Here is a 62040-nt window from a genome sequence, read left to right as displayed (position 1 = left end):
AGGGCGAGGATGTGGATAGGGGTCGGGGCAGTCAGGGTACAGGGAGCAAGGGGGTTGGATGGGGGTGGGGGCTGGGCTGGGTGGGAGTCGAGGCAGGAGCAGGTGGGGGCTGGGCTGGGCAGGAGTCGAGGCAGGAGCAGGTGGGGCCTGGGGGGGAGTCGAGGCAGGAGCAGGTAGAGGCAGGAATAGGTGGGGGCTGGGCTGGGGGAGAGGTGAGGGGGAGCAGGTGGGGGCTGGGCTGGGGGGAGTCGAGGCAGGAATAGGTGGGGGCTAGGGGGAAGTCGAGGAGGGAGCAGGTGGGGGCTGGGCTGGGGGGAGGTGAGGCAGGAATAGGTGTGGCAGTCTCTGTGTCAGAGCGACAGGAGCCCTCCTCCCAGACAGAGCTGCCAGCTGAGGGCTGGGCAGGACCTGGTCCGGTCACATTCCAGGCCCAAGGGACTTTTCTGGGGGAGCTAAAGTGAAAGTGAAGTGAGCCGTGGGGCACATGCTGCTCAGGCTGAGATGGGGCCAGCCGCCAGCTCCCCACAGCAGGGCTGGGTTGGCTGAGGGCAAAGGGCTCCCCATGGCTCTGGCTTGGGCAGGGACTGCAGCCCGAGGGGGGGGGCAGCCTGGGGGCGAGGAAGCAGGAGCTTCCCTGGAAGACACCAGAGACCGTCCTGCAGAGCTCTTGATGGGGTGGGAGGGAGCCAGGGGGGTGTATCCCAGCAAAGCCCCTCGGTGCCAGAGGGGAGGGGGCAGTGGCTGGGCAACCGGAGAACTTCAATCCAGGGCAACAACTGCCACATCTCCTTGACAGTGACTAGAAAGAGCCGCTGGGCTCAGGCCCCCGACGACCCTCCAGCACACAGGCCTGGCCCTGTGGGAGGGGCTGTCACGGGAACCGGACGGGTGCCCTACAGCAGCACTAGGCAGCCCAGAGCTGTGGGATCAAGTCACCAGGGCAGCTGTCACTGCGCCTCTGGGAGAGCAGGAGGGGTTCACCCCTCACTGACCAGGGGCAGCACCCACAGGCAGTGCCAGCCCCAGCTCCACACCCCCCCACAGCGTGGGCCATTGCTTGAGTCGGGAGAGCCTGGTGGCTCTGCGCAGTCTGAAGTATCCAGCCATGTTTCTCCCCCTCCTGCACTGGTACGGGCTGAGTTTGGTTTAATCATTGCCAAGAAAGCTGGCAGGCAGAACTGTGCCCAGCACTTCCTGCTCCAAGGTGCAGCCTCCCAGGCAAAGTTTAAACAAACTGAGCGAAGGGCAGCGCGTGCGACGTCACAGTGCCGACTGGCCCTCACACAACAGCCGGGATAGGGCTAGCCAGCCAAACGCTGCGTCACCACCGCAGAGGGCAGAGTTGAGTCCGTGTGGCCCGTTCAGTTCTTGGCCTCTGCTGAGGATGCCAGTTCTGGGGCAATCAGTGTCACGTCTGCAAAGCTTTTTATGGTGTTGGCAGCAGCCCCTAGGCGCTGGACCAACCCCAGAGCAAATCCTTTCCCACAGGCCCGGAACAGCTGAGTGATGAGAACAGCTGGTAGTCACATGGCCAGGTTGGAACCGGTGCCCTAGAGGGGAAAGGCCCCATATCTCAATTCCTAACCCTCAGCAGCCAGCCAATGCCCCTGCCCCAGGGATGGAGCTCAGCCAGTGCCCTGGAAGGGGAAGGCCTCGCATCCCATTCTCTAGCCCAGTGGTCATCAGCCCATCAATCACCATCAACTGGTCGATCCTGGGGACTCTCCCAGTCGATCGCGATCTCTGGCCGCGGCAGCGCAGCGGGGCTCCCTGCCTGCTGTGGCCCCACGCCGCTCCCAGAAGTGGCCAGCGCAGCATGCCCCCATGGGAGCCGGGGGGGGGGGGGATTCTCCTGTGCTGCTCCTGCCTGCAAGCACCGCCCCCACAGCTCCCATTGGCTGGGAACAGGGAGCTGTGGTCAATGGGAGCTGCAGGGGCCATGCCTCCAGAGAGAGGCAGCACACGTTGGCCCCTTCTGGGAGCAGCGTGGTCACGTGGTGCACTACTGGCTGGCAGGATGGAGGGGTGGCCCACTTTGTGATGGTGAGGAGGTGCTGATGTGCCTGAATGGGGCCGGGGCAGGCAGGGAGCCTGCCTTAGTCCCGCTGCGCCGCCGACCGGGAGCCACTAGAGGTAAGTGCCTCCAGTGGGATCCCCCTCCCAGAGCCAGCACCCCATTCCCCCTCCTGCACCCCAACCCCCCTCCCAGAGCCAGCACCCCATACCCCCTCCTGCACCCCAAAATCCTTCCCAGAGCCAGCACCCCATGCCCCCTCCTGCACCCCAAACCCCCTCCCAGAGCCAGCACCCCATGCCCCCTCTTGTACCCCAGCCAGGAGCCCCCTCCTGCACCCATACTTCCTCCCAGAGCCCACATCCTACACCCCCTCCTGCACCCCAACACTCTGCCCCAGCCCGGAGCCCCCTCCTACACTCAAACTCCCTCCCAAAGCTTGCACCCCTCACCCCCTCCTGCACCCCAACTCCCTGCCCCAGGCTCAGCCTGGAGCCCCTCCCACACTGCAAACCCCTTGGCCCCAGCCCAGAGCCTGCACCTCCTCCTGCACCCCTACCCCAGCCTGGTGAAAGTGAATGAGGGTAGGGGAGACTGAGTGGTGGTGGGGGATGGAGTGAGTGGGGCAGGGCCTTGGGGAAGGGGCAGGGCAGGTCCTGGGTTGCCCTTAAATTCAAAAAGTGATCTTGGGTGTAAAAGGGCTGGAGACACTGCTCTAGCCTTAGGGTGACCAGACAGCAAGTGTGAAAAATCAGGACAGGGGGTGGGGGATAATAGGCACCTACATAAAACAAAGCTCCAAATATTGGGACTGTCCCTATAAAATCGGTACATCTGGTCACCCTCTCTAGCCCCTGGGAGCCAGCTAGTCCTCCCCATCCTGGGGCTAGATTGGAACCGGTAACCCCTACTCCATCCAGAGACACTGAGCTTCCCCTCCCCAGCTGAGCTCCACACAGACCTGTGGCCTATGTGACAAAGCTGGGGAGGGGATGGGGGCGCGGAGGAGCATCAGAGAAATAACAAGTGCTGGACACTGGTCAAATTACTTTATTCACAGCAACAGTGACAGGGGCACCAGGAAACGCCCGGGGGAGCCCTGCTGGGAACTGGGCCCTCCCACAGCCGTGTTATAGACAGGACCTCTGCCGCTGTCCCAGCCAGGGCAGTCCTGTAGCTATGTGCACACAATGCCCATTGAATCCATGCAGAGCTGGCAGCAGCAGCATCCAGTCCTGGCTACGCGGCTGCATGGCACCCCGGCAGGCAAGCCACAGGCCTCACCTGGGGGTCTATGGGAGGCACGCGCTGCAGCTTCCATCAGAGCTGGGGGCTGGACACCCCATGCAACGCTCTTTACACTGCAGCTTGTGATCCAGGGACCGGCGACGATGCACGGAGCGTTCACACTCGCCTGGCAAGGGACAAATTGGCCTTTGGAGGCACTAGTTGGAGTACAACTGGCCTATTGCTCTAGATCACCTGGAGGGGGGAGCAACGCAGCTGAGGGACAAGAGGCAGACGGGCTCCTGGGTCACTCCTTGCGGGCAATCATGGCTCAATGCACTTGGGTGAAGGCAACGAGCTGGAGCTCTGCAGCATGGCTCCTTGGTCCCACCCATGGAACCCCACCCCCTGGACTGTACGCCCAGCGTCCCAGTGACATTCCAGTCCATGGAGCTGACACTGTCCCCTGCTGCAGAGTTCTGGGCTGGATGTTGGCAGGGGGAAGTTCTGGCAGCTGGGCAGGAGACAGTGGGAGCTTTTGGTACCTGGGGATATCTGGGAGGCAGCTAGGGTTAGAGTGAGCAAAAATGAGCCGGGAGTTTCTGCTACAGTGATCAGCAGTGAAATAGTTCAAATGCTGACATCATTAGGTTTGAGTCAACACACATCAAGAGGGTGGGCCGGGCTGTTCACACCTCTCAGAACGATTGTTTCAGGCTGTCTTATAGCGAGCCCTCACGGGGAAGGTTTTCTTTATAATCATCAAGGTAGGGTTGGAAGGATTCGACTTTTATCGGTAAATATCCATGAACATCGATTTCACCATACACACCCAAATGACCAAAAACTGTTTCCATTGAGAATACCCCAAATTTACAGATCGCCTTATATCAAAGCAGCATTTTTCTTACATTGCCTACTTCCTTTGTATACTTCGAGAGTTTGTGTTTTAATGGTTTTAAATCTTTAACTTTTTGAATATCATCGTCTACGGTCATTAAATAATTGTCCGACCCTCCATTTTCTGACTCTCCAATAACTTCCCCTACTGTGAAAATTGAAATCAATAAAACTAAAAATATTCTTAAAAATAAACATTGATACTCTCCGTAGAGATCACAAACAAATAAAAGCTGAATTCTACCCAGCCTACACAACGGTTAGAATCTTCCTAGCCGGGCAAGCTGAGATTCTGCACACAGGACCCTGGGCATGGTCCCTGCCCCGTCCTGCTGCACTACTCAGTCAGGGCACCTGCCCCAGAGACAGTGGCCCGGCTGCTCTCGAGGAGTGATGCAGCAGGTCTAGCAATGGGGTAAGCGCTAGCACAGGGCTCAGGGAGTTTTACCACCGTGCCCCAAGCCCCCTGGGCCCCGGCTGTGCCAGCACTTACACAGTGCAGCTGCTGCAAGAGAAACACCCCTTGTCTAGGGCAGAAACTCACCTGTGAGGCAGGTCGGAGCCGGCACCAGCGCTGCATGGGGCTGTTTATGAAGGACAACAGTGGGTTTGGTTCAGGTTTCACATGCAAACCACTTGGCCTTGCACAGAGCACGCATGACACCTGGCAGGAAAGCCAAGTCTGGGGTGACACTGACAAGCTGCAGAGGGACTGAGCAGCAATCAGCCAGCTGCAGTGCATGGGAAGGGGCACCCGGCGTGAAGGGCAGAGAGGTGCTGCCTCATTCCCCTTGCTCATTACCCAACCAGCTGGCGCCCCTCTGCCCGTGCAGAGGACAGCACCGCTACTCCCCATGGCCCTGCCCCCCACATCAGGGCTGGGGCTTCTGCTTTAGAAACTCCCCCAAGGGAGCAGACCCAAAGACTTCATTACACCCTATTCCTGGCCATCTGATTAGAGGACTCCACACCCCTTGTCCCACTCCTTCCCTTCCCCTCCCCTCCCCATTTCATTCTGAACCCTCCTCGGCAGCCTGCACTAGTCCCACAGCAGCACTGGCACTAACACCAACAGCCGGGCACTGGCCAGTAGAGCAGGGCTGGCCTGCTGCCCCCTCTCCAGACCAAGCTGGGGGTACAAGGGCACAGCCCCTGCCTGCACTGCAGGGACAGCAGGCCACCCAAGCCCTGGAAAGCAGCTCCTGCCAGCACCGAGGGGGATGAGGTGCCAGAACAGTCTCCTCCCACTGGGAGTTCAGACCCAGAGGCCAGTGTGTCCAGCCATGGCACATCCCCAGAGCAGAGCCCAGCACATTCTCCAAGCTGCTTGGTTTGTTTGTTTGTCCTGGGTGTGTTTCCTTCTTTTGTCCAGAGGGCGAGCAGGCAAGGACTGGCAGGATCCTCATTCCAGCCTGCTTAGCAAACTGAGTTTGTACCTCTCAGCCGTGTGGGTCAGGGGTGAGCGTTCCCTACCCCGTTCTACCAGCCCAAGTCCTAGCGTGAGCAGGATCCAGGTGCTTCGTACCAGTAGAGCTCATTCCCTTCCCCTACCAGATGCTAGACCAGTCTGAGCACCTTTCCCTCGATCTAGCTGCAGCCACACTAGAGAATTGTACCACATGAACCATGACTGTTGTGTGTAGACAAGGCCTTGGTTTGCAAGGCCACTTCCCCGCACAATCAAGAGGCACGCAGCCTTTGCAGCTAGACGAGACTGTTCCCAGCATGCCTCAGCCACGGGGAGGGGCAGGGAGAATCCACAAGCACCATGAAACACTGCTCAGGCCCCCCCTTGCTTCTCCAATGGGTGAAACCGGGGCATGTCTTTGTCTGCGTGGGGGTCAGCACAGCTGCACGGCCTGTTGCATCAGGGCTGTTTCCCAGCCAGACAGTAAGTGGGAGCAAGCGGTCAGGTTTCCACCACAGGGCACTGCACGAGGCACTCCAGGCTTCATCAGCATGTCTTGAAACTCCCCCGAGGCCTGGTCACGATCCTGGCAGCACATCACTGCTACGTGCCCATCACCATGGCACCTGAGCTCACTTTCCGTAGGATAAACAAGGTCTAGAAAGCCGCCCTGCCACCAGGGCAAATATAGTCACACCCCCTCCCCACGCCCCGAGAGAGTCAAAGATCACTGAGAGTCTCAGGAGACTGCAAGGCTGCTGTTGGCTCCGCTCGCCCCCAGAGGCGCCCCACAGTTCCTGCTAGGATGGGCACCATAGCTCAGGGGCTGTCCATCCCAGCCCGCTGGCTGCAGTTCTACGGGCAGGATCCCAGCTCCTTAAGGAGGCTGGCTCAGGCCGACAGCCTGGGTGTGGCCAGGGGTCAGGGCTCGTGGGGTTAGGAGACGACACAGCAGCATTTCCGGCAGCAGGGGCAGTACTTACAGCAGCAGCAGCCACTGTCCTTGCCCACCTCAGGACTCTTCTGGTGCTTGTCTAGCTCGATGCTGTAGAGCGGGGTGGAGGAAGCGCCGTTCAGCAGCTTCAGGCTGGCATAAGGGTTATACGGCTGGGCCCAGGACTCCCGCGTCAGGACTTTTGAATCATCCCAACTATCCAGTGGCACCGATTTACTGGCCCCATTCAGCTGCTCTGGGGCTGGGTAGGTGGGCACGGCCCCAGGATTAACAATGACAGTGGGCGAGGGCTGCTCCTCCCCCAGGTAGCGCTTAATGAAGCTGTTCTCGAGCTGACCTCGCGGAATATTCACGCTGGCGTAGGGGTTCTCAACAGTGATGCCACCGCGCTGCATGTTCCCCCAAGGCAAGACGAGCTCTTACAGGTCCTCTCTTGCTGCGGTGCCTCCAGCCACCTGGCAAACTACGGCAGAGGGAGCTAAGTCTGTGCTAGCAGCAAATCTGTACCACGCCCATCCACAGGGCACGCCGACCCAGGCCAACGGGCTCGGCCCCAGCTCAGTTCTCTGGGCGGCTGCAGATCTTCCCAGCGCCTAGGGGAGAGAAACTCCATTAACCCAGGAAGAGGGTGGGCAGGTCACTGGACAGTCTGGGCAGCAGTGACGGAAGCTATTCGCAGTGGTGTCCAGCTCCTAGGGGCCAGGTGGCCAGGCCGCCCAGCTGAGCCCACAGGGCAGGCAAGAGACTGAGCCCTTCCCCCCCAAACTCCAGCTAAACCCAGCCTCAGTCCCAGAGGCAAACAGTGGGCATGGAGAACATGCCAGGAACTTTAAAATCATTGCCCTGGGCCCAGCCTGCGGGTGCTGGGGGGGGGGTCCCCAGGAACAGCCAAGGGCTCCACTGGCAGGTATCAGGTTCCGAGGGAGGGGAGGAGAGAAGGGGGCCAAGTGCCAGATGTGGGGGAGGGGGTGAGAGGTGGGGGGGAACTAGATATCAGGTGCAGAACGGGGGGAGAGGAAGGGAGCCAGTTGGGGGGAAGGGGAGAGAAGGGGGCCAGGTAAAGGGACATGCGGGGGGAAAAGAAGGAGGTTCGGGGGGAGAGTAGGGGGCCAAGAGCCAGGTTCCGGGGGAGGGGAGGAGAGAAGGGGGCCAAGTGCTGGATGTGGGGGAGGGGGGTGAGAGTAGGGGGCCAGGTGTCAGGGGGGGGGGGGGGGACGGGGGGGGGGCGGGGGGGGAGAAGGTGGCCAGGTGCGGCGGCGGGGGACCCAAGCAGGCCCGGGTGTGGGTTTCCTTCGGGGCCACTCACCGCCCCTCCGGTCCGGCCCCTCCGCCGGACGCTTCTGCCGGCGGCGGCTGCAGGCTCCGGGCAACGCGATCTGTGCCCGGAACCGCTGCGGCTTCCTCCTCCTGCCCGGCAGCCGCACCCCGGGCGGGGCAGGGCTCAGCCAAGGACCAGCCTCCCGACCCAGCCTCCCTTCCGACCCCCCGACCAGCCTCCCGGCCCCCCGACCCCGACAGCCCCTCAACCCTGCCTCCCCCACACCCCTCCCCCGGCCTCAATACTTTCCTGATACCCCCACCCCCCTGACACCCCTTCCCTTGGCCCTGCCCAGCCTCTAATCCTCTCACCCCATCAACCTCCCACCCCATAGCCCCTCAAGTGACACCCCAGCCTACACCCCAATACTCTCCTGACACCCCTCAGCCTAACCTCCCCTGAGCCAGCCTCTGACAGCCCCCCAACCACACTCCCTGCCCAGCCACCAACACCCACAAGCCAAACTTCTCCCCCCAGCCCAGCTTTGGACACCTCCTGGCCTCACTCCCAACCTCCCATCCCAGCAGCCTCCTCTCTCTCCCACCTCCTGACCCCATGCAGTCCCCAGGCCTGCCCCGAGACCCCCACCCCTCCAGCCCAGTCTATGGCACCCCGCTCTCCGTCTGCCCCTCCCCACTGAATGCACTTTCTGAGGAGGTACAAATAAATCCAGAGTCCATGGCTGTTAACATTAGTCAAGAAAGGGGTCCTTTAGGCTGTGCGTCAGCCCCTTGCTTGTCCCTATTGATCTCAGCCCAGGCATGGCCTGTTCACACCAAGCGTGGTGGAGAAGTGGCCAAGATCTGGTGCAATGGATAGTTGTTGAAGGGGTGTTTTTAGAAGTAATAGCCATTTTCCTGTTCTTCTCCAGAACCCACCGTTTCTCCTGCAACAGAGGATGAAGAATTCTCCTGTAGGGACACATGCCAAGAATTGCCCTCTTTCAACATGGCCACCATTGCCAATATTCTCAATGGAACTGATGCCACAGGTTGCCCTTACTAAAGATGGCTACTGCCAGCCTTCCCCTCCTCCTTTTGCTTCCTGAGGGAGCTGGTGGCCATTTTGAAGAAGGTAGTATTTCATGGCATTCTCTGCAGAAGAATATGCCTTCAGCCTTAGTCCTGTTTTCAGAATCTACCTGTTGCACCACATCTACTCTACAGGGACTGCAGGAGGGATGGGGACCTGGGGAGTAGGGAAGGGGGAAAGAGGTGGGTGGGTGCCCCTACAGGGACTGTGGAGATGGGGAAGGGGATCTGTGATGTGCACTCCTGCTGCTCTGGTGCAAAGCAGCTTTAAGCACTTCATAACTAGCCAGTGCTCTCTGTACTGCTCTACGGTGGAGTCTCCTGTCACAGATCGTGTCCTAGTTTCCTAGTTTGATTTAATTTAAATTGGTTTAGCCCTCGTATACAAACAAAAGTTGTAGCACTTTAACTCTACCCGCAGAGTTAAACTGTTACAACCACTGCAGTGTGGATGCAGTTATATTGGTATAGTGGTGTCTGGTTAGTCCTGTGCGGAAAGCGGAATAAGCTCTCTGCTATATGGCACCTTGATACCAATCTCACTGCATCCACAGTAGGGGACTGATTTAACTATTTGGGTAGAATAAACCCCCCTGACAGAAATAGTTCTCCCAGCACCAAGTCTGCGTGTAGAGCAAGCCTAAAGCTACATCCAAATAGGACACTTCGTCCGAAATAAGCGTCCATCCATAGACAGAATGACTAAGGGTGTGAATTAAAATCCATTTGGGGGAAGGCATTGGCTAGTGTGGTAACCAGCCCTTACCTAGGCTTGGTCTACATTAAAAGCTACAGGAGCTAAAGGTGTGACGTTCAATGATTTAACTGGATGTACATTTGTGCGAGGGCATTATGCTATCGACTAAACCCTGCTTTCTAGCGGTCTGGCTTGTGTCGATCGATATCGGGGGCCAAGTTAAGCCGCTATAATTGCTCTTACACTGATAGAAGGGTCTCCTCCCAGAGGTTTGCATCAGTGTAAATCAGATTTTAATTTGGTTTCAGTTACACTAGTGACTTAGTGAAGCCTCTGGGGCAGGGATCATCTTTATTGTGTATGGCTAGAGCCCAGTACACAGAGGCATTGATTCCTGACAGGGCCCCTGGAACTACTGCAGTAGAAATAATTCATGCTAATAATACTAGTTTCCCTGGTCTCTGGTCATAGAGTCACTTGGGCTGAACGGACCTTCCAGATGGTCACCTGGACCACGCACTGGTCTCCATTGAAGGCCTCTGGGCTGGTGACACTCACCTTTCTGTGCTCACAACCTGGGTTGGGAATGCACAGGAATCCTTTTCGAAGCTCTGGTCTCACTACTGCAGCCAGCCTCCAAAGTCCACTGCATCCCTTGCGTTAGAAGGGTTTGAAGCTGCTGGCTCCATCAGTGGGAAGCAGAAAGGGGGTAATGATGTCACTGGCTTTTTGTATCTACGCTGCTTTAGAACATAAGACCATAAGAACGGCCATACTGGGTGAGACCAAAGGTCCATCTAGCCCAGTATCCTGTCTTTCAACAGTGGTCAATGCCAGGTGCCCCAGAGGGAATGAACAGAACTGGTAATCATCAAGTGATCCATCCCCTGTCGCCCATTCCCAGCTTCTGGCAAACAGAGGCTAGGGACACCATCCCTACCCATCCTGGCTAATAGCCATTGATGGACCTATCCTCCATGAACTTATCTAGTTCTTTTTTGAACCCTATTACAGTCTTGGCCTTCACAACATCCTCTGGCAAGGAGTTGCACAGGTTGACTGTGTGTTGTGTGAAAAAATACTTCCTTTTGTTTATTTTAAATCTACTGCACATTAATTTCACCTGGTGACCCCTAGTTCTTGTGTTATAAATACGGCTGTGTCTGTCATGGAGGTCACGGATTCCGTGACTCCCCGTGACTTCTGCAGCACCTGGTGCTGGCTCAGGGGCTGCCTGAACTGGGCAGCAGCAGTTTGGGTGTGTGGGAGGGGGCTCAGGGCTAGGGCAGGGGGTTGGAGTGTGGGGCAGCGCTTACCTCAGGGGAGGAGTCCCCGGCTCCGACCGGCATGTCCCTGCAGCTCCTAGGTGGAGGGGCCAGGGGGCTCCGCACGCTGCCTGCACCTGCAGGTGCCATCCCCACAGCTCCCACTGGCTGTGGTTCCCAGTCAATGGGAGCTGCGGAGCTGGCACTGGTGGCAGGAGCAGCACACAGAGCACCCCTGGCCGCCCCTCCCCCTAGAAGCTGCAGGAACATGCCAGTCGGAACTGGGTAGGGAGCCTGCCAACCTTGCCAACCCTCCCCCCCAGCACCAGCAGGGGTCCCAGCTGCACGCTGCCCCCCACCAGTGCCAGGCGGAGGTCCTGGGCCACACACCACTACCTGCCCCCACTCAGCACCAGTGAGGGTCCCAGGCCACCACCCCCAGCACCCGTGGCGCCCTGGACCACCCCTGCAGAGCACTTGGGACCCCCGGCCCAACTTTTAGTTACGGGTATATTGTAAAAGTCATGGACAGGTCAAGGGCCGTGAATTTTTTTTACTGCCCAGTGATCTGTCCATGACTTTTACTAAAAATACCCAGGACTAAAATGTAGCCTTAGTTATGAGAAGGAGTAAATAACATTTCCTTATTTACTTTCTCCACACCAGTCATGATTTTATAGACCTCTATCATATCCCCCTTAGTCGTCTCTTTTCCACGATGAAAAATCCCAGTCTTATTAATCTCTCCTCATATGGCAGCTGTTCCATATCCCTAAACATTTTTGTTGCCTTTTTCTGAACCTTTTCCAATTCCAATATATCTTTTTTGAGATGGGGCGACCACATCTGCACGCAGTATTCAAGATGTGGGCATACCATGGATTTATATAGAGGCAATATGATATTTTCTGTCTTATTATCTATCCCTTTCTTAATGATTCCCAACATTCTGCCCACTTTTTTGACTGCCGCTGCACATTGAGTGGATGTTTTCAGAGAACTATCCACAATGACTTCACAATCTCTTTCTTGAATGGTAACAGATAATTTAGACCCCATCATTTTATATGAATAGTTGGGATTATGTTTTCCAATGTGCATTAATTTGCATTTATCAACATCAAATTTCATCTGGCATTTTGTTGCCCAGTCACCCGGCTTTGTGAGATCTTTTTGTAGCTCTTCACAGTCTGCCTGGGACTTAACTAACTTGAGTAGTTTTGTAACATCTACGAATTTTGCCACCTCACTGTTTACCCCTTTTTCCAGATCATTTATGAATATGTTGAATAGGACTGGGCCCAGTACAGACCCCTGGAGGACAGCATCATTTATCTCTCTCCGTTCTGAAGACTGACCATTTATTCCTACCTTTTGTTTCCTATCTTTTAACCAGTTACCAATCCATGAGAGAACCTTCCCTCTTATCCCATGACAGCTTACTTTGCTTAAGAGCCTTTGGTGAGGGACCTTGTCAAAGGCTTTATGAAAATCTAAGTACACTATATCCACTGGATCAACCTTGTCCACATGCTTGTTGACCCCTTCAAAGAATTCTAGTAGATTGGTGAGACATGATTTCCCTTTACAAAAACCATGTTGACTCTTCCCCAACAAATTATGTTCATCTATCTGTCTGACAATTTTATTCTTGTGTATAGTTTCAACCAGTTTGCCCAGTACTGAAGTCAGGCTTACCGGCCTGTAATTGCTGGGATCACCTCTGGAGCCCTTTTTAAAAATTGGCGTCATATAAGCTTCCTCCAGTCATTTGGTACAGAAGCTGATTTAAATACTAGGTTACAGACCGCAGTTAGTAGTTCTGCAATTTCACATTTGAGTTCCTTCAGAACTCTTGGGTGAATACCATCTGGGCCTGGTGACTTATTACTGTTTAGTTTATCAATTTGTTCCAAAACCTCCTCTAATGACACCTCAATCTGGAACAGTTCCTCAGATTGGTCACATAAAAAGAATGGCTCAGGTTTGGGAATCTCCCTCACATCCTCTGCAGTGAAGACTGATGCAAAGAATTCATTTAGTTTTCCCACAATAGCCTTATCTTCCTTGAGTGCTCCTTTAGCATCTCGATCATCCAGTGTCCCCACTGGATGCTTAGCACTTGTACTTTAAAAAAAAAATTGCTATTACTTTTTGAGTCTTTGGCTAGCTGTTCTTCAAATGCTTTTTTGGCCTTCCTAATTATATTTTTACACTTCATTTGCCAAAGGTTATGCTCCTTTCTATTTTCCTCGGTAGGATTTAACTTCCACTTTTTAAAAGATGCCTTTTTGCCTCTCACTGCTTCTTTTATTTTGTTGTTTAGCCACGTTTGCACTTTTTTGGTTCTCTTACTATGTTTTTTAATTTGGGGGATACATTTAAGTTGAGCCTCTGTTATGGTGTCTTTAAAAAGTTTCCATGCAGCCTGCAGGGATTTCATTTTTGGTGCTGTACCTTTTAATTTCTGTTTAATTAACTTCCTTATTTTTGTGTAGTTCCCCCTTCTGAAATTAAATGCTACAGTGTTGGGCTGCTGTGGTGTTTTCCCCGCCACAGGGATGTTACATTTAATTATATTATGGTCACTATACCAAGCAGGCCAGCTATAGTTACCTCTTTGACCAGATCCTCTGCTCCACTTTAGGACTATATCAAGAATTGCCTCTCCCCTTGTGGGTTCCAGGACTCGCTGCTCCAAGAAGCAGTCATTTAAGGTGTCAAGAAACTTTATCTCTGCATCCTGTCCTGAGGTGACATGTACACAGTCAATATGGGGATAGTTGAAATCCCCCATTAATATTGAGTTTTTTATTTTAATAGCCTCTCTAATCTCCCTGAGCATTTCACAGTCACTATCACTGTCCCAAGGCTTGGGCAGTGTCTACACCACAATTGAACAGCCCTGCAGAGAGGGAATCAGTGGGCATGGGCCAGCCGCAGGTGTCTGATTGCAGTGTAGACATACCCTCTGAGCCAAGTGCTCCCGGCTCCTTCCCTTCCTTACGTCACCTGCCAGCACTCATCACCAGTTTGTATTTAGCATGCCCCTTGCCCGCTGTGCCGCTCACCAAATCTACGGCACCTCTGCCCTAGGAACTTCAGATCATCATCTGCTGCTCTCCACTTCCCTGTGTGGGCCAAGCAGGGGAGGCACCCTCTGGGGTCCCAGACATGGGGAGGAAGCAGCACAAGCCACATGTCCTGAGGGGGTCAGAGGGCAACTCAGCACTTGTGTGTTTAAATACTTCACAGGAGCCAAGATGGCAGAGGTGCGAGCTTTGCCCACTGCTGCTCACACCTCTCCTGAGTGAGGGACGGTCTCAGTCCAGCTGGATGTTGGCACTGCATTGAGCCACTGGGCAGTGTACATGGCAAGCCACATGGATTCCCGCCTTGCCAGGGAGATAATGACAGAGCCGAATGCAGAGCTTAGCCAGAGACCAGAGAGCTTAGTGTGTACCGACCCTTCGTGGGCACTGCCACAGCCTGCATTGCACACAAGGCCATCCCCAAGACTTGTAGGCAGTGTGGTGCCAGGGGGCAGTGCGAAGGCCATGATGCCAGGAGGCAGTGCTGTCTCTGTGGTGCTGAGGGGCAGTGCTGTCTCTGTGATGCAAGGGGGCAGTGCAAAGGCTATGGCGCTGGGGGGCAGTGCTGTCTTTATGGTGCCAGGGGCAGTGCTGTCTCTATGGTGCTGGGGGGGAGGGGCAGTGTGGAGGCCATAGCGCCGGCGACAGTGCTGTCTCTATGGCACCCCAGGGCAGTGCTGTTTCTGACGTGCTTGGGTGCAGTGCAGAGATGGTGGTGCTGTGGGGCAGTGTGGAGGCCATGGTGCCAGGAGGCAGTGCTATCTCTGTGGTGCTGGGGGCAGTGCAGAGGCCATGGTGCTAGCAGGTGGGATTCACAGATTCCAAGGCCAGAAAGACCACTGTGATCATCTAGTTTGACCCCCTGTATAACGCAGGCCAGAGACCTGCCCCACAATCATCCCTAGGGCAGATCTGTTAGAGAAACAGCCAAGCTAGATCTTAAACTGGTCAGTGACAGAGAACCTAGGGATCCAGCACAGGCACCTTCCTGGTCCCTGCTACTCCTCTCCTCTGCCCTATGCTGCCAGGCTGAGCATACCGGAGACTCCAGGTCCCTCACCCTCCACACCCAGACAATTTTCTGGGTTGCAACAGGCCATAAACATTTTTAAATGGGCCCCGAGCTCAAACAGGTTGAGAACCACTGCTCCAGGCTATTTCAAACATGATGTATCAAGTAGAACAGGTTCCAATAGTGACATGCTGTATATTTTAGGGAATTAGAATACAGGAACTCTATTGACTATGTATTTCTCCAGGTGTGCCTCAGCACTGGCCTGGTGCACTGCCCCGTAGGGGCTGGCTTAGGAACTGACTGTATTACCTTGTCAGTAACCAAGACGTGGTACCAAGGGTATTTGCACCTGTCCTTTTCTGCCAGGTGAAGGCACCTGTAGGAGAGAGGGTCTGCTGGGGCCTCATGCGGTGCCAGAGCTTATAGGTGCCTATAGAAGTGCAGAGCACCTCCTGGACTTGCCTCTGAGCTTGCAGTACCCCACACACTCAGGGATCCACAGAGTTTGGGGGCCCAGAATCCTTGTCACATCCCGATGAGGTGGGAGGCAGCTCCAGACAAGCAGAATGACAGGAAATACTGAAAGGTGAAGCCCTCCAATGTGGCCATAGGGCCAAAGAGAGAGAGACAGCACAAGACAAGCCCTCCACCACTCCATTATTTCTATTTCAGTGCCTCCTTGAGACCCGGTATCTGCCCCCAAAGGGTTTGAACGCTAAGCACATGGTGAGACAGCAAGAGAGGGATACAACAGATAAATGGGGAGAAGACAAGCAAAGCCATCATAATAGTGCCAGAGCGCCAGGATGCCCAGCGCCCGCCATTGGGTGCCGTCCCAGCAGGGAGGAGTTGTAAGGAGGGATTTGAACAAGGGCATTGGTGGCTTTGTGGAGAGCACCTGCTATGCAAGGGATTCGGTCTGGTCCTGGCTGCTCTGGAGGGTTCATTACTGATCACTAGGCCCCCCCACTCTCCTGGTGTGCTGGGAGTCTCAGAGAAACCATCTCCTGGAGCAGCAGGGTTGCATTCAGGATGTGGTTCCTCATCTTTCTGCTGCTTGCTGCCTCCTTCCTTGGTGAGGAGGAGGAAAATCTCTCTCCCTTGGAATGGGCATCATGCTAAGCAGCTTTCCATCTGTCGCCGAATGATGAGGACCTAGTCTGGGAGGTCAGGTACCCGTTCCAGGTAACCTGAGAAGGCAAATGGAAGCCAAAGGAATAAGCATCCGATTTGGTGCTGGGTGTGAGGAAGATGGTCCAGGGATGAGTCTGGGCGGGAGAAGATGAAGGAAGGCCCAGGCTGTTCTTCTTGGAAGGGCCGGGACCTTGAGCCTTGCAGGGTGGGTAAGGCAAAGCTCTCCCTGCTGGCCCAGACAGATGTTTGGGGCAATTAGACCCTCCCGGGGAAGAGTCAAGGAGGCAATTAGACCCTCCCGGGAAGAGTCAAGGAGTGATCAGGTGACTGGAGGTAGGTGACAAAAACCAGGTTTAGTTAGAGACTGCTTAATGAAGAACTCTGCCAGGGCCCAGCCCCAACGAGGGGGGCTGTGAACCCCTGAACTTAAAGGGAGAGTTTGCAGGCCTTGCGTAGGGTGACCAGACAGCAAATGTGAAAAATCGGGACGGGGGTGAGGGGTAAGAGGATCCTGTATAAGAAAAAGGACCCCAAAATCGGGACTGTCCCTATAAAATTGGGACATCTGGTCACCCTAGCCTTGCTGCCCCAAACCTAAGGGGTGGGAGTATCATTTGGGTTCTTTGGGGATCTGGATGGTGTTTCATAGAGCAGACACCAGGAGCGGGGGGATACTGTTTAATGACTGGGGGTGGAAGTAGGTTACTCCTGATACTCGGAGGGAAACTGAGGCCAGGGCTGGCGGCGGTGAGCGCTGCCGCAGGCGGGCATGTCCGGAGACCGCCCCGCGCTCCTGCAGGGCGCAGCTCCCTTCCAGGCGCCGGTGGGGTGGGCAGCCAGCGCCCCAGGCCTGCCGCCTGCCCCCCGGGGACGTGGTCGGAGGCTGGCGGCCCGGGGGCAGGAGTCGCTGCGGCCGGGGAAGGGCCAGGCGGGCGCTCCGCAGCGGCGGGGCCGGGCTCGCGGCTCCCGGGCCGCCTGAACTACGTTTCCCACAGGCCCCTGCGCGGGAAAGCCGCTTCCCCGGTGCGTCCCCGGGCCCGGGCAGGGCCGGGCGGCGGGGCGGGGCGAGGCGGGCGCCCGGCCTGGCTGCGGAGCGGGCCCAGGTGAGTGCCGCGGCGGGGGCAGGGGGTGTGGAGCCGGGGCCCAGCGAGGGGCCCGCGATCCATCGCCGCGTGCCGGGGGCGGCCGGCACGACCCCCCCAGTGCCTGGGCTGGGCCGCGGGCTGGGCTCGGGTTCGGGTTCGGGGCTGGCCGGCGCGCTGCGGGCACATGCGGAGGGGCCAGCGGGGCCCAATGGATGGGGCCCGGCCCGGGGAGTCAGCAGAGCTGGGGAGCTCTGCCACTGACCTGCTGGGTGACATCAGGCCAGTCACGCTGCTGTTCTGTGCCTCAGTTTCCCCACCTGTCCCATGGCCCATCCTAAGGCTGCTGGTTAAAGTGCTCCAAGTGGACGGGTGGTCGGTACCGTCTGTCTAAGGCAACCCGCACCTCCCATTGAAGTCAAACGCCCACTGACTGGACAGACCTTGTGTCACTTCACAAGGGTAACGCTGATGGCCACTTTTTCCATATTCCTTCCAACTTGTTATATTTTGCCTCTCTAAATCAATCCTCCTCCTGCTGCCCACCCCCGCACTTTCCGTTGGATCTGAGAGTTTTGCCTTTCTGTCCCAATATTGCTGTGAACAGTCGTTGCTGTGTTTCACCCCAGAGGCAGCTACACTGCTGTATGATGTGGTCTCTAAATGTATGGACCAGATATATCTTAACAGCTCAGGGTGGTGGCCTTGCCTGCTCTAGGGAGAAAGTATCAGGGGGTAGCCGTGTTAGTCTGTATCTACAAAAGCAACAAGGAGTCTGGTGGCACCTTAAAGGCTAACAGATTTATTTGGGCATAAGCTTTCGTGGGTAAAAAACCTCACTTCTTCAGATGCATGAAGAAAGGAGAAAGGGAACCAGTCTGCCCTTCAGAGCTAGATTAGCAGGTTGCAAGAACTACACACACCAGTTACAAACCCCTGGGGCTTTCTCTCACAAGAAACATGCCCAAAGCCCTTTTCCCTGGATAGGCAAATAAACTGTAGGCATAAGAAGAGAGATTCATGGATTCTAAGGCCAACAGGATCCATTGTTACCCAGTCTAGGGGTATCAGCCAGACCATCTATTCTGTTAAAGTTGTGGGCCAGCAGTGAAAGTGTCACTTCAAAAGGTAAACTTCGCAGCTCCATCTGGTGCAGAACATTCCCTATTAAGTAGGGCAGTTACTATTGCCTTTACATGCAATATGTATGTTTTTAATGTAAATACCTCCTATGCAATCCCCTGTCCGCTGCTCAGTAATGTGCCTCGGCCCTCTCCAAGCCAGCCCAATGTGTCCAGCCACTCTCAGAACTACAACTTTCTAAGTAGAATTTCTTGAAAAACAATTCTCTTTAAAGCAATAGACAACCAGACTACTCGGGTCCAAAGCCCTGCACGCTTACTGCCTGAAGCTAAGAAGGGCATGCTGTACCCATTAGTAGCTGCTGTTTAAAATCCTCCTAAGATATTATTGGAGTAAAAAAAGTATCATCATCATCATCATGAGACGATATCATCTGTTTTTTTTCCCACAAATACAGAACTGAAATATTTATTAAACCCTTCTGACTTTTCTGCATTATTATTGCTACTTCTTCTATTTACATCTACTAATGGACCAATACCATTGTTAGGGTTCTTTTTGTTCCTAATATACTTAAAAATTTCCTTCTTATTGTCCTTAACTCTGTTGGCCGTAGATTTCTCCTTGTGCCCCTTTGCTTCCCTTAGCAGTTTCCTACAGTTCCTAGCTTCTGATTTATATTCAATACAGTACTATCCATTTCCCCCTTCTTCCATTTTTTGGCTTTTTGTGCATCCAGTAAAGTGTCTTAACCAATTCCCAGTTGTCATTCACATTTTTCTGATTAAATTCTTCCTCCCAGATGATTTGTCTCAATTGTTTTAAGGTTTGTGAAAATCGTCCCTTTAAAGCACTAAGTATATATATTGCTGTTTTGAACTTTTACACATTTAAAATATGCTCGGCTCATGATCACTTGCATCTAAGCTACCATTAACTTTTAGTTCCAAATGATAGGCTCTGAGTCATCTTGGGGAAAGTAAAGGCAGCCCAAGGCAGATGGCGTTGTTCTGAGACAGAGCTGGCTGGCTGCTGGAGCTATGTTTTTGGGGCAGGGTGTAGGCATTAATAATGGTGGGGATGTGACTGCCAACTCAAACTGCTGAGATCCTGAGCTGGCCTGCTTTTAAATCTGCCTTCCAGGAAACCTGCAGCTCATTCCTCTTGTCCTTTGAGCCTGGTCTCCCTTCCTCTCACCCGTAGTCCTGAGAATGGCTTCCCTTTTCTGAGGTTTTGCTTCACCAAGGGCAGGCCAGACTTTACAGGCTTCTGTCCCTGTAAGAGATGGGGCACTGTCTCCCCATGTCCTGCACCACACCTCTCCCACTGACAGCCCCCCCCAACTCCACACTCATTGGCAATAAAGGTGCTACTGTCCCTTCAGGGGGCTGCCCACTCCCCATAGCCTGCTGCAGCCAGGCCCCAGACCAGCAGGCCCTCTCCCAGGCAGCCTCTTCTCTGGGCCTTGGTCCCAGCAGCTGTTTCTGCCCCAGGTTCCTTACTGTCCTGGCCCTGGCCCTCCATCCCCCATACTGCTACGCTCGTGCTAGGATCTCTCACCACCAGTGCTTCCAACCTGAAGAGAGAAAACGTCCTGCGATGTTCTGGGTGACTGTGTTGTGTTGTAGGGTTGGACTGCCCTGCCCACCCCTGAGTGCTGCCACGCTCCCAGCTGGATTGGGTGAGGGGATTTTGGCTCCTGCTGCAGGAGCTCTCGCCCCACATCTGCCCATCCCTGCCCAGCAATTAATCCAGCCCCAATCTCTGCTCCCCTTGGGCTCTTCAACCCCTCTCCCAGGCCTGGGGGGGTGCAGAGGGGTCCCCTCTACCCCTTCCAGGCTGGGGAGTGGTTCCAGGGGTTCAGCCCCCCACTCACTCAGGCGGGGGAGGGGGGAGGACACCCCAGTGGCTTTGGTTTGCTGAGGGGGGGGAGGGAGAGAGAGAGGCTCCACCTGCAGCAGCTCTGATCAACTGCCCGCCCCTTTGGACAGAATAACCAATCAGAAGGCTCGAATTGACCTGAGAACGTGGCCCGAGCTGGCCCTGCTGCGCTAGGCCTCACCCAGCCAAGGCCGGGCAGCGATGCGTTCCCCAGTGCCTGCGGGGTCCTAGACACTGCTCCCTCCAAGAGCCTCCCGGTACTAGCCCCTAGGCCCCATGGCCGGGTGCCTGGCGTCCAGGCCATCTCTCCAGGGTCGCCCCAGGAGACGGCATCTGGGTAGCGTAGCAGTGAGTTTGTAGGTGTTAAATGCAGGGCTCAACTGCCTGCAGCAGGGGACGAAGCCGGCTGCAGTGAGCCTGGGCCCTGGAGGGCTCTGGCACTGTCTTCCTGGCCTTTTGGCTGCGTTTGTGGCCTGGCCTCAGCCCTCCAATTTCAAGTGTGTTTTCAAGCTGCTGGCTCTGCTCCTCCTTCCCCATCCCTGGCCTAGGCACCTGGGCAGGCTGGGCCCTGGGGCCAGGGGCAGCACTGGGGGAAGATATTGCATGGGGCTATCTGTTGTTTCAGGTGCTGCTGGTTTCGCCGAGATGCCTGTGACTCTTGGAGGCTGAGTGGGCTGTTTGGCCAAAGGGCAGAGGCCCTCTCCATCATGCAGGAGAATGACCAGCCTCTGCTCTCTCAGGGTAGGGGATTGATTTTACTCAGACCTGCTCTCAGTGACATGCATGGATCGATTCCAGCTCATACGTCTTCCCTGGCTCCTTACGCTTCGTGGCATTAAGCTTTGGGCTCGCGCAAGGATGGTAAAGCACCGGGAAAGGGTGTGGGGGCTGTAGATGTGACACCTGAACAGCAATCCCTGGTGCTCCCCTTAGAGCTTCCTGGGGCAAGGCCAGGTGTGTATGTGTATCGGTGTTCTCATGCTCCCCTTAATTCCTTTCTCCCTCCCCTGGGACTCCAGGTCCCCCGTCCTGGGGAGGGCCTGGGCTCTGTGCAGGTTAGAAATGGGAAACTGACTAATAGTGGTGGTGTGCTGCGTTCGGGGTCCCTGTGGGACACGGCACATCTCCCAACAGATGGCTGCTTTTCTCTGACGTCCCCCGGCGTTTCCCTTCCATTCAGGCTGCATGTCTCCTCCAGCCCAGCATTTGGAGTTTGTAACCTGCTGCCTGTTTCCTTTCCCCTGAGCAGGATTTGTGATCTCCTGGATGGAGCAAGAGGAAGAGTTGCAGGTCCTGGATCTCCAGGACTTGGAAGAAACCGAGCTCCCAAGGTTCACAGGTGAGGGCTACAAGCTAAACCAACTCAGGAACCATCGGTGCATGAACCCAAGAGCTGGAAAGCCAAGAAGAGCTGAGCTGTCACTTTCCTGCCCCATCTCACAGTCTCCTGTGCAAGGGCTGAAGCCCACTTAGCCACCTTCCTCCCATGGGGCTTTTCTGCTTCATTGTGATCAGCCTGAAATTAGAGCATCACAAATGAAAGCCCCATTTAGTGGCAGGTCTGGTTGCGGCAACCCAGTGCTCACGCATGCGAAACTTCAAAAGCGCAGAAACAAGAGGTCAAGAGCAGAATCTGCTGCATTCCTGGCCATCGTTCCGTCACATACGGTGCTCTCTGGACATCCCCTCCCAAACGCTAGACAAGGCTCTTCCCCTTCCACCTCCAGTAGATACCTCAGAGTAGCACTTCCCCCAGCTTCGTCCAACTCCTGCTTTACCACGCAGCTTTCACTCGACCCTGGTGCTGAGAAACCTTCACACCATCCTATGGGTAACGCTGTGGTGCCTGAACACTGCCCAGGTTGTATGAAAGCGCGAGTTGGATGGCGAAGGGGGACGTGCTACTTTGCAGTGTCTGGTAGAGGTGGATGGGAGCGCTGCACAGTGCTGCTGACAGTCCTGTAGTGAGCCTGAGTCAAAGACAGGGGGCGCTGTAGTTCATTAGCCCCTTAGTGCCGGGAACGGAAAGAGACGTCAGTCTTCCTGTTATTCCTATCAGAGATGTCATGATTTGGGTTGGAAGGCAGCTCTGCCCTCTGCAGGGTTGGGAGGACGGGTCCTCCGACAGCGCAGAAAACCAGGAGTGTGTTCTCCACCAAGTGAGCAGCACCATGTTGGAAGCAAAAGGCTGGACGGCTTCTGGCAGGAGTCAGTTTTGTGAAGAAAGTGGGGGGCGAGGAAGGGAACAGCCAGCTGGCCCCCTCCCCCTGAGCAGGATTTTCAGGGGAAGGGGTTTTCACGCTGCATCTCCTGGGTTGTCCATCTTCTGGCAAAAACCTCTATACTCTGCAGTGCTGCCATGAGGAGAGAAGGAGATTCTCCAATCCCCCATCTGGCCCTCAGCCTGATTCACTTTCCCTTGGCCTTCCCCTTGCATTCATTAATGATGGTCCCCCTGTTGCCCCCCACAGCCTCTTCCCCAGATGTTGGGGAAACCTCTGTGCTGCTTGCTGTCTGGGAAGGGAGGGGCTCTCCTTGGTCTTGGGCCCGCCCGCCCGCCGGGGCTGGGATCCAGCAGTGCTAGCTGACTGGCCTTGGCATTGCAGCTGAGTGTGAGCACTGCAGGTGTCTCACATTTAGCGAGTGTAGGCAGCGACCTATAGTTAAGGTTACCTGACACTTCCCATTATAAGACCCTGTTTTCAGTGGCTTCTGACTTTAAGTTTAGCAAACTGCTTGGGTTGAAATTTCCCATTCTGTGTGTCTGCCTCAGCCTGGTTTTTTTGTTTATTTGTTTTTAATTTTCAGCTAAAATGGTCTGCCATTTTCGAGAACGAGATTAGGGGAAAATAATGGTTTTGTCCATGTTAAAAAAACCCCAAAAACCTTACAAGCATTTCATGAGACACTGTAGCACCTTCTTGCTTTGCGGCAGGGACTTGAAATTTGGCAGGGGGTCACCCTGAGGTCGGGGTGTACCTTTTGCTCTTACCATGGAAAAATACCCACATTTGGCCAAGTTACAAAACTGAACAATTTCAGGTCACGCTCTCAGGAGAGACTTGTTAGTTGAACTTCTCCAAAGATTCCATTTGCGCTGACATGCTGCAGCCCCCACGGCGCCTGTGTGTGACCGGAGGGCGCATCCACCTCCCACAGAGCGCCTGAGCTTGCACAGGGCCTGCTCAGGATGGTCACTCATCGGGGCAGCCAGGGCTGAGAGCAGGGACCTGTCTCTCCTGTGCTCTCAATGCTCCCCCTGCTGGGCCCAGGCAGCGGGGAGGAAGGAGCAGCCTGGCTGGAATGTGGGGTCGGGGGAGATGAGGGGAGGGATGATGGGGGGGATGAAGGGAGGAAGAGAAGCTGGGAGTGGGGGGGACATTAAGGAGGGGTGAAGGGAGGAAGAAGGGGAGGTATGGAAGGGAGGAAGAGAAGCCGGGGAAATAGGGGAGTGGATAAGAACAAAGTGGTCGAAGGGTTGGGGGAGCGTAGCCAGGGGAAGGGCAGGAACCACAGAAGAAGGGGTGGGTATAGGAGCAGAGGCGGACAGGGCAGGAGCTGGGGAGGGACAGAGACCGTTTGAGGGGACTGAGGCAGCAGGACCTGTGAGCACTATAGCACCCCCAGGAGCCCTGAGTCTCGTCCCATTCTCGGTTTTCACAGGACCCCTGCCTGTCAGAGCACAGGATGGACAGTCCTGTCCCTGCCTCTCAGTTCCTGGGTGATGGGCAATCAGATAAACCAGCATTTTCATAGGTGGCTACTGTGTGTGCCTCATGTTCTGGGTGCCCAGTTGAGACACCTGGGGCTGGGCTGTGGAAGTGCTGCTGCTGCTGATGTGATGGGAGCTCTGCCATGAACACACAGTGCGGTAACTTGCCGAGTGCTCTGAAAAGTCAGGCCCTCGACATCCCAAATCGGGCAGGCACAGTGAGTTGACATTGACACCTTTGGTCTCCGTTCCCAGGTGTAAAATGGAGGTAATTCCTCCTCCCCTCAGAGCTAGTGCTGTGCCACCATTCATCAATTAAAGCAGCCCTTGAAATCAATGGACGGTTGGAGCCTAACTACCCTTGAGGATTGGGCCTAAGCTGCTGCCAGGAGACCGACCTAGAGAAGCCTGCGAAGAAATGAATAATCTGTATTCGGTCAGGGTTTGGACGGGGTCTAGTAGCACTGCATAGGGCCACACACTGAGTGGGGAGGGCGAGAAGAAATACGGAAGTACCTGTTCTCTGAGCACCTTCTGTCCCATACGCTGAATGAGGCAGGGTCCTGTGGAAAAAAATAGCATGTGGTCATGTAATGAAAGACTGTCTCCTAATTCATATGCCCCAGGGCGCAGGGTAAGGCTGCAGAGCAACCTTGATTCTGGCATTTCCTAACTTCTGCGGGTTTCACTCTGCAACCTTCATGTTTTGTTAATATCATTGAGACATTTATAAACCCTTTCCAGGTGCCCTGTCTCGTTCATTAGAACACACGCTGCACGATATTCCAGGGCTGACTGGGGACAATAAATAAACCTCTCTCTCTCCCCAAAAGCCTAGAATGTAAACGGGCATTGCAGGCTAACAAATCCAGGTTCTGGTGGGTCCCAGAGACAGCAAGGTCCAGCACTGCTGGAGGCCATCCCAGAGGTGCCGTCAGCCCTTCCTCCTCATCCATATTGAGGGGCTCCTCCTGCAGTGCCTGTGTGGCTCTCCTCAGTGGCACTCAGGCTGCTTAGGGCTTTATAGGGTAACACCATCACCTCAGATTCCAGCTGGAAGCCTGATGGAGCAGAACTCGAGAGACGGGCTAGTGCTCAGGGGCGGAAGCTGCCAGGAGAGGCAAGGGGAGGGCAAATAGAGAACATCCCTAGGCGTGCTGTAATATTTGGGGCATGTGTCTTGGCTGGATGGGAAGCGGGCGTGTAATTGGACACAAGAAGGCAGCTTGCCTTGTGTGGTGCGGGCACTTCATGGAGCAGAGGGTCATGCACAGGATGCAGGGATCTCAGGGACCGAGCAGATGTTGGAGCAGACGCTCTCAGCCTGGAATGAGCCTGTTCCAGAAGGAAGGTGAAAGGGGCTTGGTGTTGAATATCTTTTCAACCCAGAGCTAATCCGAGCTCTCCCCAAGTCCTGAGGGGGCTCTGGGAGAATTCTCATCCTTGCTCTGGGTGTTAAGACAGGATGTTGGCCTGTGCTCTGTCTTGGGAGGGTGTACAAATCACCTGCTGATTTTCAGTCTTCTACACTAGGAAGTTGCTGTGTTTTAACTTTAGGAGTGAAAACCCATTTAATGAAACTGGTTCAAACTCCTGTGTGTGGACGCTCTGATTTTGCTTTGAGTGGCTTAAAACTTATGCCCAATTAAATTAAGCTACGCTGAAATAAGCGCATTCACACAGCCTTTGGCACAGGCTTGACCAAATAGATTTTGGATCACATCTTAAGTTAAACAGGTGCCACTCTGTAGACAAGGCCTCAAATGGGCTGAACCCCCATGTCTGTGTCTGCAGCCCCCTCCCTCCCCCCGGTTGCCTTGGCACATGGGCTGAGTCATGGCCAGATTCTCTTTGTTCCAGCAGTAGATGGGGGTTTGGGTGACAATGTGGTGGAGATGCCTGATCCTGAGGAAACTGATCTGCATGGGACACTGCTAGGGGGATCCAGCGGGGCCCCTCTCCAGAGTCCCAAGAGTGACTGCAAGGCGGGCTGGGAATGGCAAGGCCCTGCAAGCCAACCCACCCCTGGTGAAGGAGCTACAGGGGATCACCACGATGCTGCTGCCCAGCCGAGAGCCTCCACAGGGGATAAGCCCTATAAATGTAGCGAATGTGGGAAGGGCTTCAGCCAGAGCTCTGACCTCATCCGGCACCTGCGCACCCACACCGGCGAGCGCCCCTACAAGTGCCCTGAGTGCGGCAGGGGCTTCAGTGACAGCTCCACCCTGCTCAAGCACCATCGCGTGCACACGGGCGAGCGCCCCTACAAGTGCACGGAGTGTGGCAAGGGCTTCATCCTCAGCTCCTACCTCATCCAGCACCAGCGGGTGCACAGCAGGGAGAAAGCCCACAAGTGTGCCAGCTGTGGGCACTGCTTCGGCCAGAGCTCGGAGCTGGCGCAGCACCAGTGCGCCCACCTGGGCGAGCGCCCCTACAAGTGCAGCGAGTGTGGGAAGGGCTTCAGCCAGAGCTCTGACCTCATCCGGCACCAGCGCACCCACACCGGCGAGCGCCCCTATAAGTGCCCGGACTGCGGCAAGGGTTTTAGCGACAGCTCCACCCTCATCAAGCACCAGCGCACCCACACCGGCGAGCGCCCCTACGTGTGCACAGCCTGCGGCCGGGGCTTCAGTGAAAGCTCCACGCTCATCAAGCACCAGCGCACGCACACCGGCGAGCGTCCCTACGTGTGCACCGAATGTGGCAAGAGCTTCAGCCTCAGCTCCACGCTCTTCAAGCACCAGCGCACGCACACGGGCGAGCGGCCCTACCTATGCACGGAGTGTGGCAAGGCCTTCAGCCTCAGCTCCAACCTCCTGCAGCACCAGCGCACGCATGCGGGCGAGCGCCCCTTTGCCTGCGCCCAGTGCGGCAAGCGCTTCACGCAGAGCTCCAACCTGCTGCAGCACCAGCGCACCCACACCGGGGAGCGCCCCTACCAGTGCACCCAGTGCGGCCGCCACTTCAGCCTCAGCTCCAACCTCATCCAGCACCAGCGCACCCACTTGGGCGAGCGCCCCTACGCCTGCGCCCAGTGCGGCAAGCGCTTCAGCCTCAGCTCCAACCTGCTGCAGCACCAGCGCACCCACACCGGGGAGCGCCCCTTTGCCTGCGCCCAGTGCGGCAAGCGCTTCGGTGACAGCTCCACCCTGAGCAAGCACCGCCGCACCCACGTGGGGCAGTGCCCCTATTCCAGTGCACGGTGCACTGAGGGTTTTGGGGACAGTGCCACGCTCCTGCAGCACCCGCACACCCACCGGCATGAGCAGCCCTACCAGTGCACCCAATGCAGCGAGGCCTTCAGCCAGAGCTCCGGCCTGGCCCAGCACCAGCACACCCACAAGGACTGGCCCCTCTGTGCCATTGCGCCCTGCCCCTAACCTCAACCGTCAGGTCCTGGGAAGTGCCAAGTGGCCCTGCCCCTAACCTTGGCACCAGGCTCCAGGGAGGGAAACATCCACCCAAGGCCCTGCAGTCCTCCGGCAGCGCCATAGCAGCATGGGACAAATGGAGAGCTCAAGCAGCCCGCCTTGGGCTCAGTGTCCCAGCGACTGTGCCCGTGGGCTGGCATGCACTGATTACCTGCAGGCTACCAGCGGTGCCCTCCCGGAAGCTGTGCAGTTCAGGCTTCCGCCGTGCAGTGCTGCTAACTCTTGTGGAGCTGGCTGTGAGAGAGGCCCGACATGCAGCAGCACCTCCTACTCCACATGTCAGTGCCCCAACCAGACACATCCCACGGGGAACTTGGGTAAGAACCTGTTTGAACGCTGTGGGGGTCAAAGTTCGACTCGTGCATGAACATTGGCATTGGCTTATCAGAGACTGGAAAGAGCTCATCTAGTGGAATGACGCAGGCAGGGTGAGACTAATTCCCACTCCCAGCAATAACAGGATAAAACTAAGAAAAAGAAAATCTCGGCCAAGTACTGAGGGAAAACTTCCACCAGTGAGATCCGTTAGGCTGTGGGGTCGTTTCCCCAGCGAGGGGGCTGGGGCCCCATCTCTTGAGTTATTTAAAACTGAACTGGATAAAAAGAGCTTTCCTTAAAAGTCACACACAAAATTGTCTCTAAATGCAGGGAAGGAATTGGGCCAATCCCACGCAGCTGCTGTCCAGCTCCAATGTGAGACCGTTGTAGGGTCAGCAGAGTCGGGAGCGACTGTCAGCCAGTGAGGCTTTGGTAAGAATTGGAAAGGACCTGCTCAGTGCATGTGCCGGCAGGGAGGTGACACATTGTGGGCTGGGGGTTTCTGACCTGGAAGTAAAATGTGTTCTCTTTATTCTCATTCTCTTTCTGTCTCCTTCCCAGACCGCGCGTGGTTCTGTGTGAGATGTTTCTGGGAGGTCTGAGGTAGAGCTGTTATCATGTGCATACAGTAAAGAGACTTGATACATTTTAAAGCACAGAGCTGATTTTAATTCTTCCCCCAGCACCTGGGAATCCTTTCTTTCTATCATCTCCATCATTTATATTCCCTGAGAGCCCCCAAGTATGCCAGGTATATATGTCAGGCCTAGAAGAAAACAGGCCCCTTCCCCAGCGAGTTCAGAAGACTCTCTTAATAGCTCTGTGCAGACACCCGGTCTTCGGCCCCTGCTAGGACATTGGCTCACCGGTATTTCTGGGAGTTGCTGGAGGAGGTGGTGGTGAGAGTCAGCTGGCCATTCGAAGGATCCCTGCTGCTCCAGCAGCATCTCTGTGATCAGCCAGTAGGAGTTAAACGCTCCCTGGGAGTGGCTGAGTAGCTGGATTAGGACAGGCAGTAGCAGCGGGGCGTGTGCACCAGTTGGGTGAAAGGTGCCTGTATGCAGTGCAGAGGCAGGGAGCCTCCCCAGAGGCCATGCACCAGGAGGGAGCTGTCAGTAGGACTGGCTTTGGGGAGTGGAAGCTGGTCGGTAAACCTACCCTTGGAACCCCCCAGATTCCTGGTCATTACTAGAACGTAATCATTTCACTTCTTATAGATGGTAAAAAAAAAAATTGGTCCATTCTGTAAGTAATGGGATGGGATATTTAATAGCGCCAAGTAATTCCATGTGATGAAATTGTATGATTTATTCTATGATAGAAATGTCTAAGTAAATCACTTAGATAGAAAACACAAACCTAATATAACTGACATGAATTACTGAATGGCCTTAAAATAGGGGGGAGGGATAGCTCAATGGTTTGAGTATTGGGCTGCTAAACCCAGGGTTGTGAGTTCAATCCTTGAAGGGGCCATTTGGGGCAAAAATCTGTCTGGGGACTGGTCCTGCTTTGAGCAGGGGGTTGGACTAGATGACCTCCTGAGGTCCCTTCCAACCCTGCTATTCTATGCTAAGTCACAAGTAATCTTAAATCATTTATTAAAGTGCAACCAATTAATAGTTCAGTTGACAAGATACTACCATCAAATGAACTCCCCGAGCCAATATACCTGCTGGAGGTCTCATGCAGCCAGTAGTAAAACAGCGCTAGAGTTTCTAAAAATTGTAGATGACTGTTCTCGAACACAAAAAGGGTTGGACCAACACATGGTAGGTCTATTTTGGATCTCATAACGACAGATAAAAATGAGTTGATCACTGGACTGGAAGTTGGTGGCTGTCTAGGAACCAGTGATCATGACCTGATTACATTCACTGTGGGAAAAGCTGAGAAAAATGATTAATGAATTTGATTGGGGGAAAAAATTAGACAGAAAAATGTGAATTAAAATCAGGAATTCTTTAAGAAGAATTTGTTGAATGGCCAGAAGCCCCTCAATTCCACAATCAATAGGGACAACTTGGGTAAAGTCAAGAAGAGACGTGAAGATCACAATTAAAAATTAATTTTTATTTTCATATGTGTATGTATGTATTACTCCTGGGGGCATTCTCTGCACAATATTTTAAAATTCTGCAAATTTTATTTGTCAAAATAACACTATATAATCAGGCCAGTTTCAATTATTTTGGTAATTTATTTGAAAATACTTGTCAATAGGGATCTGCAACAAAACAGACACTCACAAAAATTCCCCCATGAGTAGAGAGTTAAAGAAACCCCTACAACAACCCAGTTCCTCTTTCTCTGCCCCCTCCCCCCAGAGCCCAGCCATGACCACCCCCAGCCCAGACACTCGCACCCCCTTCCCCCCGAGCCCAGCCATGACCCCCCCCAGCCCAGACACTTGTATCCCTAACCCCTCAGAGGCCAGCTGTGGGGCTCCCCCCAGCTCATACACTCACACCCTCTACCCCCCAGAGCCCAGGGATCCAGAGGGAGAAACAGCCTGATGCTGGGTCCCAGGGTTGCATAGAGTTTCCTGCGCACCACCTCCTTTCTCCAGAGTGTGCTGGGCACTGCAGTTGCTGGGAACCCTCCAGTCCCTCCTCCCCCCCCCCTCCCGTCTTCTATTGCAGGGATCGGCAACTTTTGGCACCTGGCCCACTAGGGAAAGCCCCTGGCTGGCCAGGCCGGTTTGCTTACCTGCAGCATCTGCAGGTTCGGCCAATCACAGCTCCTACAGGCCGCAGTTCACCATCCCAGGCTAATGGGGGCTGCGGGAAGGGCGGACAGCACGTCCCTTGACCCACGCCACTTCCTGCAGCCCCCATTGGCTTGGAGCAGCAAACCGCAGCCAGTGGGAGCTGCGATCGGCCGAAACTGCAGACATGGCAGGTAAGCAAACCAGCCTGGCCTGCCAGGGGCCTTTCCCGGCGGGCCACATGCCAAAGGTTGCCGATCCCTGTTCTATTGCCAGCTGAGCTGTGCCAGGTCCAGCAGCCCCTAGTGTCAGCCAACATCTCTGCAGCCCATTTCAGTGGGGTGAAAAGGAAATTCTGCACGCACAACATGAATTTCTGGAAAATTCTGCATTGCGCAGTGGTGCAGAATTCCCCCAGGAGTAATGTATGTATAACTAATGGAAAAATGGGGAAGTAGATAGCAATCAGTATAAGTTAGAAGTAATGACGTGTAGAAAATTGATAAGGGAAACTAAAGACATCAAGGAATCTGTGGCTGTGAGGGCTAAGGACAATAAAGAGTTCTTTGGCTGAGTGAGGCAAAGCCCTGTACTCCCCCGAGAGCATTTGTCTCTAATACAGTAACTTCGGAACACCATCTCTGCTCAATTCCAAACATTCAGGGAACATTCTAGGCAGGGCAAGAACCCCGTTGATTTTGGGGAAGACCGGAAAACTGAAAGGAGGAAATAGAGAATGCACAGATCCCCTCACATCTGCTTAGCTCATCACATCTATAGATCAAAGAACTATTCATGTCAGCCATTAACATTTTCAGCCTAACAGCAGCTCCCAATCTCAGCTCTCCATGTGCCCCAGTAGAGTGTAAATGACTTGTCTCCTACAAAGAAAAGGGAGTGTGAAGGCGGCTTCTTTGCTTCCTTCCTCCTAGCACATTGCCTCCCCAAAGTCTGCTTCATGGTGGGGGAGAGCCAGATGCTACCACCCCTCTTGTCCCTTCCAGTCCAGGAGAAGAAAAGTATGTAGGAGCGGGGAGAAGAAGTAGTGATACACACAGCCCCTGGCATGGAGGGAAGAGGGAATTGGGGAGGCACAGAGCCCCTGGCATGGAGGGGAAAGGAGAATTGGGGGCACACAGAGAACCTGATATAAGGTAGGGGTTGTGTAACAAGCACAAAAAACACTCTAACCATTTGGGTGTTCGATATTCCTTCCCATGGGTGACAGGTGAGTTTAAAATAAGTACCTGTCTATATTGATGTTATACCACATTATGGTTTTGAATTTACAGTTCACTACTTGGATCATGCCAAAAACAAAAACCAGCAGGCATCTACAAAGGCTAAGCGACACATCCGGAGCACTTTCAAGGACCCAAACGTTTGAGGAGAGTAGGATTGACCCTGGGTTCAGTTACCAATGGATGCAATATACCAAAAAAGGTACTGATGAAACAACAAAGAGAAGAGCAGCTTAGACAATTTAATAATCCAATTCAGGTTTAGTGGCAGTACCCAGTAAAACTGCTACAGGTTAGAGTCTATCCACAGACTCTCACTTTGTATGTTGGTTTTGGGTTTAGACCTGAAAAGCCATCTGCACTTAACATCGGAGACCACACAGCGCTCAGCCTGTAGGAGCAACAAAGTGGAGATGGCTCATGGAGGGATGCAAGGAGCCCCTTGAGCGTGCAGTGAGCTCAGATACAGAAGCAACTAAACATGTAACCCACTGGTTAAATATAGTAGGAACAAATGAAATCCTAGCAATGGTATAGGCCCATTACTAGATGAAGATGGTAAAATTGTTAATAATGATACAGAAATATTTAGTAAAAATTCTGTTCTATATTGGCAAAGAAGCAGGATGGTGTATTCCAATCACTAGAGGATGATGAACTACTTTCCAGCCCATTAGTAACTAAGCAGAAGTTGTTTAACATCCTCCTACATGTAAACATTTCTAAATCAGCAAGCCTGGATAATTTTCATCCAAGAGTCCTCAGAGAGTTGGCCGAGGCGTTCTCTGGCTCACTGATGTTAATTTTTAATAAATCTTGTGAAAGCAGGGAAATTCCAGAAGACTGGAAGAGAACTAATGTTGTGCCAATATTCAAAAAGGGCAAGTGGGATGACCTGAGTAACTATAGGTCAGTTAGCCTGACTTCAAACCCGGATAACTAAGGAAAAAGCTGTTACTAGGATCAGTCAATAAAGAATTAAAAACTGGGAATATAATTAACACAAGTCATCATGGTTTTACCTAAAATTGGTCTTGTCAAACAAGCCTGATTCCATTTTTGATGAGACTACAAGTTGGTTGATAAAGATAACTGTAAACTTTTGTAAGTCATTTGACATAGTACTCGTGACAGTCTGATTAAAAAATGCCCACTGTCCAATGGAGCACGTGTTAAACGGGTGAGGAACAGGCTAACTGACTGATCTCAGAAAGTAGTTATCAGTGAGGAACCATTGGAGCCTCGTGTTTTTCACAAATATAAAATAACATGAAATAAAGCAAAAAACTCACTCAGCAGCAGCAGCTCCCGTGGTTCCTGTCCTGTAGGGCTGGGTCCAGCTCCCTGATCTGGGTGTTGCCACCTGGCGCACAGGGTTGCAGCATCATGCAGATTTGGTTCAGCCTTCCCGCCACCATAATGGGGAGAAGGCCAGGCCAAATTTCAGTGAGGGGCATTATGAGCTGGCACACGAGGTTGCAGCGCTGCTCTTGTTTGACCCGAATGCCCCTCTGTCATCATGAATACAACCCTGTAGGGCCTCCCGACCTCCAGGGCAGGACCTGACCAGCATACACCTGCATGGATAAAATAAAAGAATGAAACTCCTGAAAAAACTAAAAATGATAAAAACTAAAAATGTCCTGGGTTCTAGGCATCAACGTTGCATGGAGTGTTTCTAGTGGGGTTCTGCAGGGATTGGTTCTAGATCTGACACTAGTCAACATTTTCATTAGGGATCTGTAAGTAAATATAAAATCACTGCTCATAACAGAGCGCTTATTCAGAGCCATTTGGATCACTTGGGAAGCTCGGCCCGCTCACATAAAATGTGTTTTAACACTGCTAAATGCAAGACACCTACAGAATGGGGGGCTGTATTCTAGAAAGCAGTGACCCTCAAAAGGAATTAGGGGGCCCAGCGGTCAAGCAACTGAACATGAGCCCCCAGGTGATACTGTGGCAGAAAGGGCTAATGCGATCTTTGGAAGAGAAGAATGAGGGGGGATTTGATAGCTGCTTTCAACTACCTGAAAGGGGGTTCCAAAGAGATGGATCTAGACTGTTCTCAGTGGTGGCAGATGACAGAACAAGGAGTAATGGTCTCAAGTTGCAGTGGGGGAGGTCCAGGTTGGATATTAGGAAACACTTTTTTACTAGGAGGGTGGTGAAGCACTGGGATGGGTTACCTAGGGAGGTGGTGGAATCTCCTTCCTTAGAGGTTTTTAAGGTCAGGCTTGACAAAGCCCTGGCTGGGATGATTTAGTTGGGGATTGGTCCTGCTTTGAGCAGGAGGTTGGACTAGATGACCTCCTGAGGTCCCTTCCAACCCTGATATTCTATGATTCTTTGGAACCCCCTTTCAGGTAGTTGAAAGCAGCTATCAAATCACCCCTCATTCTTCTCTTCTGCAGACTAAATAATCCCAGTTCCCTCAGCCTCTCCTCATAAGTCATGTGCTCCAGCCCCCTAATCATTTTTGTTGCCCTCCGCTGGACTCTTTCCAATTTTTCCACATCCTTTTTGTAGTGCGGGTCCCAAAACTGGACACAGTACTCCAGATGAGGCCTTACCAATGCCGATTAGAGGGGAATGATCACGTCCCTCGATCTGCTGATAATGTTCCTACTTATACAGCCCAAAATGCCATTAGCCGTCTTGGCAACAAGGGCACACTGTTGACTCATATCCAGCTTCTTGTCCACTGTAACCCCTAGGTCCTTTTCTGCAGAACTGCTACCTAGCCACTCGGTCCCTAGTCTGTAGCAGTGCATGGGATTCTTCCGTCCTAAGTGCAGGACTCTGCCCTTGTCCTTGTTGAACCTCATCAGATTTCTTTTGACCTAATCCTCTAATTTGTCTAGGTCCCTCTGTATCCTATCCCTACCTTCCAGCGTATCTACCACTCCTCCCAGTTTAGTGTCATCTGCAAACTTGCCAAGGGTGCAGTCCACGCCATCCTCCAGATCATTAATGAAGATATTGAACAAAACCGGCCCCAGGACTGACCCTTGGGGCACTCCCCTTGATACTGGCTGCCAACTAGACATGGAGCCATTGATCACTACCCGTTGAGCCCAATGATCTAGCCAGCTTCCTATCCACCTTATAGTTCATTCATCCAACCCATACTTCTTTAACTTGCTGGCAAGAATACTGTAGGAGACCATATCAAAAGCTTTGCTAAAGTCAAGGAATAACACGTCCACTGCTTTCCCCTCATCCACAGAGCCAGTTATCTCCTCATAGAAGGCAATTAGGTTAGTCAGGCACGACTTCCCCTTGGTGAATCCATGCTGACTGTTCCTGATCACTTTCCTCTCCTCTGAGTGCTTCAAAATTGATTCCTTGAGGACCTGCTCCATGATTTTTCCAGGGACTGAGGTGAGGCTGACTGGCCTGTAGTTCCCCGGATCCTCCTCTTTCCCCTTTTTTAAAGATGGGCACTACATTAGCCTTTTTCCAGTCATCCGGGACCTCCCCCGATCGCCAGCAGTTTTCAAAGATAATGGCCAATGGCTCTGCAATCACATCTGCCAACTCCTTTAGCACCCTTGGATGCAGCGCATCTGGCCCCATGGACTTGTGCTCGTCCAGCTTTTCTAAATAGTCCCGAACCACTTCTTTCTCCACAGAGAGTTGGTCATCTCCTCCCCATGCTGTGCTGCCCAGTGCAGCAGTCTGGGAGCTGACCTTGTTCGTGAAGACAGAGGCAAAAAAAGCATTTAGTACATTAGCTTTTTCCACATCCTCTGTCACTAGGTTGCCTCCCCCGATTCAGTAAGGAGCCCACACTTCCCCTGACCTTCTTCTTGTTGCTAACATATCTGAAGAAACCCTTCTTGTTACTCTTAACATCTCTTGCTAGTTGCAACTCCAAGTGTGATTTGGCCTTTCTGATTTCACTCCTGCATGCCTGAGCAATATTTTTATACTCCTCCCTGGTCATTTTTTCCTGCAACCTCAATAAGGATTCTTTAAAATACAGCCAGCTCTCCTGGACTCCTTTCCCCCTCATGTTAGTCTCCCATTCCCTTCATTGCACCATCGCTTTGCTTTCTGCCATCATCTGTGACTATCTGATCTGACACATGTTCCAATACGCAGCATGGGGTAAGTGAATGAGACCTGAGACTGCCATGATCCTAGTTCCACCTCCTGCGCCCACCTGAATACTCGTCTTCTTCTAGGTGAGGGTTGTAAGGCCTTGGTCAAAACGCACAGGGAGCTTTACATAAATAGTAGCAGATGTCAACAATAGAGGATGCTTGATGCCTGTGTATGTGGGGAAAATCACCGGTATAAACGTACTGTTACAGTTATAGTCTATAGCTCTCCATGTAGACTCTCGTACTGGGAATAACAGTGTGTTTTCCTGTACAGCATATGTCGCCCTGTGCTGTTAGGGAGGGTGAAAGTCTCAGGGAAGGAGAGCATCAAACTGGATCCCATAGTTGGGATCCTCCTCCCAGGTAATGGCATGGTAACCTCTCACACCAAGGACCCCTCCAGGGAAAGGGACCCCATTATTAGGAAGAGCCAGGTAATAGTAATGGGGGATTCAATTATTAGAACTAGAGGTAGCTGAGTTTGTGAGAAGCAGCACCACATGGCAAATTGCCTGCTGGATGCAAAGACTGCAAACCTCTGGAGACATCTGGACAGACGTATGTGCAGTGCTGGGGAAGAGCTGGTGGTTTATTACATGTAGGTACCAATGACATAGAGAAAGGCAGGAGAGACGTCCTGGAGACCAAATTTAGGCTGCTAGGTAAGAGACTAAAGTCCAGGGCCTCAATGGTAGAATTCTCTGAACTGCTCCCAGTTCCACGTGCAGGGCCAGTTAGACAGACCGACCCGCAGGTCTCAGTGTGTGGAGGAGATGATGGCGTTGGGAGGAAGGATTTAGGTTTATTAGGAACTGGGGAACCTTTTGGGAAAGGAGGAGCCTGTTCAGGAAGGATGGGCTCTACCTAAACCAAAGTGGAACCAGATTGGTGGCAAGTAAAATGAAAAAGATCATAGAGGAGTTTTTAAACTAAGGGCTTGGGTGTGTACAGGAGCAGAGGAGCACACAGTGCAGACAGACACAGCCTTTAGGGGAGGATTTACTAAAAGGGATAAGCTATATCCTAGTAAAGAGGCGAGGATAGACACTGATAAAGAACAGGTAGAACTGAAGAGAAACAGTCAAATAAAAAAAAGTCCCATTGAATTACATTGCATGAAGGCAAACAACTAAATACTGACAAATGTATAAGTGCTTGTATACAAATGCTAGAAGTCCAAATACTAAGATGGGTGAACTGAAGTGCCTGGTATTAAATGAGGATATTGGTATAATAGGCATCACAGAAAGTTGGTGGAATGATGATAATCAATGGGATGTGGTAATACCACGGTCCAAATATATAGGAATGCCAGAGTAGGTTGTGCTGGTGGGGGAGTGGCACTATATGTGAAAGAAAGCAGAGAGTCAAATATAGTAAAAATCTTAAATGAATCAAACTGTCCCATGGAATCGCTATAGACAGAAATTCCTTGCTTGACTAGTAAGCGTATAGCAATAGGAATATACTGCCAGCACCTGATGGATGGTGACAGTGAGTGTGAAATGCTCAGGGGGATTAGAGAGGTTACTAAAACAGAAAACCCAATAATAATAGGGGATTTCATCTATCCCCATATTGACTGGGAACATGTCACCTCAGGATGGGATGCACAGATACAAGCCATCGATGACGGCTTCTTGGAGCAGCTAATCCTGGATCCCACAAGGGGAGAGGCAATTCTTGATTTAGTCCTAAGTGGAGCACAGGCCCTGGTCTAAGAGCTGAACGTGGCTGAACTGCTCAGTAATAGTGGCCATAATGTAATGAAATTTAATATCCGTGTGTCTGAGGGGGGAAATACCAAAGAAACCACCACAGTAACATTTAACTTTGAAAGTGGGAACGACACAAACACGAGGAGACAAGCGAAATTAAAAGGCACAGTCACAAGGGTGAAATGCCTGCAGGCTGCAAGGAGACTCAAACCATCATCGTAGAGGCGACGGAACAAGCCCGACAAGGTATTTAACAGGTGGGAGAAAAGCAGGAGGCAGGGAATCGTTATTACTGTTGTTATCAGATGAATACTGCAGCGGCTCCTACAGGCCAAAATGTCTTTGTTCAATCAGCTAGCAAGTGACGGTCCCTGCCCCACAGCGCTCACAAGCTAAACGCCAGGACAGAGTGGGGGGATGAGACTGATGCGTCATAGCCCAGGAACATGGCCAGGTCACTTGCTTAGAATTTGGGGGCAGTCCCAGGACCCTGGAACATCGTGGTCTCTCGCCTGCCCTGTGTTGCCACGTACACTGGTTTGCTCATGGCCTTATCAGCATCTTCCGTGCTGTCCCCCCCAGCTTGTCCACCTCAGGTGATGGGAAGGACGCCCGCTCTGTCAGTCTCTAAGACAGGGTCCTGCCTGGAACCGCACCTCACACAGGTGACGCCCCGGCCGTGCCAGCACCCTAGTGCCCGGAGAGCCGGAGACGATGCTCACACTTCAGTTGGCAGTAAACAGGTTGGCACTGGGCTCGAATCAGAGCTCAGTCTGACATGTCGGTTCCCCTTTCTGCCACGAGAGGGCGTGACAGGGAGCAAAAGCGGCAGAGCAGCGCCCCAAGCCTGCCCAGGCCTGCGTTTCCCACGGGCCGGCGCGCGGCCCCGCTCCTGCTGCCAGCGGGCTGAGTGCAGGGTGGTGCTGGGTGCACTGGGCCAGCACCGTGTGGCAGGCTTTGCGTTGTGTGGCAGCCTAGCACCCAGGCATGGAGCAGGACCCTTTGTGCCAAGCGCTGTGGAAATTGTTCCAAGTGGCCTTAACGGGCTTCAGATCGTTCTGTTCGTCTACGCCTGTACGTCTGCGCCCGGCTGCTCCGGGCTGGCGTGGGGCTGTTTTCTGCCAGCGTGGACGGGGCTGCACTCGCAGACTGAACCCCCCAGCGTGGGGGGCGCATTGCCGCAAATGTGGCACGCAGGACCTGGGGGCAGTGGTGGGGGCAGTGGCAGCTGGTGCTAGTGCAGGTGCCAGGCGTACCCCGCCCAGGGTCCCATTGCTTGGTTCCTGCTGGCTAATGCTGGGGTTTGCCCCTGCCGTCAGGGAGGTGGGTCTGGGCCCGGGCACAGCCGTTGGTTCCTGGTGCTGACTGTCGGCAGAGCCGATGTGCTAGCTCCAGGGAGGGCAGGCTGCCGTGGGCCCTGGGGAGTTGGCCTGTCGCGTGGTAGCTCTGGTATTTTTGCGGAGCCTGCCCTCCCAGTGGGGGATGGATCTCCTCTCCTGGGAGCCTGGGGCCTGTCTGAATCCCGCAGGGAATGAATTGGGTGACCCCAGCCTGAGCCCAGCCCCAAGAGCAGGGGCAGCATCAAGCAGATCTCCCTTCTAAAGGACAGGAAAGGGGCCTGAGCCTTGGGTGGCTTTGGGTAGGGTCTTCTGCTCATCTGGAATCAGCCTCCTGCGCCGTGAATGCAAAGTCTGCCCCCCCTCTCTGGGCCCCAGAGCCTCGGATTAAGCCGCAAAGGTTGCAGGATGGGCACTGCTGGGACAGACTGGGAGCAAGAGGCAGCAATGCTCATGCGAGGAAAAAGTGCTAAATCCACCACGTTCTCTGTGGGCCATGCTTTGTGTGGTCTGTGTGGGGGGGAATGTGTGAGCTGTGTATGGGGGGATGGTGTGGTTTTGTGTGTATTTCTGTCGTGTGCGATGGGTGTGCTGTGTGTGTGTGTGTGTGCGGGTGGCGGGGAATATGTGCTGTGTGCTCCTGCGTCCCAGCCCGGGAGCCTGTCTCTGGCCCAGGGGGAAAACGGCTGCGTTCCCTGTACGTACACACTGTCAGATAAATAACTCTGAGCGCGAGTCCCTCTGGGCTTGGCCTGGGCCCACTGGCCCCCTCGCTTTGTGCTGGCCTGCAGGCACTGGAGACAAGCCCCTTATCGTCCCTCCTGAGCCCCTGCAGATGAAGGCTGGGTCCGTCTAGCCCCCGTGTCAGGCAGGGCCACGGCACAAGCAGGGGAAGCGTGCATTGTGGCTGCCGACTGCGTGCCTGGCTGGAGCAGAAAGCAAGGATTTCCTGTCTTGGAGCAAGTGCTTCCCGTCTCCTCCCCGAGGGCTCCGGGGCAGGCCCTTCCCGCCGGGCTGTGTGCTGGCAGGAGGTTGCCAACATCGTATTTGAAAAACACAGGACAGACCTCAGATGTCCCCAGTCTTGACGTGAACCTCCGGAGGCAAGTCCCTCTCTCCCCCGCCCCACATGCTTCCTAGGGTATCTCTCGCTGCAGCGCTGGATGCTGGGAGCAGAGGTGGCGAGTAACTGGTGATAGTGGGGGAGGGGGGCTCAGCTGCTCTCCTGAACAGCTCATGTCACAGCTCCCCCGGTCAGGCCCCCCGGCTGGGGGCTCCTGCGCATTAGTCACCCCATGACCCTAGTTAAAGCCCCGCCAGGTCCCTGTGTGAGACCTGACCAAACACCCGGGCAGGCGCCCAGCCCCACGGGCCAGCAGTGACCCCAAGGCGGGCCCAGCCCTGCAAGCCTTGGGCCGGAGCAGAATTTCCCCCTGCCCACAGCCCCGTTGGCCTGGCTGGAGAGTCACAAAAAAAGAAGTAATATGAACCCTGGCAGAAATCTGGGGGGACACATGATCCGCATGCTCCCCACACACACACACACGTCGCCTCTGCAGAGAACCCAGGGCCTCAAGTGCTGGGCCAGCAGCCGCTGCGACTCCTGGTCAGGGTCTGCCCGGGAACCCGGAGCCGAGCTGGAGGCTGCGTGGCTGGTTTTTCCCTGCTGCGGCGCTGGACACGGTGCTGGGGCCATTGGCAGAGACTCTGCGAGCGGGGAGGCTGCACTCCGGGAGCACTGACCCCTGCCAGACACAGCCTGCCCGGGGAAAGCTCAAGGGCTGGAGTCACGGGTGCATCTTTCCACTCCCCTCTGGCCCGTCTGCTTTCCCTGGGCAGCAGTGACGGGCCAGGGCCACGAGGGGAGTGCAAAGATGCACCCGTGAGCACTGGCCTCCTGCCTTTGACTGACGGGCCCTGGTTGAGAATGGGCCAGGCAATCTTCTATTTAAATATGTAATATGGGACTGCTGGCAACTCAGCTGGGAGCCAGGAGCTGCCCCTTGTCCCTGCACAGAGCTCCCTTTGGGTCATGCCGGGGCTACAATGGTGGGGCCTGGCTACATGTAAGGGACTGTTGGCCCGTTCCTAAAACTCCATGGGGTTTTGGTTGCCCATCTCCCAGTACCAAAAGAAAGGGGAAGGGTCAATGAGAAAGCAGGACCCTGTGATTGACAGTCCCCAGGGGCAATGGGGAGGGCCAACGCTCCAAGTCAGCCTGATTGACAGGGCAGGTTAACGAGGGCGTGAGGAGGCCAGGGGGGCTTGTCCTCCATGTGAGCTGGGGCTGCCTGGGGCTGAGCTAAGGGGAGAGCAGGGGCCNACAGACTGTGAGCTGCCCAGACGTTCCAGAGACGCTGGTTGTGCCGTCCCCGGGCCGCAGAGCGGGGTGACGGGTTTTCCTTTCATGTTCCCCATTTTTTCCTTATTTTTTTCCTTAGTTGCTGTTTAATAAATTGTATTTGTTTGAACTGTATGGAATGATCCGTGAGTCAGGGAAGTGTCCAGTGCAGAGAGAGCCCCCCGGAGTGGGGACACCCTAGTCCCTGTCCTGGGTGACCACAGCAGGGTTGGGGGTCGAGCGCCCCAGGAATCCTGGGCCCAGCCTTGTCGGGGTTACGAGGACTCTGCCACACAGGAGAGTAGAAGGGGAGCCCTCGAGGTCAGGCAGGGCTCTGGGTAAAGGGAGTGGGAACGAGGACTCAGATCCTTTCACCAGCCAATTCCACCGGGGTCGTGTATAAGCCAGGAAAGTTCCCCACACCAGTGGGACGTTCCCCCACTTATGTATAGACAGGCCCTATGTATCACGATTGGCCTGCCAGGGAAACGGTTGCTTTCTCCCTGCTTGCCATGGGCCGAGCTCCCAATCCACAATTGCCAGCTCAGAACCTTCCAAATGTGATTCAGACATGCCATGACCTGCTGCCGGGCTCTGCCGGAGGCTGCCGGGCGAGAGCCTGAAACAGCCTCGCCGAGCTCAGTAACACTGGAGCCTAATGATGGTAATGTCAATGACAGTATGGGCAATTATTTCCGTGCTGATCAGGCAGCAGAAACACGCTATTGTGTCAGTTGACTGATGCTGGGGGGGGTGCGGCGGGAGTGCGGGGGCAATTGTGTCAAGGACAGCTGAGATGAGGAACAAGAGAGTCATCTCCCCAAACTGCAAGTTTCTTCTGCTCTTGCCCAAAAGAGGGAGTCAGAGGAGAGATGCCACCCATCCTGCCCCCGGTTCCCAAGCCACCTCCTACATGTTCTCAGGGGTCAAATGGCCCAGCTGTCCTACACCCTGTGAGCAAAACCAGCAGCTCCCCCAGCACCTTCTTCAAGGCAGCAGCACAAGGCAAAGCATCATAGGGTCACCCTCTTTCTAGCCCAGTGTCCTGCTCTAACACCAGCATCTCCTCTGCTGAGCAGTAGCAGATTCCTGGGGCCTGGCCAGCCAGTTTGCCAATGGAGGAGCAATCGGTGATGCAGTGTCTGGGTTTATTCACAGTGTAACTTGCTTTATTCACACTTACACCGGTCCTGGAACACCGAGAGTCAAACAGCATGCAGCAATCGCAGCCCAGCACCAATGCCCAGTTCCCAGGGAGCCTGCTTCTCGCACAGCACTTTCTACCCAGAATTAGCCTAACTAAAACTGACCACTGTCCTGGAGTCCCCGGGCGATGCTCTGGAGCTGCTCCCTATGAAGCCAGTCAGGACTCTGGTGACGTCTCCTCTCTGGGAGCAGACTGTCTTTAGGGCAAGAAACTCACACGGCTTCCACCTTCCTGGGTCTGCCCTTGGAGCATTCAGCATCCTCTGCCCGACCGTGCGCTACCCACAGCGAGTCCGCCCAGGCAGGGTCCTGGGGAAGCCAGAGGGTCCTGCACGCACCCCCACTTCGCAGTCAGACGTGACTCTCAGCCAGCCAGTAAAATAGAGGTTTATTAGATGACAGGAACATGGTCTAAAACAGAGCTTGTAGGTACAGAGAACAGGACCTCTCAGCTGGGTCCATTTTGGGGAGCAGTGAGCCAAACACCCCCGTCTGCACTCACCCCATGTCCCCAGCCAGCCTCAAACTGACTCACCCTCCAGCCCCTCCTCCTCTGGGCTTTTTCCTTTCCTGGGCCAGGAGGTCACCTGATTCCTTTGTTCTCCAACACCTTTAGCTATCACCTTACAGGGGGGAAGGGCCCAGGCCATTAGTTGCCAGGAGACAGAGTGTCGGCCATTTAGGTGCACTGGCCCTTTGCGCTGCAACAATTACACCCCCTTATCCCACCACTTAGCGACTTAAGAAATGCATATGGGAAACTGAGGCACCCCTACAGTATTCAGAGGAAACATTAAGAACAGTCCCCCTTCATCACAACCACACAACATGTCTTCCCGAGTGTGATCCTTGTCAGCTGGCCCTCCGGCGTCATTGGCTGGCCTAGGTCACGCCTCTGTCACCAGGGAATTAGTGGCGGGAAAAGCGCTGGCCAGAGTCTAGAGCACGTCCTTCAGGCAGGGGAGTGCCGGCAAACGTCTGTAGCGTGCCCCTCCAGCAGGGGAGTGCCAGCAAAAGGCTGTGGCATGCCCTTCAAGCGGGGGGAGGGAGGGTGCCGGCAAAAGGCTGTGGCTCTGTTTGGGTTTTGGTCCCGAGGCGGGTCGGCTGGGTCATCAGCTGCTGGCAGCTCCAGCTCTCCCTCTGGCTCGGGCTCCTCCGGTTCCTCGAGGTACTTGGCTGTTGGCAGTCCTGGTAGTTCCAGTCCTTCCTGCCGGTCCGGTTTCTCCTGGTACAGGGCCTCCCCTGGCGTGGCAGCAGGGTCTGCATCTGCCTCCCTCCCTGGTGCTGCCCTGACGGAGCTAAGGGCCCCGCCCTTTGTACTGCCTGTCCCACCCCTCCCCTTCCGGGGGGTGGAGCGAGCTTGGCCTGGCCCCGCCCCCTCAGGCTGAGAGAGCGGCCCTTTACTCTCAGGTTCGGAGGGAAGCCACCCTGGCTCCCTATAATGAGACTGAACATTTCCTTGCACACTAAGAAAAAGACTATGTGTAATAGCACCACCTGGGGATTCCTGTCTTAACAATCACAAATTATATTCAGAGCACGGGAGATCCTGCAGAACCGGTCTGGAATTAGGGAGTGGAGGAGAACGTTGGTATGGGGCAGTGCCATGTTAAGCTGGGGTCCCTGCTGCATGGCTTAGGGCTCATACAAACCACAGGGCTTTGGCTATGATAGAAGTACAAGTTGTGGTGCCATAGTTAAGGAAGAGTTGAGTTTTGAAGGAGTTCCCCCTTTGTTTTGGCTGAAGAATGCAGCATGTCCTCCCTAAGTCTTGGAACATCAAATGATTTTTCTGAGCATTAACAAGGAAATCCATAGAATCATAGACTATCAGGGTTGGAAGGGACCTCAGGAGGTATCTAGTCCAACCCCCTGCTCAAAGCAGGACCAATCCCCAGGCAGATTTTTACCCCAGTTCCCTAAATGGCCCCCTCAAGGATTGAACTCACAACCCTGGGTTTAGCAGGCCAATGCTCAAACCACTGAGCTCTCCCTCCCCCGCATTTTTTTTAATTAGTTTATCAGTTCAATTAATTTAAAATAGGTTCCTGAAAGAAATACAGTCCCCTGGGTTGGACCATTTTTTGTCCTGAGTGATAGTAATAACAGAACAGTGCAGACACTTCAGCCTTGTCATACACGTAAGCCTCACTGAGATCTCATGCCTATGGCCCACTGGGTGGGAGCCGGGCTGTAGGAGCAGTGGTTTGCCTGTCAGCAGTGGCCGGAGGATAATGTCCTCTCGAGAATGGCGTGAAGAACAGCCCTCATTCAAAATGGCTGCCAGGTCCTCTTGGGTTCGGCGGGCCAGGCTGCAGGCAGGTGCCCTGGCTCCAGTATTGCCAGCCCCAAATGTTCAAAACTCCTGAGTCAGGCTCACCAAAAATCATGAGATTGGCTTTAAAATCATGCGATTGTGTACAAATAATAGCTGTGGTGTTTGTTCTTTTATCGCCGCCTTCTTTTTGAGCTTGTCAGGTGCACTGGGGTCATATTTTGAAGCTTTCTCCACGGCCACAAGGGCTAGAAACTGACTTTTTCTTTAAGACTGAAGGCTGAAATCATCTCATAGCCCACTTGACTCCAGGAGCTGGGGCTTTAAGGAAACAATAATGATCATGAGACTCAGGACAAAAGCAGGCGAGTTGGCGTCCCCACTGGTCACTGCCGCCCCTTGTTCCCGGTGGGAGTGAGCAGCGAGGCAGAGGCAGCGTGGGGTCAGCTCTCCCTGAGCAGGGGGGTGAGAAGAACCCAGGGTTCCAGCCACGTGGGAGCCCTGGGCTCAGGGCACAGCTTGGCTCCCGCTCTCTGCTAGCAGTTGGCCGTTTGCTGACCCACTGTCCGTTTGTTCTTCCTCTCTTCAAACAGCCCCCCCTTTCTTTGGCCTGGATGCCAGCTAGAACTGGAGCCTTTTGTCTGGGCCATCCCCTGACAATGGCTCATTGTTTCCCCTCTGCTTGCTCCCTCACTTGCCTGTCCCTTGTCTGCTTCGGCAATTATCCCAATTAACACAGCCCCCTCCTGGGCTCTGCCGCGAGAGCCACTCCAGGACACACCACACACCGTGGTACCTCGTCCTCCCTGGCAGCACACAGCCATCCTGGGGCCCGGGAGCACATTGGGCACACCAACCTCACAATGTGCCAGGCCATGCCCAGCCTGTTGCAGCCGGGGCCCAACGGGGCACTCGCAGAGATGTTGTTGCTGAGATTCTGGCAGCACAAGGGTGTGAAGGTGCCCGGCCTGGGGCCCTGTGCTGGACCCAAAGACCTGTAAAACTTGCTGCAAGGGCTGAAGAAGGATGGTAACTTTCCCTTCCAGTTTCTCCCATCTCTGTTCCCTCCAGGCTGCAGGACCAGCTCCTTCTTGGGCTTTTCCCAAACTAGCCTTCCAAGCCACTACTGGCTGGGGCTGCAGATGGTGTGTGACGGCAGGGTGGGAGGCCCGTGGTCTGGCCTCCATCCTTTACAGCAGCCCCCACAAGGAGGAAGGTGAAAGACACTGGGCAGGTTGCATATGGTGCTGAGAGATCTCGCTGGCATGACTCAGCACTGACACAGCTGGGACACGTGGCTGTACCCCCCCCCCCCCCCCGGTCCTTCCCAGGGCAGGAAATGGATCCCTAAACCTTCCCTGGGCAGCTCTCTGAGCTGCTACTGATGCTCCAGATTCACGTTTATTCTTGTCCTCCTCTTCTAGCTGAGCCAGCCCCATGCCCAGAACCGTGGGGGGTGCTGCTGCAAGGGGCAAGCCCAGATGAGACCTAGCCCCAAGGTCAGGAAAGCTCCCATGACACCTTATGTAAGGGCAAGGAGGGCATCCTGGCCAAACTCCAGTCTGTGCAATTACATCCTGTGTCTCTAACCCCCCGGAGCATCAACCCAACGCAGCATTTAGCGTCACTCCTCGTCCGAGTGTCATGAGGTGTTGCTGTGCACTCCTTCCACCCCAGCGCTTGGCACATCTCTGGCTGTGCCTGCGCCCGAGCCAGCGCCGACACACGCGTGCTAGCTTTGACTGAGCCAACGTACAAAAAACAACGGCACCGGCAGCAGGATGGTCTAGCCAGGCCAAGGACAATCCCATCTAAGACCCTCGGTACGTAGTCAGGTGGTTAGCCTGTCCCACCGCCCACGCTGCTGCGGCTTGTTTTAACACGTGTACATCTACCCAGGCTGGGAAATACACCTCCAGCTCCTTGGCGGTGGAAAGGAGGCTGCTTCCTGTGGGCTGTCAGTTCTGTTCTGACTGCCGCGCCTCTCACACTGAAGTCAGCTAACGCCTCAGACGCAGACGTGTGGCTGAAGTTTCCACTTACAAAGCCGGGTTGATGCTACGGCTGCTCTAGTTTTCCAACTCGTGGTAATCGTGGTAATCCCCTAATTTGCCATCGGGGGAATTGGCTGTGGTGGCGCTGTGTGGCCCTGACACAGTGAGCCTATGCTGTCATCCCTACCTGACCGGGAAAGGCACTCGTGTACCATCGGGAGGGTGGGGTAGAGCAGAGAGGCGGGAGCAGGAGATGGAACATTTGTCTGTGGGTTGGCTGAGTGCCACCCCTTTGGCAGTGTGGGATGCGGCAAGCAAAGGGTTAAGTCTTGAGCAAGAAAACTTGCCCCCAACAATGACCCTAGGAGCAAGCCAGGTTCAGGGGATTGCTTCCCCCCAGGCATGACATGGAGAGCAGCTCGTGCCCCCACAAAGTCCTGAGAGCAGAGCTGCTGTCATTGCTCTGGTTCAGCCCTAACATTACGGGGCCAGGTCCTCCCATCCCCTGCACCTTGGAGGGGTCAGTTCCCTCTGGCACCGTGTGTGGCAAATGCTGCCCCTGAGGGAGAGAGGGAGAGACCCTGGTTTGGCAGCACTCTACGCCCACTTTGCCCATGTGGAAATGACCCCTCGAGAGGCTGGGCAGAGAATCAGGCCATCTCTGGCTCTTGCAGCTCCCCACTCTAATGGTAGAATCACCCCAGCCCCATGTTACACTCCCACACCAGGAACAGTTTTAAACCTGGAGTTTTATTCAACTCAGTATAACCCCTTCCCCGCACAACTTGCACGAGCCCCAGTGCTGCTCAGAGCACACACAAGCTGCTGCTGCAACAGAGCTGTCCCCTTTGCCCCCTCCAAAGGCCTTGCATCCTTGAAGGGGCAGGGCACAGGTATAGCCAACCCTGACGTTCCCTTCTGAGTGCTACACCCAGTGCTGCCGGGCGAATACGTCGTCTGAGCTGCAGCCATCCACCGTCAAACTATGGCCCCCGGTGCTATGCGGGAAGCAGCAGGCCTGCCACAACAGCCCTACTTGGCCTTTGCATCTTCCAAGCATTTTGCAAACATTACTCATGGGAGAATTCTGTGCCACTGCTCACATGCAAAATTCATGTTCCCCGCAGATTTCTTTGCATCCCCGCAAAAAAAAGGGGAAGCAAAGAAATCTGTGGAGGACACGTGTCCCTTCCCCGGCTGCCCGGGCACATCTGTTCAATTCCCACAGGAGCATAAAACAGGTGTAAAAGTTTTAAGGTTCCTTTCCAGTGCCAGAGTGGGGTAAAGGACCCCTATCGTAATGACAGTAAGGGAATCCTCAGCTCAGAAGATCTATGGGCTTTCTTGCTTTTTTCATAGGCCCGAGTGGCACAATGGAGTTAGATTACAGCTCCGGATCTATTTTATTTCATGTTCCCGCTCTCCTCCTTGGGCTCTAGCTCCTCTCAACACACCGCTGGCAGGGAGCCCCCTCCCTGCCCCGCGCTGTTATTCCATGTAACAAGAAGACTCAAGCTTTCCTTTTAGAAGGGGTTCCCTCCAATCTTTCTTCAACAGCCGGCCCATTGTATTGGCCCACTGGGCCCAGAGGCTGGGAGCATAGGTGCTGACTTTTACTTTTTCCCCGGGGCACTCCACCCCAGCTCCGCTCTTAGGCCCTGCCCCCTCTCCGCTGCTCCCCCCAAGGCCCTGTCTTTGCTCTGCCTCTTCCTGCCCCGCTCCGCCCCCCGCCCCAGGCCCCCACCCACCCACCACTCGCTGCTCTCGGCCCTCCCCCAAACCCCTGCCCAAGCCTCCAAACAGCTATTTGGTGGCATCCCTATCAGCTGATCGGCGGTGCCCCGATTAGCTGATCAGAGGTGCCACCAAACAGCGGTGGCTGGTGGGTGCTGAGCACCCACTATTTTTTTCCCCCGGAGCACCCACGGAGTCGGCACCTACAGTTGGGAGAGCTAATGGCTGGGAGGTTCTGACCAGCACTGGCTGGTCTCTAGCCATTCGTCTCTCAAAGAGTCAGAGAAATGAGAAGGGAATGAAAAGAGAAGGAGCCGTGGGACCAGCTGGCCCGGGGGTCAGGCATGTGCTCAGGCCAGCCTGGGGGTCAAGCAGGTGCTTGGGCCGGCCAAGGGTCAGGGCAGTTCGGACAGGGCTCCTCCGGCCACATTCAGGGAGGGGGATTTGGGGCTCAGGGGGGCAACAGGGGGTAGAAGGGGCAGGGCCAAGGGGCTAGCCTCCTTGAAGGGGGGTTTCACCCGCCACCCATGCTCCCTGCTCACCAACCCATATCCCAGCCCCTCCTTAGCCACCTCCCCACTGTCACAGGAGTTCTGTATAAGGGATGTGGCTAGGGACACATGTGCATAGGTATGCAGTCGATATAAAAGCACCATCCGCTGGTGCACAGGAAAATGTAACATCGTTCATAAGGGCTTGTCTAGACATAAACCGCTACAGCTGCACCATTGCAGCGCGTCAGTGAAGACACTACGTACGCTGATGGGAGAACCTCGCGTATCAGTGTAGGTAATCCACCATCTGTCAACCTCGCACTGTCTACACAGCGGGTTAGATTGGCTTAACTGCATCGCTCGGGCAGGTGGAGTTTTCACACCCCTGAGCGACACAGTTCTACCAACCTAATTGCCTAGTATAGACATGGTCCAAGGTTGTAGGACCAATGAAGTTGCCATTGTGCACTGCAAATGGCTACACAGCCCCTAACAGTCCCCTGGGAATTAGCCAGTCCCTGAGGTTCTTGACGCCCCTTTGTTTCCTCTCCCATCTCTGTGCTTTTTGCACATGCTCCTCCTCACTCAGTGGAATGACCTCTCTCTAATCCAGTTTGTCGAGTCCCCAGTCTTTCCTCATTCCGATCCTTCCTCTCCCATGGTGCCACAAGACATGAGCTCGCAATGATGAAGCCAGACAAACACCTTCACTTGCTGGCAGTTCAGATTTTTCACTTGCACCAAAGCCATAAAAATAAGGGAAAGGCCAGCTAAGATGCATTTGCCCCCTTGTCCGTTTCACGCCTCCATCCACTTGCAACAGAGATGAGCAAATAATTGATTTGTCAGTTTATTGGCTGAACTGAAAAATCCAGGGGAAAATAGTTTTGTGTTGAGCAAAATGCTTAGGGTCAAACAAAATGTTTTGTTCAACCCAAACAAAAAGATCTCTTCTCTTTTTTGTTTGTTTGTTTGTTTGTTTTGCTTTGTTTAGTTTTCGGGTGTTTTTTTAGATAAATCGTGTTACATTTCAAAATTCCATGTGGTTTCAAAATGAAAAATCAAAACATTCCATTTAGAAAACTTCAAAACGAAACCTTCCAACGTTTTCAGTATTGTTGCCCCTTTTGACCAGAATGGCTAGTCCAAGTTTGGGTGTTGTAGTGTGGAGCAGAAATTGGTGGTTGGCCCGTATTTCTCTGCTGCAATTGTGTTTATTTACAATGTACAAAGTCCAGTGTCTCCAAACACAGAAGAAATCAAACTGCAAGAAACAGCCTCTTTTGCTCACAGCACCCCGAGTACTCTCTTCCGCAGCACCCCAACCCAAAAACCTCTCCCCAAGTTTCTTCCAGAGTCAGCCACTTGCTTTGAGATGCTCCTGAGAATGTCTCCTTCTTTCTTACCTGTTCTCATTTTCTTTGTGTGCTGCCTTCCCAGCCCCATGCCTCCCGCCAACCCAAAGCAACACTCAGCCAAAGCTTCTGGGTGGATTCACGCATTCTTTTGTCTTAGGTGGGGACTTACAGTTCTGCTAACTGAAGGGTGACTTCACCCCTACCCATCTCAATTTCACAGCAAGGGTTCACCCAGCTAACAACAATATTTTTTCCAGCCAAAACGATTTGACAAATTCAACCCAAATTTGCAAATAGGTCTAGTCAGCCCGAAACTGCATTTTTGGTGAATAAATTGTTAATCAAAAAATGTAGCCCAGCTCTCACTTACATCCAAAGGCAGGAAATCACCAGAAAGAACCACTCCCCCCAGGCTCCAACCCCTTGGGGGACATCAGGTGGGCAATGCCCAAATAACACTGACTCTAAGGAAAGATTATTCAATAAATGCCAGGAGGAGCGGTGGCGGGAATCCATGCAGAAATGGAGCTGAATGGGTGGCAGTGGAACAAGCCAAAAGCCTACTCTAGTGCAGTCCCCTGTGTGGACACTCTTAATTTGGTTTAAGACGAAAGTGGCATATGGGGTTTGGCACCAGTTTAACTAAATCAGTGTATATGCACAACTGTAGCTAAACCAGTGCAACTTTCTCCTGTAGACCTGTCTCTACTAATGCAACTGACACACACCCAACGCTAATAGCCATAAGTCCAAGTTCTCAGCCCACCATGCCCCAATGCACTGAGCTCGGTTGGAAATATGGCACTCAGCCCTTAACCTCAATGTCACAAGCGAGGTATTATTCACTTGTCCCTGTGTGCTGCTCACTGTTTGCTATTCATTCATTATCGCCGTATTTAGAACTTCCAGTCATCCAAGCAGAAGCAGAAACCATGTGATTCAGCTGATCAATCCCAACCCACAAATCATCGTCAGTGGAACTGAACAGTCAGCAAACAGCAGGGATTGAAAATCCTTCCTCCAAACTCCTCAATGAATCCTTTTAAATAACCAAGCTATAGCCAGGCAGCAGACGAATCACAAACACGCACAGGGGATTGGGCTCAGACTGAATTCTCCGACAGCTCTCGAATTACAAATCACAGCAGGGCTGGTTCAGGCACTGCTCTGCCAGGGGATCGGTGTGGTTCCAGGCAGCTCCCTGAGTGGAGCTTCCAGAGCAGAGCTTACCAGCTGAGTCTCTGGGTGGATGTTTGAGATACTACAAACATGAATCCCTGTTCCCAGGTGTCTCAGTGATAGGAGGCCCATGTACCGAGCTGCTCAGAGCCCAGCCCTGTCTAGCATCTCTCCCAGCCTGTCTCCCAAGGCATTCACGGACCAGGCAGAGGAGTGGCAGGAACTTGGGCAGATCATGAACAACTCCCCAAAGCAGGGAGACTCGGCTGGCTTGTCCTGTTGAGCGGTGCTCTGAGGTTACAAACATGATCAGCCGTAGCCTCTTTGAGGGAGTCTCCATAGCTGTCACTATGATGCCCTCTGCAATCGCACCAACACCGTGTCTCCCTCCAGCCCTCCATGCCTACATCTCTAGTACTCTTCCGGCACCAGAGACAATGCCAAATGCCATTTGCAGCCATCTGTACCTGCCAAAAGAGCTCCAGAAGGTCAAACAGCTGCTTTCTTCATCGAGATTACCTGCCAGAAACCATCTCCGGCCTTAGAATGCTCAGGTATCAATTTCAGTACCTTGGTAATGCCTGGATTTGGTGGATGGTGGAGATTCTGGCTGGCTGCCCTGCAAAAGGCCTGAATCTTGACATGACTATATGCTGATAGTCTTTAAACACAGACAGTCTGTTCTCACTTAACTGCCGGGGCACAATTTAAAATAAACCGGCTACTTGAAAAGGCAATTCCTTTGTCCCTGGCCGGTGGGTGCTCAGCTGCCATTTTGGAAGGGCAACGGAGGGGTGGAGAAGGGCAAAAGGGGGAGTAAAAAGAAAATGGAAGTGTGCATTAAAACATGTATTGAACTCCCTTCCCCTTCCTCGCCGGGCTCTGTGTCTGGGCATGGTACGGCTGGGTCTCAAGGTGCTCTGCACCCCCCTCTGGATCCCCCTCCTCTTCATCACTGGCCACTGCCAGGCCTCCTTCCTACAGGTCTGGCAAAGTGGGAGTAGGTCCCTGCCAAATATGGCATCCAGTGGTAGAGGGCTTATTCCTTCACCCTCCCACTTCCCTGGTCCTTCTCGCGTGAACAGAGAGCGACAATACCCAAAGTCCAAAGGGGCAAACAATTCGATGTTTATTGGGGTGAACTTCCAGGAAGCTTAAATCCAAGTTCCTTTTTCCTTATTTTCGAATCCCAACTTACTTCCTGTTTGCCCCTCATTTATATAGTAATATTCTCAGCTATACCTTAACCAATCATTTTACTGAAATCTATCTAACCAATCCTAACCTATTGTAACATAATTGTCTAACCAATTATATCCAACTACTCTAATTAACTTACACCTAGCGAAATTAATTATACAGCAGACAGAAACAATTAGAGAACCAGACAGATTAACAATAGAAAAGTGGGGGCCATAAAGATAAAACACAGAAATGAGGGTTTCACAACCACAACTGTTGAGAAGTGGTTTCTTGCCAGACAGGATGCTATCAAATTAAGTTTTCTTTAACCATCTTCTAGGCTCTTCCCTTTCTCTGGAGATGTGTAGTGGGGCAGCTGCCCCACTCCCTGAATTTGGGCTGCAGCAGGCCAGTGGGCCTGCACAGATAGGGAGCCAATCAAGGAAGGCCTTATAGGGAGCCAATCAGGGCCCAGATTGGAGGGAGCCAATCAGGGCCAGGCTCAGCCCTATAAGAAGGCTGCTCAGGACAGGAGCAGGGATTCTGTCCCAGGCCTTTGACAGGGGAAGGTCTGTCTCCAGGCTGGGAGACTAGCACCCGGGGGAGCAGAGGGTAACTCCAGCCCGGAGTCTGTCAGGCTGCAGGCCCTGAAGGGAAGGGCCTAGCCGGTGTTAGGGGCCGAAGGGGAAGCAGCCCAGGGACGTGGACAGACGGAGGGAGAGAAGGAGGGCAGGATGGCTGCCACTAGAGGGTCCCTGGGTTGGGACCCAGAGTAGTGGGGGGGCCTGGGTCCTCCCCTTTCCCCCTTGCCTTGCACCTGGCCGACGGAGCGGCCATCTAGAGCTGCACCAATCCCCTGCCAAGAGGGGAGTGACTTTGAGGGTGCAGTTGGCCACATCGGCCAGGATGCAGAGAGGCAGCTGATTGATCCCCCTCCGGAAGGGGGCGAGGATGGACTAAGGGGCACTGCCGGAGGGCAGTGGCTTGAAGCGGACGCCGCGAGCTTGGGAGCAACGCGGGTCCGGACATGTCATCTGAGGGCAGGACGACGGACGGGACACCACCAGGAGGGGCGCTCCACTGGACAGAGCTAATTCCCGAGACAACCAGTAGGAGGAGCCAGGTGGTGAGTCCCAACCTCGTCACAAGGTGATAGATCGGATCACCTTTCTAACAGCCCCAGATGGCCTTATTTTGATATGACTGGTTTGAAATGTGTGAGGATGTGACCGGTCGCGTCCCAGTTTATGGCTGCTCCCAAAGGCTTAGCCAAAGGCCATAGCTTAAGAACAGGGCCTCAGACTGTCACAGTGAGAAAAGGCCCTGACACAGAGAAAGAGTGATTTTAATTCTTTCTTTTATACCTCTAGAACTAGCTAAGTGATAAACATAGACCTACATTCTTAAAGTACAGGCCTACAGCCAGGCCTGAATATCTATATCCTAACATCCAGTAGCAGCGGCAGGTGCAGGGGCTGGCTGGCTGATTTTCGGTTGGCCCCCCTTGTTTTTTGATAGGATCGCTGCGGCTCCTCCTTCACCCAGCATTGCTGCTCGTCCCTGTTGTACTCCAGCTCGCTCCATGCCCTCTGCAAGGTCTGAATAGCCATCTTTATTTCATCAGCTATTCCACGTTGCCCCTTCGCCCCACAGGCTCAGGAGGTCTAGGACTTCTCTTGCTGGAACTCGCAGCGGCAGGCGGTCTAGCCGTAGCTGACCGTGAGCCATACCTGAGTGCTTGCCAAGGTGGGTTAGCTGGAAGAGAGACATTTTAAAGGGGGCCGGGGGGGACTTGCGGTCACAGTGACACCTGGGCAGCAGAGTTCAAAACTGGACCCACAGCAGTCACTCTTGCAGGGCTGGGGGCACTACAGGACTGCTGCTAGCAGTACAGGTAATGCAGCATGCACATTGGCATTCTCCGGGTAAAACAGTGCCAGCGGATGGCGGATGTCTTTCAGGGAGGCTGGATTCAGCCGCCAACAGAAAGTCAAGGTTTTATTAGCAGGACCTAACACTGGGTGAGGACACACACAGAGATGTGTTTAACTGGTAAAACTTTCTAGTCTAGGCCAGGCCTAACACCGAAAAGCCTGCGCTTTTGGGAGTCCGGGCAGAGTCTCTTCAAGGGATGGTAAAAGGTAATGGGAGCATTCAAAGCTTCAGTTGGGTGTAAGAGGTCAATACATATGCAGAGTGTGCCTGGCTTTTGAATAGCCGCCCTACTGCTGAGCCAGTCTGTCCCGTGTCTGAATTCCTTGGGACGTTCTGGCCACACTTCCTCATGATACATGCATTCCCCCCGCCAAACGCAGTGGGGCAAGCTAAGCCGATTTAAGCCAGGTTTAGACTCATGGAAGAGTGGCCGCACATGCATTTGCACCGGTTTAATATTACACCTCTAGTCAAAGCCGTGCATCTTGGGGGGGTGAAGCAGGCCTGTGCATGCACGGTTGAGTGGAGATTTTAATGCGTGACAGCCATGATCAACACGGGGGCCAAATTCTGCTCCTCTGAGATTTAGTGCTGGGGCGTGGCAGTGTGAGGAACTGAGAGTCTATGTATTTGAGAAAGAGCCAGTGACCGCTGTTCTTCCTGCTGATCGCTATTGTCACATTGTTTCCTGGGGCTCTCCCAACTCCCTCTTGTATCCACCTGTTATCTCACATCTTATACTTCGGTTGTACGCTCTTTGGAGCAGGGACTGGCTATCGTGTTTATACAGCACCCTGATCCATTACTGGGGCGCCGAAGTGCTGTCAATCATTATCATTGTCACACTGTCTGGAGTGGCTCTCAACAGTGAGTGACTATCTCAGGGCAGACTGTCGGAAAACAAGGGCAGACACCCCAAGCTGGTGGTAGGTTCTATAATTAGATTTGACCAAGCCAGGATCAAATGTGAACTCCTGGGTCACTGTACCAGTCTTACCATGGAGTCACACACACTCCCCTTAGACTCTCCAATCTCTCCTGCCACCCACACAAACTGAACTTTGTGATAACAGTCACTTAAACCAAAAATCACACTACAGCAGGCTGCTCCCAGTCCCAAGAGACAAGTCACTTACCCCAGATCAACTGGTGCTCCAGATCTCACACCAAAGATAATGCTGGCAGCCAAGTCCATAGTAAACTAACTAAAGGTTTATTAACTAAGAAAAGGAAATAAGAGTTACTGAGAGGCTAAAGCAGGTAAAATCTAATAACAGGTGAGCCACAGTTTGTAATTCCAAATGGCAGCCAAGATAATATATGGAGATATACACCTATCTCATAGAGCTGGAAGGGACCTCAAAAGGTCATTGAGTCCATCCCCCTGCCTTCATTAGCAGGACCAAGTACTGATGTTTGCCCCAGATCCTTAAGTGGCCCCTTCAAGGACTGAACTCACAATCTTGGGTTTAGCAGGCCAATGCTCAAACCACTGAGCTATCCCTCTCCCAAGCTGTTGTAAATCTGCCAGTTTCCCAAAAGTCTCTCAGGGCTATTTAGAATAACTTTGGGGATCTCCATCTTCTTGTTCAGTTAGTCCTCCTGATTAGAATCCAGGCAGCCCAGAGATGCAGGATCTTTCTGTGAATCCATCCTTAGATCTTCTTCTGACAGAACACAAGCTGACAATGTCTCTACCCATGTGGGCTTTTCCTTTGATGATGATGAGTGAGGAATGCACTTAGGCTTTTGACCTCCAACCATCATACTTAATGGCAACTTGCTTCGAAATTAGCATTTTCTGTTAAAGTCCTTCATCAGCACGTGTCACGGAGTATTGGGGGAGTCAGGGCCCTGCACCCCCGGCTTCCTGCGATTCACCATGACTCTCAGCCAGCCAGTAAAGCAGAAGGTTTATTTGGATGACAGGAATACAGTCCAAGACAGGTCTTGCAGGCACAGACAACAGGATACCTCTCAGTTAGGTCCAGCTTGGGGTCCCAGGGCATCCCAGCCCACCCCCCTTTGGGGGGTCAGAGCCATCTCTGTCTCCCAGCCATCTCTCCAGCCCGCTTCCAGCACACTGCCTTCAGCGACCCCTCCCACAGCCTTTGTTCAGTTTCCCGGGCCCCGGAGTCACCTGGCCTCCAACCCCTTCCTGGGTTCTCATGTTACAAGCTCAGGTATGTTCCCTCGGGCAGACTCCCATCCCCCGATGCAGACCATCCTAGCCACACTCGCCTGTCAGCATTCACACACCCCAGCAAGAACAGTCCCAGTTTGTCACAGCACGTCACAAGATTTTTGAGGGGTTATTTAGTTACCTGGATATACACAGTGTAAATGTCTGCTATTACATTATAACAGGATCAGATAAGTGAAAACAATACAAGTAACATCCCGCTAGTTTTCATGAAGTTTCACCATCTGACTACACACTTATACATTACTCACTTTGATCTATACTAACACACAAGGCCCTGATCTGACCTGGTCTGCCAGCGTCACAATCATCATCATTGTCGTCATCACAAATGTATCAACTCTTTGGCTGCTCAGTGGAGTTTGTAATACCATATTCCTAAACGTACCCACTTCGTGGCCATTATAAAGTCTGCCACCTGCCTGGTGGAGTTTATAATGGTCAGAATTCCAGAAACAGCAAGTTCCCAATCCTCCTGGATCTGACAGCGTCTTTGCCGAATGTGCCATGAGCCTAGAAACAGCTGTAATAGCGGTAATCCTAGAAGTAACCAGTTCAGAACCATTACACACGTGGTGAGATTGTTCTGTGAGCACGTAAGTGGCTGGATCTTGACCATTCTAAACGTGTGGGTCTCGATACTGTTTTATAGGAGCTGCCAGAGCAGAAATAGCTGCCTTGCAACCATACGTTCTGCTGGCTTCTTGTCAGACTTTTTAATAGCTTCCAGCCTTGAAATATGTTTACTCCCCTTGCTAGAGATGACTGCATTATGAACTACAGCCAATTTATTCAACTGGGGGTTGGGCAAAACCTCATTGAAGCTGGTGACATGCCAGCTGCCCTTCATTCAAGAGAAACATAAGAAGCAAGTAAACTCCTTTTTGGAGTGAGATAGCTGAAGCAATAGGAGCCACTGCCCAAAACACAGGACACATGCAAGGCTGGTCAGAAGCTGAGTGGGCAGAGTGGTTACTTTGTGGGCTGAATGGAAACATGGGGGCTGGATATTGTTGTCATGGAGGTGAGTATCTGGGAGCAGAAGTAGACGGCAAGAGGAGCACTGATAACGTGGCTCTGAGAGAAAGCCAAGAGAGAGCTTTTTTGACCAGAGTGCTGGCTGGAAAGGGGCTTGGAGCTATGAGCAAAGAACCCACTCCCTGTTGTTTGAGTCCCTGCTGTGTGCAGGGTAACAGCACTTTGTGGACATTTTGGTAAATAAACAGGATTTCATCAAAGAAATTCCTTCGTCTGTCATCAACTTCTTCTAACGGAAACAACCCGCGAGGCCCCAAATATTGGCTAACTGCCCGGGTCAGAAGGGATAACACAATGTACGGCAACCATTTTTCTCTTTGGGGATCCTTTCTGAACACACTTTGTTCTCGATAAATGGGTTTGTTCTTCAAAACTGCTTGGCACACATTTTACACAAGCTGAACACAAACTCTGGGTTCTTCAAGAACTTGTTACCGTGGGTATCCACGATTTGTTATTGCCACTATGGGACTGGTCACCTTAGTCACATGGCATTGTTTCTGTTTCCTGACCGGGTACATGTGATTGTCAGAGAGTCTGAGGGCATGATCAGCCGGCTGGGCATTTGATTCCCTCCGGGAGAGGGTGGGAATAGTGTGCAGTTACGAGCAGCTAGTCTGGAAGGATTCGAGAAATGTAAAGACATTTTCAACCTTTCCCTTGCCTGAGACATCCCTGCAAGGAGAATCAAGCTATTGTAATACCCTGTTTCCCCGAAAATAAGACAGTGTCTTATATTAATTTTTGCTCCCAAAGATGCGCTAGGTCTTATTTTCAGGGGATGTCTTATTTTTCAGAAATGAAAAATGCCTTATTATCGGTGGATGCCTTATTATCGGGGAGGTCTTATTATCGGGGGGATGCCTTATATTACAACGAGAGGCAAAACTGTAAGTAGGCCTTATTTTCGGAGGATGTCTTATTTTCGGGGAAACAGGGTATTATATGCAGAGACAGATTTAAAGTTAATTTCTCTCATCACATTCCTAAAATATTCCTGCATGCGGGACACGTATTCTGGTCCCAGCTGCAAAGAATGTGGCGAAGCTTTCTGTGTCTCATTTAATTGATTCTGTCATGTGGTTCTGGCCAAGAGCTCGCCACAATTCTAGCCACAGACTGGAATCACAGGCCCTTGTTCACATTGCGTACCTGTGTTAAGGGCTGATCCATGTCCCATTGATGTCAATGCAAAGATACAGACACACAGACTTCAGTGGGAGCTGGATTGGGCCATGTGACAGGGCGTACATGGCCCTTCGAGGCTCCCTGCTGGAGGTCCTGCAATCCTACTACACCCCGCCCCAGGAAGGAGCAGCGGAGGTGGGTCCTCCAGACCTACCTAGAAAAGCTGCACAGAAGCAGCCAATCAGAGTGCAGCAGGCTCAGATAAAAGGAGCTCCAGGTGCTGAGCAGGACAGTTCCTGGCTGGGGGCAGAGGTGTGAGGTTGGGGGGCTCCACTCTGGCCAGAGGAACTTGACGGGCTGATTTACTGGCCCTGAGAAAGAGAGGCCCTGAGAACTGTAACCCTACAGTGAGGGGTGGAAGGAAAGGGATAAGGAAATAGCAGCAGCGAACTGGAGGCAGCGGTATGGGGCTGCTGTGTACAGGGTCCCTGGGTTGGGACCTGGAGTAGTGGCCCAGTTTCCCACACCAGCCCCTGGGGAAGTGGCCTAACCCCCAAAAAGGGGACAAAGCTTGTTGAGCAACCCGAGGGTTAAAGGGCCCAGAGTCAGGGCTGAAGACCCTGGTGAGGGCCGACAAAGTGTTGGACTTCTTGCTACCCAGGAAGGGTTCATCCAATTGACTGCGTGACTTGGCCAGAGGGCTGAGCCACTGAAGACTTGCCTAGTGAGGTCGGCAACCTACTGGGGACATACTGGAGTGGGATAACGATTGCAGTACTACTCCCAGCCACTAGGAGGCACTCAAGAGGTGAGTGCCCCATCACAGGCTCACAGTCCTAGGGCCCATAGTGCTGGGATGTTGTTCTGTGTCCTTTACCATATAAAAATATTTCATTTATAATAAAAGTAGATTCAGGGTCTCCTCCAAAGCTGGCACAGTGGGCGAGACACCATTGACTTCCATAGGCATTGGATTGGACCCTCCAATTCTCCGTCACCAGTGATGGCCACGAAGCGATTAGTAACTGTGCAATTGGCGTTTGTGCACGACCCAGTTCTGTTCCCCTGAGTGGCCTGCAAAGAGACTGGGGAACATTGCTTGGTTCGTAAACGCCTTTCCTGTCATCAGCACGCTGTGAACTGGAATGGCAGCCCTGTAGGGACACATATAGACAGTGCTAAGATGAGCACCTCCAGTATAGCTCCCAGCCTGCTCCTGCTGCTAGCCGCAGCCACACATGGGCGGCGGGTATCAAAGGCCAGGGGAGGTTAAGCCTCCCCTAACCCAGGCTGTGGCCCCACTCACGCTCTGCCCTGAGGGCCCACCCTCACTCCCCCCCTTTCCTGAAGCCGGGAGCTCAGCTGCAGCTGGCAGCCTGGAGCTCGGGGCTTGGGCCAGGGGCTGGGACGGCCAGAGGCGGCTCAGGCTGGCTGGCAGCCCGGTGTTCAGGTCAGTGCTCAAACCAGGGCTCTTCCACCCACGAGGGGGGTGGAGGGCTCAGAGCTCCGACCACGGGGCAAGGGCAGGCTCAGGCCTCTGGTGGAGGTAGGGCCTCAGGCGGAAGGGACTAGCCTCCTCGAAGTGGAGGAGGGGGTCACCCGCCACCCATGCAGCCACAGCAACCTGCTGTGTCAGAATATCGGTCTGATCCGCACGCTCTGACTGGGCAAAGCAAGAAGCCTGGGCTTGTTGTCCACCCACAGGCCAATACAGATGCAGTCAGTGTATCTGAAGTGAATGAGCCATGACAACATAGAATCATAGAGTATCAGGGTTGGAAGGGACCTCAGGAGGTCATCTAGTCCAACCCCCTGCTCAAAGCAGGACCAATCCCCAGACAGATTTTTGCCCCAGATCCCTAAATGGCCCCCTCAAGGATTGAACTCACAACCCTAGCTTTAGCAGGCCAATGCTCAAACCTCCTCATCAGCAAGACAAGTGTTAATGGTGCCAGTTACTCCTGAGGAAGCAGTAGCAGGACAGAGGTGCATGAGGGTCACGGCAGGGCAGCCCAAGACATGGAGGAGGAGAACAAAGAGGCACTCTGAGCGTGATGATCATCAGCAGGTGCTCCCTGTAGAGAGCCTGCCAGTCACTGTCTTAGTCCCATGGAAAGCACGTGCTGCCTTTATTCTGCAGGCTATTTGATTTCAGATAGCCAATGTGGGGGCCTCCGAGTAGGAGCACGACTGAAGGGATCTAGTCTTGGTATTTGGGAGTCGGCATGGAGCAGGCAGCCCGGACAAGAGCCAGCCTTGCATTACCAGGCAGCATGGCAGAAGTCCCTCTCCACTCTTGCCAGGCCACTGGATTACACAGCAGCTGTGTTCAGGTGCATTGTTGTGCACATCTCAGAATCTGTGATAATCATTCATTGTAAAAGAATCCGTAAAATACCTGAATCTTGAGCAGCCAGGCTCAGCTTTCCAGCCAGAAGGATTTGAAAGGAGCCTACTGTGGCCTGCGTGAAGTTCAAAGAAGTTTGCCCCAAGGATCCACTGACCTCTCTTTTTCCCTCCATGAGGCCAAGTGTGTGCCCTCCCACTGATCGCACATGCTCCACAGCATGTCATCTGAGTTCCACGAGTTCTGTTCTCCTCTAGTGCTTATTCCATACCCAACACCATGAATGTGAGAGCCGGGTCCTCTTACAGAACCTGGGATAGAGCGTCTGCAAGCCATGGGCCTACATCTTTTTTTGCAGTGTATCCAGGCATCACGGGGACTTAGCGATACAGTAAGGGAATCACCACAACAAAAATCAATTGAAAAATATAATGTTGGGCTCAGTGGTCATCCAGGGGTGAAAACTGGCTCCGAACCTGGTGGGATGCTCATAAGGTTCTGTCTATTGAAGGTGCAAAAGATCATCCTTGTGTCCTGTGCAAAAGAGGAGATACTTGGTAGCATGCTGGAGTGGCTATGTAGAGGAAGGCAGGTACCTTCATTGTTTGTGGTCTTGCCCCCAGCTGCATAATGTTTGGGATCAGCCCTATAAGATTATACAAGTGAGAGCTAGTTGACAAGTCACCTAGTCAGGTTGTTAATTTAACCCTTGGCTAAATCTGCATACCATCCAGGGTAAAGGAAAGTCCAAATGAAAGAAACTCCTTCAACCAACACAGACGTTCATCTCCCTGGGCCACAGCCCTCTCTCTAGGGCCTGTGGGACCGTCTCCTCTCTCTGGATGCAAGCATTCTGGGAATCAAGCAAGAACGTCACTAGGCAAAGGTGAATTTTCTTTACAGGAAACGAGCTGCCAGGTGAGACTATTGCCTATTACGTTACAGAACTAC

At 53.5% G+C, this 62040-nt stretch overlaps 1 protein-coding gene and 1 long non-coding RNA gene across 10 annotated transcripts; one reads left to right on the top strand and one right to left on the bottom strand.

Moving 5' to 3' along the window:
* Positions 1-3046: 3046 nt before the first annotated feature.
* On the bottom strand, positions 3047-27533 carry LOC117889366. 2 transcript variants are annotated; one of them, XR_004648458.1, is made up of 3 exons: positions 27397-27533; positions 24331-24377; positions 3047-7097 (listed from the first exon to the last, which is right to left on the bottom strand). It is a non-coding gene; the product is annotated as an uncharacterized LOC117889366 (long non-coding RNA). The 2 variants fall into 2 exon arrangements; XR_004648457.1 differs by lacking the exons at positions 24331-24377; positions 27397-27533 and adding an exon at positions 7811-8019.
* LOC117889365 (zinc finger protein 436-like) lies at positions 16723-28216 on the top strand. Of its 8 annotated transcripts, XM_034793409.1 has the most exons (5): positions 17097-17159; positions 19365-19467; positions 20728-20843; positions 21352-21441; positions 25675-28216. In XM_034793409.1, exons 3-5 carry the CDS (start codon positions 20810-20812, stop codon positions 27192-27194), a joined length of 1644 nt encoding a protein of 547 aa, XP_034649300.1. In that variant the 5' UTR covers positions 17097-17159; positions 19365-19467; positions 20728-20809; the 3' UTR covers positions 27195-28216. The 8 variants fall into 8 exon arrangements, with proteins under 8 accessions (XP_034649298.1, XP_034649297.1, XP_034649300.1 ...); XM_034793407.1 differs by lacking the exon at positions 19365-19467 and having other exon boundaries at positions 16723-17159; positions 25678-28216; XM_034793406.1 differs by lacking the exon at positions 19365-19467 and having other exon boundaries at positions 16723-17159.
* The last annotated feature ends 33824 nt before the right edge of the window (positions 28217-62040 follow it).

Source organism: Trachemys scripta, chromosome 17 (assembly GCF_013100865.1).
Source record: "Trachemys scripta elegans isolate TJP31775 chromosome 17, CAS_Tse_1.0, whole genome shotgun sequence".
NCBI lineage: Eukaryota > Metazoa > Chordata > Testudines > Emydidae > Trachemys > Trachemys scripta.
The sequence above is the reverse complement of the archived record's forward strand: the minus strand, read 5'-3'. Positions and strand labels throughout refer to the sequence as shown.

Bases quoted from the DNA above. Each gene is read 5' to 3' on its own strand.
- LOC117889365 (XM_034793406.1), top strand. From the start codon at position 16,738: ATGACTGGGGGTGGAAGTAGGTTACTCCTGATACTCGGAGGGAAACTG. The intron at 20,844-21,351 runs GTAGGGGATTGA...TCCCCTGAGCAG, and splicing joins CCAGCCTCTGCTCTCTCAGG to GATTTGTGATCTCCTGGATG. The intron at 21,442-25,674 runs GTGAGGGCTACA...TCTTTGTTCCAG, and splicing joins CGAGCTCCCAAGGTTCACAG to CAGTAGATGGGGGTTTGGGT.